The 72,089-nt window shown below is 40.6% G+C and overlaps 1 protein-coding gene across 1 annotated transcript; it reads left to right on the top strand.

Annotated features, from left to right (window-relative positions):
- Nucleotides 1–17,567: 17,567 nt before the first annotated feature.
- Nucleotides 17,568–59,194, top strand: smarca2 (SWI/SNF related BAF chromatin remodeling complex subunit ATPase 2). Its single transcript, XM_084024341.1, has 34 exons — nucleotides 17,568–17,719; nucleotides 19,150–19,413; nucleotides 19,887–20,016; nucleotides 20,486–20,887; nucleotides 21,332–21,421; nucleotides 23,026–23,275; nucleotides 24,874–25,000; nucleotides 25,913–26,086; nucleotides 26,749–26,922; nucleotides 28,079–28,249; nucleotides 29,039–29,089; nucleotides 30,048–30,178; nucleotides 30,603–30,660; nucleotides 30,925–31,022; nucleotides 31,375–31,522; nucleotides 34,267–34,430; nucleotides 35,458–35,524; nucleotides 35,649–35,759; nucleotides 38,307–38,549; nucleotides 39,697–39,810; nucleotides 40,358–40,462; nucleotides 40,930–41,016; nucleotides 41,402–41,448; nucleotides 42,619–42,785; nucleotides 45,426–45,589; nucleotides 45,779–46,006; nucleotides 46,548–46,625; nucleotides 49,027–49,245; nucleotides 49,874–50,097; nucleotides 52,663–52,768; nucleotides 52,881–52,982; nucleotides 54,218–54,344; nucleotides 54,966–55,099; nucleotides 57,353–59,194. The coding sequence occupies exons 2-34, from the start codon at nucleotides 19,180–19,182 to the stop codon at nucleotides 57,380–57,382; spliced, it is 4,755 nt and encodes a 1,584-aa protein (XP_083880467.1). The 5' UTR covers nucleotides 17,568–17,719; nucleotides 19,150–19,179; the 3' UTR covers nucleotides 57,383–59,194.
- Nucleotides 59,195–72,089: the final 12,895 nt, after the last annotated feature.

The raw sequence follows: 72,089 nt of genomic DNA, 5'->3' as shown, positions 1-72,089 counted from the left end.
TATCCAAATGCCATCATCCTATCAATTTTAGCATGAGCGATAAACCGGCTCGTTGATTTGCAGATGGGAAAACTCCACCCCTCCCCCCTTTGGTCAGGATCTCCACTTTGATCACGACCTCAGCAAAAGATGGCCCCCTCAGATTTCACGTGTACAGCACCGACACCTGCGTCCATGTTGTTTGGCCATGCTCCATTGGCTGTCTATCAACACCAACGCTGATAGACTGCCTGCAAAATAAATGACCAGCTTACCTGTGGGAAAAGAAGCGCCAGGAGAGACGCGGCCATGGTGAGAAAATATAACTCCAGAGGGAACACATGAGGGATCTGTGAATGAGATGTGTTTAACTGGTAGTATATCAAGGTCATCATAAGTCTCCGAAAACTGAAAAATGAAGCTTTAGGGGTGAAACACATCCATTAAAGAGTAACTGCACGCTTAAATGGGGTTTAAGCTATAAACTAAATGATTTGACTGCACTGTGACGAAACCCATCAGTGCTGGTGTTGGTATTGACATTTTCATACCAAATTTATGAAATCACCCCTCATCTTGCAAGGCCGACTCTGAGATGTTTGGGATTAGACTTGCATTCGCTCTGAGCCACCGATTCTCCAGATGTGATAATGACTGATTACCTGCTGATGGCAATGTGCTCTCCAAACTGTGACAAGAGTGTGGAGGAAACATTAAATTGTTAGATTTTTCTCTTTCAGCAGCTTGCTAAGTTAGATGGCTAACTTTAGCTTGCTAATTCTTGACACAAAGTGTTGTCCATTGGGTTGATTAAGCCAGCTAACCAGGCTAAACTAGCATGCTACGCTGAGAGCAACTGATGCCAAAACATTCTGCTATAACTTTAATTGATGTTCTGCATGTGCAAGTAGACACGAACGTTCAATATTTCACATTTACAGTGAGAAAGATGAAACTTACTGATGCATATGGATGGATGGATGGATGGATGGTCAAGTACAAACATAAAAGTAAAAAGTAAGCATTTTAAGCGTGTGTTTGTAGAGGAAATGTGTAGTCTTACTCTGCATGTCTGGTAATAAAATCCAGGGGTTCATTGCTTCATTCTGTAGCCATGGTTACAGCCGTGTCAGTGATGTGCGACACGAGATGTAGTTCACTGACACAAAACTAACTCTCTTGACTTAAATTGATAAACATCATAGTGATATATAAGCACCAAAATATCTGCCTGCTGCATCTCTGAAGCTCTTAAATTAACCAACCAGACGATTCTTTACACTTTGTGTTACAACACAGACATAAAAGTGGTAACTGTTTTCATCTACATCCACATCAACATATACTGTATATCCTTAAATGACACATTTTTCCTCCAAAGTGAAGAAAATACTTGACGATTAACAAAGAAAACCAAACGTTTTATATGATGTAAATGGGGGATTTATACAAAAATATGTTTTTTATGTTAATTGTGAATTAATCACACAATACAAGATTTTCCAAAAAAGTGATTAAGATATTAAAATGAAAGTTTGCTCTTGCTATATGTGTAGATTATAACTTTTTTAATAGTTGAATTGTACATTTAAACACAACAGTCCAACGTCATGATGAATGGCTGCTCAGAGAAGCATTTGTCAGGAGAGCGCTGCAGCTGCTAGAGCACTTCAATGCTGGGGAGTTTATGATCTCCCCCCGTTCACTAAAGTGCTTCCTTCCCCAAGGGGTCATTACCGGGCTCCTGACTTCATATTGGTGCTTAACATAGCTAATAAAGGGGGATTCAGTGTCATTAAACGGCACTGCCGACTCCTAACTGTTTCTGAGCAGGGGACCCGAATCAGAGGGGCTTAATCCGGGATCCACAACGCACAGTTTGGCAGATACTCACCCTTCACGCGTAATCAGATTTGAGAGTTTATTTTACAGATTATAGAAGATTAACCCATGAAGACATGCAGGGGGAGAGGGGAGGGGATATATGTTCTAGTCTGCCAAACGGACAAACCTTTCTGCTTCCATTCAGCCTTTCAACATGTATCACTTTAACTCGATTTGCATCGCTTTTTAAAATTACACCTGATCACATTTGCCTTCTGGGTTCATGAGCGTGACTTGTGTGTGTTTTCTCTGGATGTTGTTATGTGTCACATCAGACAGGTTGGTTTTGCAACTGCCGAGATGTAATCTCTCCTCTCTGCATGGAGGAGAGACTCAACTTCTTATATGAAGCATGTTTTATAATACATCTGCAGCCAACAATTTCAAATTCCTGGCAAGTGTTTCCTGGCTCTTTTGTTGCCTCAACATCCACTGTCCTTTTTGTTGTTCCTTTTTTTTGTTTTAATAATATATACACTTGTTTATCGATTAAATAGAATCCCCGGATCGCAGGTTTCACTTGTATTTATGCAACAGGTTTTTTATAAAGGGTACCAATCCTTTCATCAGAAATTCCTATTTGACGGCAAACAAGTGGCAGAGATGGCTGTTGCGGTCAAGTGCTGCCTGTGTATTGTGTAAATATATATTCAAGCTTTTCAGGAATATGTGTGATGAGCTCTGTGCTGCTCAGTGAGTTACATTTATTGCTTAAAGGAGGAATGAATGATGAAAAGAAAAAGAAAATGTGTGTGTGATGTGTGTTTTTGATCATGCATATTACTGAAAATATCTTTCCATCTGTAGAATATTTAATTCATATTTGTATTATATCCTCTAAGTATGTTTCCAGTCACAAATAGAGTATCAAATAGATATGACCTCTTCTTTTTTTTAATGTATGCACTGTGTTATCTCCAATATTTAAAAAATGTGTCAAGAGGTTTAAATAATGGAAAGGCTTGGAATGTATCAAGAAGTATTGCAACAATAAACTTTACAAAAGAAGGGGTGAATAAAAACTTAAATTAGTCCATCTCTACTAAAACAAGATATAACTTTATAAGGAAATCATAGAAATAAATAAGTAATTCAGAGTGAATTAATAAAATAGCGATTAATATTTTTAAAAACGCCAGAAGCACAACCCGGACACCAGCATGGAGAAATGTCTGCATTTAAAATGCATCATCAAATAATTTATGTGTAAAATGTACGGACCACCCTTAATCCCAAAACATCTCCAAATACTGGAAATTAATTACAGTTAATGAAAATAACCAAGGTTGCATTGCTTTTCACTGACCTCACATTTTCCAGTTTTGGAGGATTTTAATGATTTCACTCTTTTCTGCAGGTCCTGTAAATGTTCTAAAATCATTGAAGATGATGTTTAAAACTTGTGTAAGCAAGCATAAAGAGAATAAACAAGTTTACATGACCATTAAATACATAGCAAACACTGACATGTGTGTACTAGCTTATTTTCAGGGCTTTAAACTTTTGTCACACTACTTATGAGCCTGTTTAGTAAATTATCTGCTGACTTACTATCAATTACAGCAGATATTCAAAATTTAAAAAAGCTTATGGTTTCCATCCATATCAACTGTACAAAGCATTTTTTTATTGTTAACGCAAAGATACGGTACATTAAACCCAAAATTCATTTGCGTTCAACATTGTTGAACAATACTTTATATTGTTTATTTTGCTTCTGTGGTTCTCAACTCATCTCAAATCTGAAGGTATTTAATGAATTCCAAACTCAACCACCCTTTAACATTTAGCTGCATGACATTATAATTACCTGCATTTGTATTCTTTACTCTGCAGGGGCATGCAAATATTGACACCGGCTGCTTCAAAGTAAAAAACTCCATGAGTACGGAAAGTCTGAAACATTTGAGAGGTTGATTTATTGAGCAATCCGCACTAATTCATCAGTACAATATCTGTCACTGTCAAATAAAAGCGCTTCACATATCCATAACATCGTTGGGATCCACATCCAGAGCCTGATGGATACCTTGTTTGTGCAGTAAAGTACACTAAAACCCCCGCTCTTGTGGCTTTGTGCTCAATCCCCCTGTAGCCAAATGTCAGAGCAGGCTGGCACACGCTCAAAAATAAGATACAATATTGCAGAGATATAATAAAAAGGAAAAACTTCTCCGAGGCACCTCGCCCTATACAACAACAAGAAATAAAACAGCTCAAGTGTTCCCATCAACATCATTGTTGACATGACAGCTTATTCTTTGGCAAGCGTGAGTGAAAAAGGCCTGTTACATGCTTCTCTGACACTTTTCATTATCACCTGCACAAAAGCAACAGTGGAGGAGGAGGAGGAGGGTGAACCTGACAGTATCCCCACGCTCATTCATCATAGCTGAAGGTATCTGCATCATGCATTAGAGTCAATAAAGCCTGGTGAAACTGGAGCTGATTTCTTGCTAAATTCCGCCATTAGTCACAGGCCCATATTTCAGGATTAGCCGATCCTAAAAGGGGTAATTGTTGCACAGGGGTTGGGGGTTGGGGGTACTCTTAAGGCCGTCGGAAGCCGAGTGCACTCAACTTTTTGAGGCTGTTTGTTTAGGTATAATTTCTTTAAAAAGTGGTGTCATTCTTTAGGATTGGCCCAGCTGTAAAATTCCAGAGTTTGCGGCCCTTTGAGGTTATGGGTGGATTACTGAACGGGCCTATGCACAGGCCCGGGACCCCGAAGTGTCAGGGGCCCCCTGGTCTTCACCTGCAGAATGTCATTCAAAAAGACCAGGAAGAGATGCACAATGAGCACAACGAGACACAAAAAGGCCACAGATAGACACAAAATAACGACAAAGAGTCATAGATCACTATGAAAAGATATAAAACTAGCAAAAAAGACACAAAATGACTACAGCCAGATAGAAAACCAGAAAAAAGACATACAAAATGACTACAAAGAAAGACACAAATCGACTACAAACACACACAAACCAAATGAAAGACAGACAAAATGACTGCAGAGAGACAAAATGACTATCAAAAAGACACAAAATAACTATAAAGACACAAAATTACTAGTAAGAGACACCAAATGACTACAAAGAGACACAAAATGACAATAAAAACACAAAATGACTACTAAGTAACATAAAATGACAATAAAAAGACACAAAATGCTTACAAGAGACACAAAATGATAACAAAAAAGACACACAATGACCACAAACATACAGAAAACCACCCAAAGATGGAAATACATATACAGATCAACACAAAGAGGCCAAAGCATCAGTCTGTGTGTCTTGATCCTATGTGGAAGTGGATTTGCATGTCTCTGCCCAGCGGCCCTTGTCTTATACTCCACCCTTGTTTCAGGTTTTGAGGGCACAGATGAGTGATATCAGAGAAGTACTACATGGAAAGGTGACTGTATGTTTTAAAAAGTCTAATGGTTACCTTCTAAACGTATTAAATGATTTAAAAGAAAAAAAGCTCTTTGGCGTGATCACGTTTCTGCACCGAGGTGAGGCGTGCAGAAGACAATACGACGCCGCAGGGCCACTTAAGATCCCCGCCGTTATTCGATAGAAGCCTTAATCGTTATTTTGGGGCAAAGCGGGACAATGGCGCCTGCAGGAGCGCCGTTTTCAAATATGTGTCATGCATGTTAAATCGTTTGCAATTGCGTGGGGAAATGTTCGGCACCGGGCTTTTACCCACAAGAGGGGCCGCTGAGGAATAAGCCATTATTTGCAACACAATCCCGTTTGATTTCTCTCTGCAGTGAAAGGAAATCGTTCCCATTGAGCTCTGTGGAACGACTAAACCATAACATTTGGTCAGTCTCTCTCGTGTGGTTTCGGAGGGAAACCAAAATATCCCATTCAGAACAGGCTTCCACAGGCTTCACCGTGCACACTGAACTCCCGCTGAACTGGTGGTTAATGATTATAACCCTGATATATATGCGGGTGTATATGGTAAATGAGGGCACACTTAGGAAACCACAGGGGCCTTGTTATGCTTTTGCTATTTTCTTACAGCTTAAGGAGGTCCACCTGTTCCCCGTTAAGTCACACCATGTTGCTGCTAACTCTGAATACGTTAAAGCTAACATGAAGAAACGCAAAATGAGTGCTGTCAGCGAGTCTGCTCCGATCGCTTCGGGTTGAAGGTTTCATTAAAGAGAGACGAAAACATTAAGCTTCTCCTCCTTTACACATTATAAACGCTATTTAACATCAAACCCAGGGACGGGATTGAAAAGAGATGTTGTCTGATGGAAAGCTCACCACATTTGTAGCTCTGTGAGGCTCCGATGAAGAAAGACGGCAGCTCCAAGAAAGTGAAAACATTTTCGGTGCTTTGACTATGTTTCTGATATGGGATGGGGGGTTCAATGCATGCGATCGCAGTGAAGTGAAAAACTTTCATCGCGGCTGAAAGGTGGAAATATGAAAACTAAAAACATTGTATTTCACGCTTATTAGAGCTGTTTTGAGCATGGTGAGCACTATTTCTAGTTTCATATACTGTTGGAAGTAAGTCAGGAATCCTCTCAGAAACATTCATTCAGAATCATTGAGTTCAGTTAGATGTCATTTTTGCAAAGAAATTTAATGTATTTATATGCGGATTAAGGATTAAATAATACCAAAACACTGGCTCTAGAGAGAACAACCTGAAGGCAACTGTTGTACTCTGACACACTTGGAAAGGGAGGGGTGACACGATGGGTCTTCGGTTGGAGGGAATCTGCAACCTCCACTGCAAGTAGTTACTGCATAAAAATGGCCTCTGACCATCCTGCTAGGTTGACTTGAATGTGAACGTTCATTCTGCCCCTATTTTATTTCTATCGTCCACACTGAAGATAAATATAAATTATACAGAGAAACTGTTGAGTTCACACATTTCGCTTTTCCTTCACCGACAGGTTTCTACTGGTCACATAATTATTCCCTGCTCACTGTGTCGACTGTAAAAGTGAATTCCTCTTGATGACTGCAGTGGGCCTGCTATGCTCTGGCTCCGAGCCAGCCCTGTCTTCATTTCACTGATGGACTCGCACAGCAATTTGCCTGAACAAACTTATCCCAGCTGTGCGGCCCAACCTCTGGAAAACACATCACTGTGACAATTTGAGGCATGTTTGGCTTTTCAAATGGATTTTCAGAGATGTGCCTTCCTGTAACTTGTGTTATTCGAGTCGGAATAAAAATAGAAGCAAAGCAACGTATGTCAGCACACCTCTCAGAGATGGCGTCCAGCTCATGCGTGAGCTTTTACTTTTGCAGACAGGTAACACGGAGTTCAGCGGAAACCTGTCAGGAGATGAATAGCTGGGAAATACAGGCTTTGAATGTATTACAAATGACACCGTCATAAATAACGTTTCCATACGACGGAACAGACGACTCTGCTTTTGAAGGTTTCCTGAGAGGTTGATGTCGTTGTTACTCTGGATACATAGTTATAAAACGGTCACAACTGAAAGGAAAACAACCAAAAAGATACATGTTTGATGGAGAGTTCAACCTGCATTGCAGGATGTGTAGAAAGACATCATAAAATAATGTTCAATGCTGAGTACTTCAGCTCAAATTTGGAAAATGTGAGAAAATGGAAACAGCACAAAAATGTCAGCATTTTAAGTCCAGACATGCTGGTATGACTTACTTTATATCCACCAGTAATCAGCCATTAGTCATTAAACACACCTGAATGTGCAGGGCAGTGGTGGAAGAAGTTCATGTAGTAATACTACAGTGAAAAAACTGAAAATACTATCTTACACGCAACAGTCCTGCATTCAACATCATATAATGATTGATGCATTACTGTGTCCAGGAAATAAATTCACTTCAATGTTGCAGCTGGTGCGGAACTGTGGAACTGCTTAATCCAAAATATATCATACTATGTGTTTATTTCTATTTTGTTTTAATATTCTCATCTGCAATGTAACTAAAAACTACAATATTGGCTTGCAAAAAAAGAAACTATTCCATTAAATGTTAAATAGTTTATTGATAGTATTATACTGTAGTTTATGTAGAATAAGCATACAGATGCTACTATTAAAAAAATAATGAAATGTATGACAGTGATGGGTTTACCTTTTTGAGGACATATACTGTACACTGAACACAAGCGTAAGTGGCTGCTAGTGGTGATGGGCCCCCACCCCCACCCCCACCCTAGGGACCCCATGCAACCACAATGTCAGTGTTCATAACCGCTGGTCCACTGAGAATAGCCAACAATTAAACATCCCCTAATAGCGACAGCATCCGCTCACATTTACAGGTTACAGAGAAGAAGAAGAAGAAGAAGAAGTTTGGATATCACTTCACACCAGTGTCCCTGAGAACCTTCTCTCTGCTTAATGCCAGAACAAAACCCCGGTCTGACAAATATGACAGCTCAATCTGTTTGTGAGCGACAACAAGTCGTCACAAGATTCCTGTCCAGGGTGAAGAAGTCACACACACATCTGCTCCGACGGAGGAAGGGAGATGCCTTTTGAAACGCTCAGCCTGGAGAATGGCGGGCGGCGAGGGGGGGGATTTGTAGTGTGAAAGGCCTGAGAGGAGAGAGGTGTGTCACTTTGACAAGCTCTTTGTGAGCAGAGGAATCACAGATTAATTGCAGCACAGGGCAGCTGCCTTCACTGTCAATGGGCTTCTAAGTTCACAGCGCCAGGTAAAATACCACCGGCTTGAATCCGACAACTAAATACTTATCTCTGGTATTGTTCCCTCAAAGTGAGTCTGGAGTGAAAAGAGGAAGGCCGACGTATCTGAAGGCAGCGCCTGATCCCGCTTGTCAAAAACACGTCTGTCGTTACCTCGGTAATGGGTTAAGCCTCCAAACCTGTCAAATAGCACAGGGTTGACAAAACATACATCATCTTCTTACACACTGTTAACTCGGATAAGAATGGTGTGCATTACAGCAAGTGATAACCTGTATGAATACCTAATACAGCATGAGTGTGTCAGTTTGGGAATATCCAAAGTGACTTTTTTTTCTTTTGTCCTTTTCAGTTCCCTTTATAATCCTCATGGAAATGTCAATTTCTGACATTGAACAAAAAAAAGAAGAGAAATCAACCAAATATGTTTAAAAGCTCATGCAATCAGAAATTCTCATTTGGATGTTCTAAATTGAGAAAAAATAAATGAAGGGAGAAGAAAGAAATAATAAAAACCGTACAGACTGAGACAAATAAACCCTCAAAGTTGTGTTTCTATTTTAACTGCTAAGTCACAGTATTTGTTTGTGTGTCAGGTGTGTCATGTGTGTCATGAAAATAAATGACTCCTGAACCCTTTAAATATGGACCCATTGCACACACAGAGTAGACAAATACCCCTTTTCCACCAACGCGAACCTAGTTCAAGAGCCGGGCCGGTGCCGTGCTGGTTCGCAGTTGGTTCAATTTGCGAACCGTCCGAGAACCTGTTTGCGTTTCCACCGGCTAGAGAGCCCAGAGAACCACGTCATTACGTCACTGTATACGTCTGAGGTTTCCCCGCAGCGCTAATTTCAAGCATAGCAGACATGTCTCTTCACAAAAAGTGTTTATTTTGGTAAATAATACAATAACAATAAAATACACAAAATACTAAAATCACAACATTTTTTAAAGTGTAGAACAGTGTGTGATCAATAGATCGGAGTGTTTGATGTTTAGTCATCTGCAGGTTGGACCTCCGTTCAATATCGCCGATGTCCGACAGCTCTACAAACACAAACCAGAGAACAGCGGTTTAATCACAAACGTGTCCACGGTGCTGCGAACACAGATGTTAAGTCACGTTGATAGTTGGTAACGTTTAGTGAGCCAACGGCAGTCAGAAAGTGGCATGCTAACGTTGTTATTAGCAATATCACGCTAGCTGGCTAGCTAGCCGGTCAGCTTACATTACCCGAGGAAGCAAAGCCACTAGTTGCTGCTGTTACGAAAGTAATCACTAGCTTGGTAAACTAAACAGAAATGTGTCGTTAGTTTGCAACGAGGTGAAACATTTTAAAAGTGAAACTTACTGGGAACAGTAACGTTAGTAAAACTCTGCAGCGGCGTATTTTCCCCCGTTGCCTCGAGCGTTAACCCCGCCCCCAGCCCCTAACGTAAGCCGGGCCCAGTTCCAGCCCAGCAAAGAGTTGGGGCCGCTCGGGAACCAGTTTTCCAGGCCGGGAGCCGGCTCTTTGTCTGTGGAAACAGGAAGAACTGGTTCGTGATTGGGCACCGGCTCCGAACCGGCCCTCAAAATGCCTCGGTGGAAAAGGGGTAAAAGAGTAACTCATGATGAAGACGATTCCAAAGATGAGGAAGGCTTTTGACACCTTTCAGAACTGATGCATTTCAAAAACTTTCTTAAACATTTTTATTGAATATCCTTCCTTCTACCATTGCTAGTGCTCGACTGGGCCCAGGTCCTTATCCCCCGATTCTGAGTGTGACGCAGTAAGTGGTTGAGCACAAAGGTTGGAACATTACTATGAGGGGCCGTCAGGGACATAATTCAGAATTACCTCTCACACACACATGTGAAATGCTCTCATATACACTACTGAAACACTCTCACATAAACAACTGAAAAAGTATTTGCTCACACACACTACTGAAACGCTCTCACACACACTACTAAAACGCTCTCACACACACTACTAAAACGCTCTCACACACACTACTAAAACGCTCTCACACACACTACTAAAACGCTCTCATACATACAAGTAAAACGCTCTCACACACACTACTGAAACACTCTCACACACACTACTAAAATGCTTTCATACATACAAGTAAAACTCTCTCACATACACTACTAAAATGCTCTCGTACACACTACTTCACTTTAATTTGAAAGAGGATTTTACTTGGTTATATGAGAGCGTTTTAGTAGTGTGTATGAGAGCGTTTCAGTAGTGTGTGTGAGAGCGTTTTACTTGTATGTATGAGAGCGTTTTAGTAGTGTGTGTGAGAGAGTTTTACTTGTATGTATGAGAGCATTTTAGAAGTGTGTGTGAGAGCGTTTTAGTAGTGTGTATGAGAGCGTTTCAGTAGTGTGTGTGAGAGCGTTTCAGTAGTGTGTGTGAGCAAATACTTTTTCAGTTGTTTATGTGAGAGTGTTTCAGTAGTGTATATGAGAGCATTTCACATGTGTGTGTGAGAGGTAATTCTGAATTATGTCCCAGACGGCCCCTCATACATTACAGTCCTCTCTAATACGCTCAGACTGTCCAGCAGTAGGAGGTGATTAGAGTAGCAATGCCACATACGAGCCCACAAGTTCAGCCAGCAGTCTTAGGATGATGGAGGTCGGCGTTAGAGGCTTGCCTGCCTTTACCTTGGGTGATTTAGGGATAGAAAATGACTAAAACTCTCCATCGTTAAATCGTCAAACGCTCAATTTCTGCGAGAGGAAACAAGTTATTAGTCCCAGCATGCCACACATACCATATTATATCATTCTTGAGCCTCTTGTATCTTCTTTCTGCACCAGACAAAACCCATTCATACAGTTCCTCCTCCAACACTGGAGATTCACATTCCTCTTTATAAATGCAGATAGACACATTGCAGCCTTTCTTTACATCTTAACACCGCTAACCCCACTCCTGTGGATGTGGTTAAGACGAAGTGGTCTTAACAGCTCACAGATGCTCACCATGCGCTGATGGTGGGCAGGTATTCAGGGGTGACTTCATCCCCCCACCTCCCCCCCTCTGAGCTGCAGCGATTCACTGTGACAAGTTCAAAACACATGCTGGCGTTGCACATTCAGCTACAAGTTGAAAGGGCTGGAAAAAGAGCCAAACTAACCATTCTGGCCCGTTTCATCCGTTTCATCCAATTCCAACTGCCGGCGAACAGAAGAGGACACAGCTCAATTACAGATGTCATTAACAGACGTGTGTCAAAAGCAATTACCTTTTTCATGCAGTTCAACACATTTCTCAAAAGTTTGTTTCCGCACTTCGTTTTCAATCAAACAGTTTTGTTGATGGAGTGTTATGGCCCGAGGGCGGAACTGAGCATTTAAAACAAATATCCAACAAGAAACGAATCCTCTCTTAATACGCAGACAGACAGGTGTGTAGGAGAAGTGGCAGTTGTCACCGTGATGTCAGCGGTTGGTTTGTGGATGGACGTTTTGCATCCTCGAGTTTGGCCTTTTTCAATCGCCATCTTGTTTTTTTGCAACCAGAAGTAACAGGAGAGAAGCGAAGCACAGAACACTGAATCAAACTTTTCTTAGATCTCCACAATGTTACAATTAACTTTCAGAATAAAGTATACTATTACTGGTGTATAACTAATGATCAATTAATGTGTTCTTCACTTTAAAGTTGCAGCTGCTAACGGTGGAGCAAACTTCAACAAGCACCAATCAATCAATAAGATCTTATCGTAACCGTTTAAACGCATAAATGAGAGGAAACAAGCAAGTAAATGTGAGTAAATGTAAATATAAAGGGAAGGTTTTACAAATATAAAAAAAACAATATAAAAAAATATAATGAATCATTCATAATACAAAGAACATAGAACATTTTCAGTCCCTCGTGTCCTGTCACTATGTTTATAATGTGTCTATGAGGGAAAAATGAACAAAGTGGCAGCGAGACTGAATGGTGGCACTTTATCCATCTGTCTTAATAAATAAGTGGTTCAGCCAAGGAGGCTTCTGCAAACTGTGCACTGCAAACGTTAAAGTGTTTTCTATTCTTGTCCATTGGGAAGAAATGAAGAAGTACTGTGATGTTGTTATAGAGTCTTGGAGGGAGGATGTTCACTTCCTGTTTCCTACCGCCGGTTTGATCTCTTTAAACCATGACCATCATTGTTCCCTCACCTTAAACAATGAAATATGACTTTAACCATGACGGATGAAGGTCCCCAAACCATAACAAAGTAGTAAACTGTATTTCAACCATAATGTTTGTACATAAACCAAAGCTGAACCACAGTGGGTAAGAAGACAATTTTTGCATTTTGGAGGGAATCAATGACTTCTGTTGTGCTGCCAATCGGAGCGTCAGATACAAGTCTATTTCTGGGAGACAGACCAATAATGTTTTTTGTCCATTTATTTCGGAGGTTCTGTGATAGGACCAGGTTAACTCTTTTTTTTTTTTTTAAACTGTTGCATATTTTCTGTCAGAATACTAAACAGTAGGCTGTGTTTGGAGTGCTTACATGTCTGCTGATAATCCACATCTGTGCTGATGTGTAATCTGTCAGAAGGTATCATCAGGCAGGATCATCCCTGATCATCATGAGCTGGCGCTTTGGTCGGCCCGAGCCACCAGATGTCAGACAGGCAGGTTGTAATATTAAACAGCATGCTTAAACAATGAATGGCAGAACACCTGCAACAAAGACAACTACAAAGAGACTTCCTCTGACAGCGTTTCCTCTCGTTTCAGACTCCTGCGTGACCCCGGCACCATCTTGGAAAAAGATCTCAGCATTTGTTGCTCTGGACCAGACGCTGCCCCCCTCCCCCTGAGAGCGCTCAAAAGCAGCTCTCACAAATTGAGCACACCGGCAAGCACCTTCACTCCAGGGTGGAGTGACGGAGGAGGGCATGGTGCACCTGCCCATAAATCTTGCAGATACTCGCTGTTCCTTTCATGAGATGCACTTGGAGAGAGAAATAACAAACACTGGTCAGAGGAGATCTAAAAGTCAACCAAGCCAACAGTCTGTCTGAATGTGCATTGCTCATGTGACGTTATACCCGATAACTTCTGAGGATGACTAACAGATATGCTTCTAGAGCATTAATGATAACTGTTTATAATAACTACTCCTTAAAATAGCAATGAAACAGCAATATTATACGCCTATAATAGCTTGCCTTGGTAAAAGGAGGGAAAGGAAATACAATAAAGATAGAGACAGATAGCAGAGATGGGAGACAAGAGGAAAACGTTCTTCCAGTTGTTTATATGAATAATCATGTGGAACTGTGAAAATATCCTACAATGTAAACTGTAACATGGGTCCACTAGCTAAACATACACATTTGCTTAGCTCTACTCGCAGTAAATATGGCCTTTATTATCCCGACGCCGGCTGTCTTTCCTGTTTCAACATTCACTCCATCATCGGACTCAGGAATAAAAATAAGTGCACCACAATGTAAGCAATGGTTATTCAAATGAGACTCTCAGATAACACGGGCGAAAGCAAACAGCTTGCTGCCAAATGTGGCTCATGTAAAACTAATTATAACTCCTTTTGTTTGCACACACCTGTGGAAAGCAACATGCTGCACGTGTGTGTGTGTGTGTGTGTGTGTGTGTGTGTGTGAGGCTTGACAGTAAAACTAAATCCAGAAAACAAAGCTTGCAAAGTTCCTCATTATCATTCAATGCAAATATTATATGTAAAGCTTTATTCCAATATGTCATAGTTGACACATTCTTTAGAGTTAAATAAACTGTTAAATAAATCATGGCAAAGAACTTCTGACAGAAATGTGAATATTTTAGAGATATCATAAATTTCCTTTATTGGTACTTTATTCATACATGGATAAAGTTTTTTTGTGGTATAATGTGGTATTAGAGAATGTGCATTGAACTATTCTGTGCATATTTATTATGTTTTGTACAATCATTTTGTAGCACAGTACATATTATTGTATTTTTTTACAGAGCCTATTTAACTAATTAACCTTTCATGCTGATTAGCTACTTTTCCCACTCAGCATTAACCCAGCACTGTTAATATGAAATACACAACTAAATACATAAATAAAATGCTATTCTTTTTACAGATATTTCAAACATAAGTTTTTCAGCCTCTAAAGTATCAAAAATGATTATGATGATCAAAATGATATGGTTAATTGCCTGTAAAACAAAATAACATCAACACTTGCATTTTATAATGACCGAAAAAACTAAATCTTGTCAATAGTAAAAAAACAACAACAACAAAAAGTCAATGTTTTTTCATTGACTTTTTGTTGTTGTTGTTTTTTTTATTTAAAATATTTTATTCTATGATATCATATTAAAATTAATTAAATTATTATAATATGCATTACTGTCTTCATTTTAATAAAGTGGTTTGAAAGTCAGTAATTTTTCATTTAATTACAGATGAATTAGCTTAAAACAGTTTTCTGACACATTTATGTTTAAACTGTACATGGTCCCTTTTAAACATGAATAAGAAAAAAGAACGTTTCACAGTTGGTATAAGTAACCTATACTTTGATTCATTATCTTTTATTTAAAATAATCACAAAGGGTTTCATTTTGAAGGACAGAAGATGTCATATGTTGAACAGATTGTAAAGCCCACTATGTGTGATGTGTGGTATTGGGCAATATACATAAAATAGAATTGAAAGCAAGATGGGCTTTTGTTACAGTAAAATGTCTTGGTACATTAAATTTTCAGGGCATCTTGATTCAGGACAGATTTATTTCATTCTGCCTTGAACAGAGAGACGGATTTATCAAAGAAAACCAGGGAAGAAGGATGAAGTCGAGTGACCTTCTTTGCATCTGTAAATGAGTGATCCATTGTTCAGCCCATCCATTTTAAAACCTTTAGACTTTGAATAAAATGTCACGCCGGTGGTTCACCGGAGCCTTTTTACGGAGGGTTTCAAGGTGAATAGAAGCCACAACCACTAGTCCTTTTACTGTCAAATGACTGCGGCCGAGCCCTTTTCCTGGCTCGGTGAATCTGAAGGGGGGCGGTGGCTTTGGACCGCAAAGTTAATTAGGTTTGTTTATTTGGCTAAAATTTACATTCAGGAACCCTGTGCACATCCTTTATGGAGACATGTAAGAAAAGGCAGGATTGTTGAGGAGGGGAAGTCAAGATCAACGATTAAATGTGAGGCTTTGTTTATTGATATGTGAGGTATTCAAATGATGGGCTGTCAGGCCGGAGGGTTTTGAATGTCTTACAAGGTCATCCAAATGTTAGATAGATAGATAGATAGATAGATAGATAGATAGATAGATAGATAGATAGATAGATAGATAGATAGATAGATAGATAGATAGATAGAAATATTGACATATTTCAGTTCTAAAACAGTTTGTTACAATATATATTATCTATTTGGATATGATACATTTGATGTAAATGCATACAAATTATGTACACTACTTTAAAGAGAAGAAAAGTAATAGCTCATTTGAGCACAGCTTTATCTTTACATAATGAAAACAAAACAAAGTTTCTGATATCAGAAGGATGCAAATTGAGCTCAACTAAAAGCTGTGTGTCATTTGCCTTTGAAACTCCTCATTGCTAGACTTACTCAGACTTAAAACTTAGTGCATGTAAATGAGGGCTAGCAGTCCATCACTCTGGACGTCGCCTGTTTGTTCAGAGCTCAGATCTTCATTACCTGCCAGGTGCGTCCGTGTTACAGCACAGAGCTGCAGAGGCCAGTTTATTGAGGCAACTGCTGGTCCATGCTGCCACCTTGTGTCCACTTTAAGGATTGCACAAAGGAGCATTGACACTTTCGAACATTTTTGCCTCTAAATAGTTCCCTAAGTAGCTTTGTATTGTATTTTTTATTCCAACAATACATCAGGGTAGCCTGTATGACGCTGACATTGGATTAACTATAGGCAGACTAGATGTTTTCTGTTCTGTTTCTGTTTCTGTTTCGGCTTCACCATTTCTTCATAATTGATGGCTTTACCACTTTTTTTTCCTTTTTGAAATAATCCTCCAAACTTCAGCATGACCAACACATGAAAAGATCCAACCATCATCCCTAGTAAATGTAAGTTATTGGCCTGTGAGTGTCCATTGATATAGCTATAAAGAACCAATGTATTTGGTCATTTTGATTTATGACATTAAATTATACTGCTAACATTCATTTATTTAGGTGCAGTATTCCTCCCTGAAATAAAATTAGGATTCTGGATAATTGCCCAATACTTAAGCTAAGCTATTGCATAGTGGTTCTGTGTCTGTAATAAATCAGGGTGGCAGTAGTGCAGTAACAATACTACAATGTAAAAATACAAGTACAATTCTTGCATTCATAATTGTTTCTTAAGTAAAACTACAGACGTATTGTCAATATGTAATCAATGGAACCTCGTGCCTCAGCTGATATTGATATAGATATATTTGGACTATTATTGTTGCTTCTTTATGCACAGTTGTTTTATCAATTAAAATACATCATATGTCATACGATTGTTGTAGGTTTTGCATGTAAGATTGCAACCTGCAAAGTAACTGGTAAATACAGATGTAAAATAAGTGTAGTGGAACAAAACGTAGCTATAGCCCATGTCGCTCTTATAATTACAATATTACTTTGTTGTACTCCATCAGTGCTAGCCTATATCTAACGAAATAAATACGGTCGGTTACTATAATTATTCTAATTCTTTTATTGTTAAAAGCAGGAAGAGCAGGAGAGGCAGATCATAACATCTATTTATCAATTTGCGCTGACGCCTATATTAACCACAAGTTATTACATTATTATTTCATTATGTTCGTTATGATCTCCAAGTTTGTACTAAACTTTTTCACGAGTGTCGTGTTGTTTGCAAACATGGCCACTCGAGCAGGGAAAGTTACAGCAATGGTTACAGGATAGAAACACGCCCATGTAACGAAATACAGTCATGGGATTGACGTGTGAACCAGCCAATCACCGTGGAGGTGGGACGGCACTTCCGGTGACATTGACAAATCAGTAATGGCGACAGAAGAAAAAACTTCAATATGTCAGCAAAACAACACCGAGGGGGAGTGAACTTTCGGGCAGCAGTCATATTTTGAAGAAAGATTACAATATTTCCATCTTATTGTGTGCAGGTACAGTTCAGCCGAAAGGTAAATGGACCAACGGCGCTTCGTTTGTGATGAATACTGACACGTTACTGCTCAGCGTTCAGCTAACTGTCCAAACTTTCTGACGCGGACACAGTTCGCTACCTGGAGATTCTGTACGCGGAGCTAGCTAGCAGACTAGCTGCTACGCTAGCTGTCGCGAGCTAGTTAGCTAAGTTCCCCCAACGGTCGGGCGAAGCAGACAGCCTAAAGCATCCTCGTTGTGTCGTTCTGTGAATTGCGTGCTTCTAACTTGAATATTTACGTTGGATGTGGTTTCTTAAAATAGCTCCGAGCTCATGGCAGGAGCTTGCCTTTCGTCCAAACATTGATTTTTTTTGCCAACAGATGATACGTGATGGCCACCCGTTTTTTGGGGAAGCCATGATCCAATCAGAGTTAGCGTACCGTTCGTCCCACCGAGCGATATTTACCAAGCTAACGTTGCTGTTAACTGTACAGGAATGGTCCGAAAACAGCGACATAACATCACGCGAACGTTAACTTCCATTCCGTTGTTCATTCCCGTATATTTCTGGTGACGTTGAACACTAGCTGGTTTATTTAGACGTCTGTTTACACGCTATAAACGCGCTTTGTTTTCTTCAAAGGTGATCTCATCTCAGCGTTGCTAGTATCTTAGTCGTAATTACGGTAATGACAGCCCCAACTATACATGACGAGTGACTGTGTTATCCTTGTAATATATCGTTTAACTGTATGCGAGACAAATAGGATCAGCTGATACCTATAGTAGCTCTGACAGGAGGAAGCAATAGATTTGACAGTTTTGCATTAAGGTTTGCAGGCCACATGCTCAATTTAATTTTGCTGCTGTAACTCGAGGCTTGTCCCGACTGCTGTAACCCGAGGCTTGAAAGTAGATAAACATGTCTCAGATGCACGATATGAAGCACTGGTTATGCTTTATGTATGGGGGGGCTTTAGTGACAGTGTACAGTAGTGAGGTAGGTGAACCTGGCATGTTGCTGTTGCAGGACATGTAACATAAACTGTGGGTCGCCAGGATGCCCCCTGATTAAAGTAATCTGTTGGAATAAAAATGTGCATTGATTTGCTGTTGGAATATAATTCATTTAATTTACAAAGAGATTACGTTTGCAAGCTAGACACAGGCTACTTCAGTTTCTACACAATTGCCAACCAAAGCAGATGTTAACACTTAATAGTGGTGAAAAATGAAAGTATATGCAAAAATGCTACAGAAATAGGTTCACCTATACAATTAAGCAGCAGTGTGATCTTAGTAAGAAGAAGCATACAATGGCATACAAAAAAAATGAGCGGATGGTTTTTAACAACAGTTAAAAAAAATACATTTTTGTTATTATATATTTATTTTATTGATAATGATGATTGTTGTATTGGACTTATGTGGTTGTCCCCCCCCCCCCCCCCCCCCCCCCCAAAAGCTGTCTGGTATGCTCCCAGCCATTCGGTAGATGTCCACCCCTTCAGACACGCCAGGTGGTATGTCCCATCCTGGCCCTTCTCCGGGGGCTGGTCTATCCCCAGGGCCCATCTTGGGCCCCAGCCCTGGACCGGACCCCTCACCAGGCTCTGTTCACAGTATGATGGGACCCAGTCCTGGACCTGGAACACCCAATGCCTCTCATAGCATGCAGGGACAGGGGCAAAGTGAATACTCTCAGGACGGCATGTATCCTATGCACAAGGTATCATGTTCCTTCTGCTGTTAAGTGTCTTTTGAACTTGGGCAGATAGATCAGCTGTGCATATTTTGCCTGATGAGTAAAAAGAAATTCCTGTGCAGAAATGCCAAAATATATTTATGGGTAAATTAGAAAGAGTTTCTGTGATTTAGTATGTCTGCCTGAAAGCGAGGAAAAGATGATTTTTATATTTATTTTTTATTAAGATTTATTTGTTCATGTTTGTATTGCAAAAAATGTAATTAAAACTGGAAAAATACAAAATGTGGAAATCAATATCAGCAGTAAGTCCTTGCTTTTGAGATGTTTATGTTTTGTGTCTTAACAATTTTGGCATGTAGCACCTCAGTGTATAGTTACAATGACAGTTGTTAATCTACCTCTTTAGCCCACTCATCAACATTTAACAAAGTTTGACCTAAAATTAATAGAAAGAGAAATTAATCTTCATCCTGTTTTTTTTTTTCTATCTTCAGACCATGGAGGGGATGAATGAGAAGACCATGGCAGAGGCGATGCACTTTGGCCACATGAAAGGTGTGGGGATGAGATCCCTGCATAGTGGTATGGGGCCTCCACAGAGTCCGATGGATCAGCACAGCCAAGGTAGCTTTTTAATTTTTCTAAAGGCTTTCTAAGCTGACGAAATTAATAATGATTGTTTTTTTATTTTAAGTTTGCAGTACAGCGGCTTTCTTTGGCTCAGTAGCATCAGACACTTGATCAATACTTTAAGTTTAGTTTCCCTTTAAAAAAATTTCTCTTCACAGGATATTTCTACAGGTTCGAACCAGGCCAACCGAATAGTGTTTATTCCTACGCATACTGTTTAATTTTGATACTTTTTACAGGTTCAAAAAGTAGCAATAACCTAGTCATTAATCATGAAAAAGCAAATATCAGAGGAAAGTTTTACTAACTATATTTTACCAACTCATTTTGTGTCTTGTTAATAATCCAGCCAACGCTGAGATTTATTTTAAGACCCCTTAGCTGGGCTCCGGCCTATAGTTTGGGAACCACTGCATTTAAGGCTACTAATGTGAATGTATTTGATGTGATATCATTATTTTAGGATACATATCCCCCCATCCATCCCCCATGGGTGTCCATGAGCATGCCTCGAGTCCCATGTCAGGAGGTGGAGGTGGAGGTGGAGGTGGTGGGGGGCCTACACCGCCCCACATGCCTCCCTCCCAGTCAGGCCCAATGATGCCCATGGATCCCCAGTCAGCCGGGCCCAACATGTCCAATATGAGCCAGCAGGGACGGGGACCTTCTGCTTTCAGTCCGGTCCAGCTGCAGCAGCTCAGAGCTCAGATCCTGGCCTATAAGATTCTGGGCCGTGGGCAACCCCTGCCTGAAAACCTCCAACTGGCTGTTCAGGGCAAGAGGAGTTTACCCACACTGCAACAGCAGCAACAGCAGCAGCAGCAGCAGCAGGCGCCTAATGCTAGTCCTTACAACAGGCCTCAAGGTAAGAAGATACAGTTTTACACTTATCCAAACTGGACTATTTCATTCTTTTTTTGTGTTACTTTGTGATCAAATACAACAACTAATGTCAGCTTACCACTCTTTAAGATTCCAACTGATTTAATGTTTTAATGCACTGATATTACATTGATACGCGGTATTGGCCAATACGCAAGTTCAGGTATCCGAGTATTACTTCAAAAATATTTAGGGGACAACAAACAGCTATTATTTTTGTATCATTGTTCAATCTGCTGATTCTTTTTTTTAATGATACAAAACAGAAAAACAGCACAGTCTTAAAGTTTTAGGAAGCATGAAACTGTGTTGCATTTTTACAAGAAACAAACAAAACACTCCTGTCAAACCTTCCCGTCACACAATCACATCGTATGTTTAGTTCACAAAACAATTATTAAAATATGAATTGTTATTGTGTTGGAAGGTATGCCAATGGCACCTTTGGGTGGTCCACAGTCAAGTCCCTGCCCCACCCCAACCATGCAAGGACACACACCCAAGCCGTGGTCTGATGGTAAGTAAGTGCTGTGTAAGTGTGGCGTTAATTGTATGGGACTGAATGGACTAAATACACTAAAGCCACACTGAGCTGCATGATTCCACGCATTCATGAATGAATGTATGAGTGAACGGTTTGATACTATCTAGGCTGCACCCAGCTGTTTGATGTGCAGTCTTTCATCAGATGGACTTTGAAAGGAGACGAAAGGGAATTCTTAAGTGTGGAAAGATGCTGCAATCCTGTGTTGACTTTAAATACAGTATAACAATAGTGGCTTCGAGGACGCCACTTTTGATTCTCCTGCAAAGAGGGAAACAATTTGACTTTTAGATGAGATGCCAGGCGCTGTTGATGAACAAGACACAAACTGAGTGAGACAGAAATAATACAATACTGTAACCCCACTGTAATCTGTGGAAATCTGGGTAAAATACTGCGATTAATAAATGTGGTGGAATTAATTCCCAGTAAGATGAAACATCTAAGTCCGTCAGTCTAAAAGTTTCTCCAGGCTTTTGTCATTGAAGATGTCTGTGAAGGTTCTCAGGCATCCAGGTCTGGTAATCCTTGATAGCTTTATTGTAGGTAATGACTTGCTTTAGGTTTTTGAACACGCTTCTCCTCTCATCCCGGAGGCTTTTTCAGTTCTGCTTTGTCATTGAAGTAACTGCTTTTTTTGGATTGTTTTCTCTCTCTCTTGATGGCATTAGAAATGTATTCTTTGATTTCCAAGCTTCTGAAGCAAGTTTTTCTAAATATTTCATTCTTATAAATGTTAGACCTTATACCGGGAGGCCCTGGTTGAAGAATCATAGCTGTCATTAGAATAAAAAGGATCTGCCTCTAGAATATTTTATTCATTAGAGCCGTTATACTACCACAGTGTTCACCTACACAGCAGCAGTCAAAACAGGTGTTTCACAGGTTTCTGAGTGAATCTCCTGAGTTCATAGCTGTCACTAAAATAACATGAAAGATGGAGTTGGACAATTAGTTAAAGGTCGACTATGATAAATGCTATGTATACTGAAATGTACGCATTCTGCTCCTAGCTTTGATTTTTAGCAAGTCTTGGTTTTTGCCTTGTTTGTAAAACATGCACTTCAACAAAGGTAGATATTTTTTCTCAATCATAATTTAAACTTGGCAGTCTTTAACAGTTTTTTTTTTAGTGTATAGGTGAGTTAAAGTCTTCAACAAACGTTAAGAGGAAATCAGAGTCACTTACAACTATTTTATATATTATGATAAGAAAATGTACAGGAATTTTGGTCCTAGATTTTGCACATTTAAAGTTAAATGCGTCTATTTGATGCACTTTGAGTGCAAAGTTATGAGTCTAGATCTATATAAACAATGTTGTGTTCTCAGTGTTGTGTAGTCATAAACTTGCTGGTTGTATAGATATGAAAGCTAAAGTCACACCCACAAAGCACGGTTAACGAGGCAGGCACTATGTTTCAAGGCTTGTCGGGTGCCAACATCACTGCAGGCCCCTCTCATTCACAACAGTAGTATATTGGTTTCAAAGTAAATTCTCGTGATTATTATGTGATTTTCATATCAACCTGTCCCCCCTGAGAAACTCACCCAATAACAGAGTCTTTGGTCTCCAGGTCAGGGTGGTGAAAATCAAGCCAACGCTCAGAAGCACCTGACGCCTGTTGCCAGTGGACGTCCGTCCCCTGCACCACCTCAGACCTCGGCTGTGCCGGTTGGTCAGATGCCAGGCAGCTCAGCTCCTCCTCAGCCTCCCGGGCAGCAGGTGTCCCCCATGCTCCAGATGCAGAAACAGAACCGCATCACGCCGATTCAGAAGCCCCAGGGTTTGGACCCAGTGGGCATCCTGCAAGAGAGAGAGTACAGGTATTTGTTTATTACCCATGTATCACTGCTGTCATCATGCAGTCCTGTAAGGAAACACTTAGATTTAATCATTAAATGACATCTTCATCATGCAATGCTGTTATTGTATTTCTAAATTAAGCATATTGTTTACAACACTGATTTTAAAAGAAGACTTACCAGCCATGAATTGGCAATCCACTGTGTTTCTAGCTTTGTAAAGTCAGCCGTTAATCACACTTGACTTTTTCTTGGCTCCTTATTTTAACTTTTTAATTAAAAAATAAGCTGTTTTGGTGTCAGAAATAAAAGATGGGTGACTTCAAGGATCATGGCAAGGGCATGTGTTTTGGTCTTCACCACCTGTTAAGACAAATTCCCTCTCTTTGGAACCCATTAGTGAGCAATATTTAACAGTGATTAAAATAAGACTGGAGCAACTTCTGGGTCGCACATCAACACACAAATTATATCACAAACCCCACTTTTTTAATCTTTGGAAATGATGAAAGTATAAAGGCGTTTTCCTTCCTGTCCCTCAAAGTTAAAATCAAACAGTGATTCAGCAACCACAACATAGAGATGTGCACATGCAGGTTGTATTTTTCATAGTGCATGTTTGGCAACGGCAGATTTGAGGCTGCTTTGTGCATGATGGAGTCTGGAGTCTTTTCTCCAACATGGGCATTTTCAGTTTCATAATGCACCGTATATATTTTGGTGGGGTGGGGTCCTCGTCTTCCCAGTGGATGGGTAGGTCGACATGGAAAGGCCTGGCGTGAATCTGAGCTTTATGGCACCCCTCGCCCAGACTTCTCTCCCTGCGGAGCATGACGGGGCCGCTGACAGGACTGCCAACTGAGACAGACTGTCTGAAAAATAACAAATGCAATGCCAATATCCAATATCTGGCAGCAAGTCTGAATCACTTTCTGAAAACAAGATACGAAGACATGAGTGTGGCTCTCAGGCTTTAATCGCGCCGTGTCTTGTTTTCTTTCGTACAACGCCAAGTCTCTTGTTTTCGATCTCTTCTTTGTGCTCTTGACGAGCTGCACTGGTCATGAAATGCCCCGAGGCCAGAGGGCGTCACCTCCCCGGTCCAATTAGGCCACAAGAACATAAAGCACCCCTGTGCAACTAGTAGTGATGTATTGTTTATTGCAAAACATATGAGGCACCCTGACGGTTATCAAAACAATAAATTCAGAGCTCATAAATTATTCTCCAAAGTTGCTCTGGAGCTTGTATGAGGTGAAGGTAAGCTACATGAGAATACTACAAAATACATAACTGTATACTATCTCTGTGCTTTCCTGAATCACAAGGAAATATCAGCAGGTGTTGTTGAGTGAAACAAAGTAAACAAATTGCAGCCTACCTGCCATAGTTTTTGTACAGAAACATAGGAGCAGGCCGAGGCTGTGTTTAAGATATTAATCTGCCTCTGATGATCAACTCCAAAAGATGTACTAGTACTTGGAGTGCTACATAAACTGTAACACCTGTTTGGAAAGCCAAATAAGCATCAGTAAAAGAAAGAGCCCAAGTGTGCATTTATCGTGTGGTCCTTCCGTAGTTGTTACAGCTTGATTTACCATCGTCACAATGTTCCTCAGGTTGCAGGCCCGGATCGCACACCGAATCCAGGAGCTGGAAAGCTTGCCTGGCTCTTTGCCCCCTGACCTGAGGACGAAAGCCACAGTGGAGCTCAAGGCGCTGCGTCTTCTCAACTTCCAGCGGCAGGTACACAGCACTGGCTATGTTTTATATTCAATGTACAGCACGGAATATTTAATTCACCCAGAATATCTCACAGATCATTGGCACTGCGTCAGAACCGATTTGCTCATTAACTTCAGTTATTGAATCCAGTTTTCTGCCCTGAGTTTACTTTCAACTATTTAAGCTCCTCAGGAGCCAAAAGGGATGATTATTTTTTCCGTTTAATGGTGCAATTTACACATCGAGGCCGTTTATTTGTTGAAAGGCCTAATGTAGGGTGCTTTCACACGTGTTTGCTCGGTTAGTAGGGTTCGATTGAGCTGCTGTGAACGCTGTTCATGGGTGGCTCCTCGTTGTTGTTTGACAGTCCCACCTCTACATTTATTCATTATAACATGCAGTTGATTTAACAATACTTATATTGCGTATAATCATGGATCAATCAAAAAACCTAACATACACATCAGAAGCATTATAGTGCTGCGTAAACTTCTGTCAGTCAGCAGAATTTCATTTCCTCAATTGTGTCCTGATGCTGCAGGACGACAATTCCCAAAACCGTCCAATCAACGAGTTGCCTGTCATTCTGTTTAACTTAATGTTTATTCCTCTGGAGCGTTTGTAAAATGTCGGTGTGAGCAGGAATCAAACATTGGTAGCAGTCGTTCATAGTCTCTAAAGGCATATCATGTCAAATATTAGTTTAATTAAATTCGTTTGTAATTTGGTTATCCTTGAGCACCTCCAGATGTGTAATATCTTCTTATGAGGTTCACCAGCAACCCCACAAGCCTTTTAATCATATCACTTTAAAGTCATAGTTAATAAGATGTTTCATGCTTTTGCAAAATGTATTGATGACTCACAAGCTACTGTTTGCTTACATATACGGCATCAACGGTATCAATAGACTTAATGTGTGCATGTCTCCAGCTGAGGCAGGACGTGGTGGCGTGCATGAGGCGAGACACGACCCTGGAGACGGCCCTCAACTCCAAGGCTTACAGACGCAGCAAGCGGCAGACGCTGAGGGAGGCACGCATGACCGAGAAGCTGGAGAAACAGCAGAAGCTGGAGCAGGAGAAGAAGCGCAGACAGAAACATCAGGTGAACATACACTACAGTGTCTTAAATATTAATAGTAGTATCACTGTTTTCCAACATGCATTTTTAGATTTATTGCATGAATTAGTCACGAATGTTCTGGAATTAACTGAGATTTTAATACAAAAAAAATTATGAATGACTTTTATTTGAGTTGACGATTAAAGTAAACTTCTGCATCAGAAAGAGTCAAGGATGAAGAACAGAAAGCAGTGGACATCTGCAGTCAAATCAAAAATGTCACGATGTCAGAAAGCTCAAGGCTTGGAAGGCAGCTGCATGTTTACAAAGAAAGTAGAGTCTGGCATCGCAGCACTAAACAACCCGGAAACATAATGCCTCCGGCCACAACTGTTGCCAGCGCAGAGGCATTATGTCTGTACGTCCGTCTGTCGGTCCATCTGCCCGTCTTTACTCTTCTCAGGAACACATTTGGCACAAAAATCCACTTGGACTCAAGAATGGACTGATTAAAATTTGGTGATCAAAGCTCACAATGCCCTCACAAAACATGTTTCTGGCCTTAACTCAATAATTAATATGCTAATTATGACAATTTCACACAAATAGGATGAAATGATGAAGTGATGACATTTTGGACAGACATGAACGAAAACTGAAACTCTTTCTGAGCTATGAAAATTCAACCCATCTTTGTCTTTCAGGAATATCTCAACAGCATCCTTCAGCATGCTAAAGACTTTAAAGAGTATCACCGCTCCGTGTCCGGCAAAATGCAGAAGCTCACCAGAGCCATCGCCACCTGGCACACCAACACCGAGCGGGAACAGAAGAAGGAGACTGAGAGAATCGAGAAGGAGAGGATGAGGAGACTCATGGTAAGGACCTGAAAATCTAAATATATACCTTTCAGATGGAGATATTTTGACAGTCCTGTGAGAGCCATAGAAATGAAAGACACGCAAATTACAGTGCCAAAGCCCTGCTTATGTCACATAAGTATCCAATCACTCCCAGCTAAATGCCAGTCTAATGTCAGGGAAACATTCTGGTATTCACATTTTGTTCAGAAACAAATATTGTAAGAAACATCTTTTTTAAGCGGACATCGTTTTTAATGAAAAACAATAAAATAAATAAAGTATAAATACATTTTAAAAGTTTAAAAATTTTTATTTCACCTTTCTAACATGATAGCAAGATACTAGGGATGCAACAATACAGTTAGCCCACGGTTAAATACATACCTCGGTTCTTGGGTTTAGGTTTCGATTCTGTTTCGGTACACATTTGGTGGGCAGGAAAATTGCTATTTATATATAAAAAAATGATTGAACACATGCTGCGTTCAAGTGCTCCTCTCAAGCTCCGACATATCCAATTCAGAGAGAAATATGAGGATGGAAACTTAAGTGAAATTTTATTGCAAAACCGAAAATACCTCAATTCACAAGCACGTATTGAACCGTGCATGGCATACGTACAGTTCAATATAATATTGAGAACCGTGGTATCCCTACAAGATTAATATCTTTTCATGTCACTCGTGATGATATTTACCATCGTCTCGATAATAGAAATAAACCACGATAAACGTACTGTGAATGTCAAGAGCGCACTAAGTAGTTATTTATTAACATTATAGTAGTTGACCAGTCACAAAGGTTAGTGAAATGGGCTACATCTCTATATACGCAGTAACTAGAATTAATATGCTTGTTCATATGAATTTTATCTGATGAAGGTCTGAGGACAAAAACATCAAAAATACAAAGTGTACAAGTGATAGACAGTGTGCATGACTCCGAGTCTGAGTTTGACTGACGTGATATTGAGAAAAATGTATTTAACATGGATCGGTGATAATGGAACAAAGTAAGGTCCGTGTGTGCACCAGCACAGTTATAATAAGTGCAGACTAACTGGCTTTCAGTGAATATTATCAAGCTGCAGATAATATTTTGCCCATTGGTATCCTCGAGAAGCTCTGGTCCTGTTCTACCATTAACCACCTGCCACCGTCCCCCCACTCAGGCAGAAGATGAGGAAGGCTACCGAAAGCTCATCGACCAAAAGAAAGACAAGCGTCTGGCCTACTTGCTGCAGCAGACGGATGAATACGTGGCCAATCTCACCACCCTGGTGCACGAACACAAAGCTGCCCAAGCTGCCAAGGAGAAGAAGAAGAAGAAGAAGAAAAAGAAGGTAGGAAGAGAAATGGTCAGGTTGTTGCTTTATGCAGAATGTCTGAATTGCAATCCAAGATTTGTTACTATATATTACTGTTATTCTGTATTTCTTCTATTGAGTTAATCCACCAATGTGCTAGTCTCTCAACACTTTCTGGCTTCTTTATCTCGTGTGTGACAGTCAATGTAAAACTTTTAAAAGAGGTCACAGAAATCTATAGTTTCCTTTTTACTGGAACTTGACAAAAGCAGTACATTTCTTATTATAACAAACAATAAAATTAGGTTTATATTCATAAAGTAAATTCTCGCTTGGAGCCCTGACCAGGTTTAACTTTGAGATTAATTATGCCCTGTAATCCCCTTAATCTCATGGTTCATTGTTTTGTTTACCTCATGCCTCTTCAGAATGACAATGTGATTCTTGCCAAGGACCACATTACATCCTTGTCACTGAAGTGTTCTCAAACTCATGACATGTGGGACTGAGAGTCCAGGTTACCCCACCTAATTTCACACCTTCTGTCAGGCAGAACCAATCAGTGTAATTGTCTTGGACTGAAACGGACACCTAGAGACACCGGTCTGAGATCCCTGTCACTAATTTCAACCATTTGATGAGTCACCTAAAACAAAACCACAGACACAAAGTCCTCTACCTGAGCCGTGATAAAGGTCAATCCTCATGGAGAGCTCTTCCTTGCTCTTCAACTGAGTAATGGAGGAAATGATGCCGTTATAGAGTCACTTGTGTTACCTACAATTGAAACATACAGCTGAACAGGTTCATGTGTTTGTTATCTAGAAGGTGGATGGAGATGGTGAAGGCACCAGCGCTATTGGACCTGATGGAGAGGTAGGCTGTAGACCTTTAAGTTGTTTGTATTTTACTTTGTATTAGAATCTTGTTATGGTGATATTAACTGCTCTGCTGCTTTCACTGAAATGTATCAAGGCTGCTATGAAACCAAATCTGCACTTTACCACAATCTAGAAAAATGTGTGTGGCAGAAATGAAAAAAAGTAATCTGAACATCGGATCAAACAGTAACCATCTTTTCAGAGGCAGATTCCACCCTGGGTGATAGTAAAGCCAAAGCAAATCACACCTCCTTTAAAGAAGTGCAACGAACAATTTGATGCACTTGGTGCAATTTGAAGCAAGGACAAACCTTTATGTCATGCTGATCAGAACTGGAATATAGATAGAAATACTGGCCATTGCCCAGATATATGATTTAAGAAAGTTTTATTGTCAAATCGATGCCATCGTCCGGTGAGGTCAGCTTTATATCGCCGAGGATTCAGCAATCGGTCTGGCATCGTTAAAATGGACTTTGGAAAGATCGTCATCGCCACACATGTTATGTCTGCGTACACAGACATGCCAGTCCACCAGACATGTCATAAGGGAGCAGATTTTTATTTTCTACAAAAATATAGTCCTTTATATTGGCAGGAAAACATCCCTTGGCAAACATTTCCTGAGACATTGATGGTCGATTTAAACACCAGTATTTATGTCAAGTCATGTCTATATGCTTTTTAATCATATGTAGCAATGAAAGCAGCAACAAATCGCCAGCTGCTCTACTTCATTTAGATATTGCAGTATATCCTTCTCTATCTGAATGAATGATAAGATAGAGTTTTAACTCAACAGCCTGAATTCCTACATCGTTGAGAACAAATACATTTTGTAAATTGAAGGATTTTGTTCTTTCACAAAAATAAAAAACAGTACCATTTGTCCACAGTCCTGCCCACATTAGTTACGTTTCATCAACTTGCAACTTGTGCTTTTTTTTCGGTAGCCCATGGATGAGAGCAGCCAAATGAGTGAGCTGCCAGTCAAAGTGATTCAGACAGAGACGGGGAAAGTTTTGCAGGGAACTGATGCTCCCAAATCCAGCCAGCTGGAGGCGTGGCTCGAGATGAACCCTGGGTGAGGAGGAGGCACATTATTGCATAAATCAGTTAACATTTGACCAATAAATGTGATTTTGTTTTTGTTTTTATGCATGCATCTCTACTTTGTTGCTGGTATGTGTATAAAGCAGAGAGCTGGCTGTTAACAGAAAAGAGGCTGTGTGTCACAAAGTGACATGAAAACCTGATATTCCGAATGTGCTTTATACATGTCCAAAGAAATGCTCCTAAAAAACAAATAATATCAGCATCAGCCACATGTCTTTATCAGAAAATGCTCATTCGGAACATTGCCTAAATCAGAATATCCAGACGTAATATGATGTTTACATGGCCTAAGTAAAATTGTAAAATTAGTGTGGAACAGAGATTCCCTTCTGCTGCTTGTAATATAATGCCCGTTTTTTCTATTTCCCATGTTTCCCTCCTTTGAAAACAAGGTATGAAGTCGCCCCGCGGTCGGACAGCGAGGAGAGTGGCTCTGAGTTTGAGGAGGAGGTCAGTGACTCTCATTAATGAACTCCCACAGCGGAGGATTCTAGAAAAGCTTCACTCTCCTGCAGTTCTTTTTCAAATATTGCAAACAGGATTAAGTCTCATCCCAGTCAGACAACTCCACATATAGACACTACATACATCGAAAGCCACCAGGGGGCTGTAGTTGTATGCAGTTCAGCAATGTTATCACCAGCCCTACTTCTGTGGTCTGTCCGTGACATTGTTCATTAACTGTGCTCTCCATCATCTACTTTGCTCTGTAAGGAGGACGAGGAGGGGGCCAAGGCAGAAATGGATGACCAGAAAATAATCGATCCCAATGGAAAAGAAGTGTCTGTGGCGGCTGCCAAGCACATTATCGAGTAATGTATTATATCATAATGCGTTATACCACCCACTATCCCAGATTCACTTGGAAGAGCACTTTTCTTTCCATCCAGGAGTTTCACCACTTTGAAATAAAGTTTAAGATTAGTGAACTTTTACTTTTTTTCCAAGTTGTATTGGTTCAGAAGGTAGTGTACACACGAGATTAAATAGAAAAGTAATACATGAATAATTAAAGCTGTGTTAGACTATGCACTCTTAGTGAAGAACTCTGGTTGGACTCCAGCTGAACTCCCGGTGTCAGACCCAAACAATTCTGAGGGGCACAGCTCAGTCGGGGTGAGAGGGCTTTCAAATCATGTTTTTTGTTTTACGTCACACATTCAGGGTGGTCAAGCAAGATGTGGATGATGAGTACAGTGGGAACACTGGAGAAACCAGCTCCGCGTCCTACTACGGTGTGGCCCATGCTGTCATCGAGAGGGTGGAGAAGCAGTCGTCCCTGCTGATCAACGGCCTACTCAAACATTACCAGGTACACACATGCATTCCCTCTCCACACTTTTGTAAAAGCTTTTCATCTGTTTTTCTGGCTCACTTTTGAACAGTGTTTATTGTTCATTTAAATTATTATTGTTGGTTTTTGTATTTTTCTATCTGCAATGCGTTTGTTAGAGATTGAATGTTAATCACATTTCTGCCAAACAACACAAGGAACAAACAACTTCACATTTTTATTTTCACGTCATATCACTTCAAATCTTGAAGGTGCATTTTGTCTGTCGTTTTACAACACAGGATTGCACAGTGAAATGCAAGTTGTAGCCCCTTCGACACTGCACAGTAGAGGTGCAACGGTTCTCAATGTAATATTGAACCATATGGTACACCATGCACGGTTCAATACGCCCTTGTGAATTGAGGTATTTTCGGTTTTACAATAAGATTTCATGTAATTTCACGTTTCCATCCTTGTATTTCTCTCTGAATTGGCTATGTCGGAGCTTTAGGTCCATTTTCATGGGAAATTCTTTTTATCTTGTTTTTGCTGTTTTCAGTTGTTTGTTTTTAAAAGTGTGTTTTTCATCATGGCCAGGACCCCCTTGTAGAAAAGACAGATCTCCGGGAACCACTGCACTGCCACAATATGCCTTTGAGGTTTTTGGAAGTCTTTTCTTTCACCAATAGGGAAATCCAAGATGTTGTTCCTGTAGTTAAATGTGGTTCGACCTCAGCAGCAGGTTGGCTTGAGCTAGCGGGACTTCCCGACCGTTCTTGGAAGGGTTGTCTCGGGGCCTTTAGAAAAATCTGATTTGTTTTGACATTTTGTGAGTTTGAGTGTGCATTTTCTCTGCTTTTGGACTTGAAGATCAGGTCAATCCTTGTCAAACAGTTATTTACCGTATTCAGTCAGGATGTATACGAAGTAAGTGAGAACCTCTTACTTCCTATTCTTCGAGTGGCAGCATGTTTTTTTTATGGTCAGTATGGCGACGGATTCATTCTTAAAACAGTGCATAGTGTGAGGGCATCTGTGTATTGTTTTAAGATGGACTTAATAGATTGTAAGATTGATTCAGTCGTTAAATTGGCAGAGCCCACAGTGACATTATTAAATGAGAGAATAGTCAGTCTATTTAATTTGTCGAGTATTTCATTCTCACAAAACCACGTGGATATTTCATATAGACTATTTATTTATTTATTGATTCACCAGACAACATGCTTTATTGTTCTCCAGATATAACAAGACCTTTATCTGGGTGAAGATTGTGGCCATATCGCCCAGTCGGTACTATATCGGTAGCAGTGAAAGATAGTGTATCACCAGAGATACTGAACTGGTAATTGGATACTGTTCACATTTCTTGTCTTCTGGTCAGGGTGCAGTCCTAGCACTCCTCTGATTTATGGTGTGCCAGGCTTTAAATGAAATATTGTTGCAGCTCCCTGAGGAAATTGGATGAGATTTGAGCTGTCCAATAATTGGATCAATTGTCTGCTGTGCCAACAGCGATCTTTGTAACAAACCTTATTTATTTACAGAAGCTTCATATTTATAAAGAATAATTTTTCAGTTGTTTCTTGTCAATTTAAGACTACACCAGTCTTGTTTTCCATGCAGTTAGCTGTGCTGTCAGGTATTTCCTTCGTTCAGTTGGTAATTGGTTGGCGGTCCCCTTTTCTGCTGCCAGAGCCCTAATGCCCTTGCCCTTTTGTCAGTAATGTCTTGCGTTGATTGATTTCCACAGCCACAGCTACGCAGTTGGTAACACAGTTAAAGTTTTTGCCATCAAGCTCGAATCACTTGGGATGTAAAGAAGGTGGTATCCATGAGATCAAAGTGCACTTGATTTCTTGATGTATCAAAAGCAGAGGTTTTCAAAGTAAGAAGCGGGCCTCACCAGGGGGCCTTTAACCACTTTCAGAGGCTCAGTGAGTGGAAAATTATATATCATATGCGTGTGATTTGGTTAAAGAAGATGGTTCAGATATACAGAATTATGGGGGGGATTTTACTGGTTTGCCACTTTCTGAGACAGAAACTAATAAATGCCTTACCACTTAATTTTGATATGTGCAGTCTAAAGTTATAACAGAAAAATGAGGTTATCTTAATTGTTGAGTGTCTACGGGATCAGATAACACAATCATTATTTAATTTAGACATGAAAGACAAGAACATTTAAAAGTGAATTCTCTTGTAGGAGAGCTGAAACGATTAATTTGGTTGATCAATTATTTGACCGTCAGATTTTATTTAATAATTATGATGTGATTTTTCAAACAAAAAATAATTTCCTTATTGTTATAGTAAATTATATATATCAAATAAACAGACTCTTTGAAGACATTTCATTATTTTGAAGATAGACCAAACAATGCAATACAAAAGGAGTGTCACGGCTAAAGTGACAACAGGAATGATTTGAAAAGAAAAAGCAGGCCATGCAACATATATGCTCTGGTTTCATATTATGCAAATGAGCCACCCGAGTCATTTACCATTTAGTATTCAGATTGTCATGCCTGCCATTTTGATTAAGGTATAATTTTGTGACACAAAATGTTCTCTCTTTGAAATGCAATTAGAAATGTAATAATTTTCACTGATAATTTCCTCAAACACTACCAGAAGCGCTCTCTGTCTTGCTCTGTTTATAGTCCTTTTCATTCGCTGGAGAAGAAGAAAACAATATTGATAAATGTTGCTAAAAGATGAGCAGGGTGAATAATCATAATTATTAAGGCATGCTTTTGTTTCTCTGTGTTATTTAGGTCCAGGGGCTAGAGTGGATGGTGTCCCTGTACAACAACAATCTAAACGGCATCCTGGCTGATGAAATGGGCCTCGGCAAAACCATCCAAACCATAGCCCTCATCACCTACCTGATGGAGTTAAAGAGGATCAACGGCCCCTTTCTCATCATTGTTCCTCTCTCGTCAGTACTCTCCAGCTAGCATCCATCACTTATTGTGCCGTGTTATCACACCCTAAATTCTGAAGGACTAATGTACACAGTTTTCAAAAATTACACTCGGAAAATGTTGAGATTGGGGGGAAAAAGCCGAATAACTCTAAAGGGAGTCAGTAGTCCCAACGCTGGTTGAGACAGTGATGCGCTTGGTTGCTCTGATTAAAGTCAAGTGTCAGGCGTGCACACTCGTCAGCGTTTGTCACTCTAAAAGTCACAGGATTAAAAGGCTTGAAGAAACTTGCTAGCTTAGAAACACTGGGGTTACATGAGAACTCCTTTAATCCAAAATTCATATTTAATGCTGTGAATATTTTCTGATCCCCAAATGCAACGCGACCGACACTTTCTCAAACGCAGTTTTCAGAAAGAATTCTTATCTGGGATTTAGGCCAGTGTGTAAATGGCAAATTCTTACAGCGGAAATGAGTTGAAAAAAATAACAGCACTTTAAACCAAAGTGGCCATCTTAAAAACAAAAATGACCCCCCCTCTAGAGCCAGTGTTTGATTACCATAATAATATGATATACACACTAACTTTTAAGCCACTGGGTTGTTTTTTTTTCAGCTTTAAAAAACAACTTTTTAGAGGAATAACTGTAGTAATTCCCAATTTCACACTCACCTAATGTGTATTTATTTTTACATAACAACAGACAGGCATTAAAGGATTAGAGTGAACAATGGGTGTTGATTTTTGCATCATTACTGAGGGGGTGCGCCTTGAACTTGTGGTTGTGTGTGTGGAAATTTAAGTTAATGTGTGAGCTGCGATCCATTTGACCCTTTTTAAAAGATATTGCACTTCACTGCAAGGGATTTTATTTCTTCAGATGTTCGATCAATCACTTTATGTCTCAACCTTGATGATGGACATTTCTGTGAAAACGCTCTCTCTTAAACTGCGATTCCTCAAGTTCCTCTTAAGCTTCAGGCCATGCTCAGTGTGTCTCTAAATCCGTTTCCATTCAATTTCTCTTTTTCCCCCCCAGAACTTTATCCAACTGGGTCTATGAACTTGACAAGTGGGCACCCTCTGTGGTGAAAATTGCTTACAAGGTAATACGCTTTCTTCTCTATCCACTCACTCACCCACCCGATCACTCACTCCCCCAACCCCCCGTTGCTTTTGACTGACTAACGGCAGAAAGTTGCCTATTTCTTTGTGTCTCCCCAATGAAAGGGCACCCCTGTGTTGCGCCGCGGGCTTGTGCCTCAACTCCGCAGCGGGAAGTTCAACGTCTTGCTGACCACCTATGAATACATCATCAAGGACAAAAACATACTGGCCAAGGTAAAGGAGACCAAATCTTTTCCTCTTCGTAGAAATCACTTTCCTCGCTTGTAGTCCATTGCCAATTTTGGACACTTCACACACACACACACACACACACACACACACACACACACACACACACACACACACACACACTAACACACACACTTATTTATTTATTTATTTCGGGCATCACTTCACACATAAATACTCTTTTCTCTCTCTCATCAAGAAAGTTTACAATGTAGAGTGCGATACAGGTTCCAATACCAGCCCGGTTCCATTATGTATTTGTGTATGTATACTGTATATGCATGCATAAAAACAAACAAATCAAATGATTAGTAAATAAGTGACGATGAATTTAATTAAAATATTTACTTTGATTAGGACTCTAAATTGCCTGTAGGCGTGAATGTGAGTGTGAATGGTTGTCTGTCAAATGTTGGCCCTTTGATAGACTGGCGTCCTGTCCAGGGTGTACCCTGCCTTCCCCCAATGACAGCTGGGATCGGCTCCAGCCCCACCGCGACCCTGAATACAGGATAAGCAGTAGGGAATTGATGGATGGACTTTGATTAGGAAAAACACTCAGCGTTAATAGTTTTAATTATGTATAAGCAGCTGCTTTGAGCAAGTGTCAAGAGTACCTTTTTTGTGCATACAAAGTCAATGGATGCGATGCAAATGAGGCACGTTTTTTAATTATTGTGAGCTGCAATTGATTTATCGACTTCCCTGTGAGACCTGAGAACAGTGCACTGTGGTAGTCTATCCAACTTGTGATGAAGGAATGCACAAGCTTCAGAGAATCTTGACGTCGAATATTTGTAAAGCTCTTACGATGATAGAAGGCTGCATTCCTTGTATGTGACTGGAAAGTGAAAGCAACACGGGGGTGTAATGCGGTGATAGCAAAAGCTGGAGCCTGTGTTTTTGTCTCATTCTTTTAGAAGGCGTCTTTGATCAGCCATACTTCAGCGTCCTGCATATTTACATACATATTTAATTTGTGATTAGCGTAGCATCTCATTTAATATTAAGCAAAATGTTAAGAGGACTGGGAAACCGTCAGTTCCATTTCTAATCAAGACACTGAGCTTAGCTTGGTCTAAATTATGGTGGTATGTATATGTCAGCACGTTTCCCGGCTGTAATATTTATTATTGACTGCACAATGTGTTTATTTGTACACAATCAGTGGTGTGTATTGGTGCACTGTTTGTGTGTCCAAAGGTACAAGCATACTAATGCTGATTCAGGCTGGAAAAGGTAATAAAAAGAGACCACTCAATATTATTTGCTTCAGATGTGAAGCACTTCAAGGAGCTTGCTTTTAGAAACACAGGCCTTCAGCAGCTGATCGGCCTCCACTAGCAGCCCTTATTTCAGTCAATGGCTTGTGTTGCGGCCACTTTGGAGGGCAAAGAACATCTAATCTTGTCCTCAGCAGTTACTATACTGTACAGTAGTGCGCTATATATTACAAAATCTCTAGCTGCAACTGCATGTGGCTGGTATTGTGAGTCTCTGTAGGTGTCATCATGGCATAATGGGGTCCTGGAGCAGGAACTACAGCAGAAGGTGTTTATGTTTCTGATTGTCTGCTGGTTGCAACCATGCAAGATACAGTCGTAAAGAGGGATGTTAATAATTAGCCGTTTAACTGACAGTTGACCATAGCAATTTTGACAGATTCATTCTCTCGGTTAAACTGTTAAAAGAAATGTTGTAGGAAAAGAAGCTTTGCAAAATTCAGAGGGGAGCGGCTTATCAGGAGAAGAGCTGTCAGCCCACCTTATGTGAACCTGAACCGGAGTTGTCCCTTAACCCCCCTTAACTAGCTTGTGTCTTTTCAAAGCATTTATTCACTGACAAATTACACACCACACTGCAAGTCACTGCCAAGTTCAGACTAATCATCACACAATCGCTTATGCCGGCAATACACTGGTGGAAATCCTGGCGAGGGTATGCCAGGCAGCCACACAGCTGACAACCTCTCAGCTAAACCACAGCCCTCCTCCATGCTAGGCACTGATCTTGTCTGTTAATGATTAACAACGGCTGGCTCTTCTAAACATTCTAAATTAGCATCCCTAGTCACAAAACTTCACAGGCGTGGAGTTGAGATCAATATGGCCCAGGTTTGGAGTTCAAGCAAGGGCCCTGGAGGTAGGGGTTAGGAGTTTGTGTTATTTTGTTTTACAACTAAGTTTTATAAGCAGTCCAAACTGTAGCAAATGGGTCAAACCTTTGGGAGCTGAAATAATTCAGAGTACGCTCAAAAGTTTTCTGTTTATTAAAGGTTTACATGTTAGTAGGTCACATCACTTCAAAAAAGCAGTGCTTAAAGGCGTATAATAAGCATAATGAAAAAGGGAATAAAAATGTTTTTTTATATGCAGACAGAGGTGTACCCTAAAGGTATTCAGAGTAGAAAATCAAACTTTCTGCTCTGCAGTCAACAAACGGCTACATTGCAATCCAAAATATGTCAAGTTTATTTTCCACTATTTCAGTATAGAAATGAGGGTCCACTAAGTCTCCTCCTTCCCCACACAGATTCGTTGGAAGTACATGATTGTGGACGAGGGTCACCGCATGAAGAACCACCACTGTAAGCTGACCCAGGTGTTGAACACCCACTACGTGGCTCCGCGGCGCCTCCTCCTCACTGGTACGCCACTGCAGAACAAGCTGCCCGAGCTGTGGGCCCTACTCAACTTCCTCCTGCCCACCATCTTCAAGAGCTGCAGCACATTCGAGCAGTGGTTCAACGCCCCGTTCGCCATGACAGGAGAGAGGGTACGTACAGAGAGAAACAGGCCGGACTCTTACGTCTCCCAAAAGCAGTCTGCCACTGTTAAAAAGGGTCTTCTGAGCCCCCTGGGAACACCCAGAGAGAGAACTGCTGCCTTTAAACTAAAAAACATGTAAGTACACATGTATAACTTTTTGAATATTTTGGAGATACACACCTTGGTTAATACCTAACTTGGATACATTTTGCAAAGTTTATTTTAAAGCATTAGAAAGCTTTAATTTAGACACAGTTAACACTCATCGTGAATGAGGATGAATGTAATTAAGTCCTACAGGCTCTGACTGGGATCCTTATTAGCGATTCTTAGGTGCTGCAGTGTGGAATTTTTGCTTTCATTTTTCCACAAATTGTGATGGTATCTTCTCCCACAAGGTCACAGTTGGTTGAGCTGTCAACCTTCAAATGGTATGCTGCCTGAGGCTGAGGAAGCCTATAAACCCAATTTACTATCATAAAAAATCAAATGCCCATCTTTTAACTGGATTTCTCTCTATAACCTCTTAAACATTCAACCTACTGCTTCAATTGAGTTGGCAACTTTTTTTCAGGATGAGCTCTAACAGGCGGCAGCAACAAGCGTGTTTAAAAGAAGTTTACGAAAGTTAAAAATAGTTGAGACTTTTTCTCCATTGTTGTTTCTGGGGTTTTCAGCCATTAGATTCGTATTAAATACATTGTGTGTATTCTTGATGCAGTGTTGCTGCAGTATTTACTGCTCTGAGCTGCAATTCTAGTGTTGCTAGCAGTATATCGCTACGTTTCAGAGACTCAAATCATGTCTTTTTTAACAAACCTGGAAACATCTGCATGCTGGTATTTTGCCAATTGAATATCTTGTTTTTTCAGGTCTAGTTGTGAGGCCAATTTGTTCTTGTAGAATTCTGGAAGTTATTACATTTTCATACTTCTTTCACTAGTAGTGCTCCCAACGATCTACACTGCTTTGGTTAAAGTTAGAACTTTTCTACTACCCCCAGGATTCAGACGGTCAGGGAAATTGTTCAGGCGTAATGCATTGTTTATTTGTATATCATAAAGACACATCGTCGTGTTACTGTGGTGCTGTCCTGCTGCCCAGTGTGCACAACACAACATTTTGTGATGTTTCATCCTGTCTGACTTGTTTAGGTGGACCTAAATGAGGAGGAGACCATCCTGATTATCCGGCGTTTGCATAAGGTGCTCCGCCCCTTCCTACTACGTAGACTGAAGAAAGAGGTGGAGTCTCAGCTGCCAGAGAAGGTGAGACTTTTACCTGATTTAATGTAGCGTGATTATATTTGCTGCATGGTTTGCAGAAACCCTGAGCTTAATATGTCCTTGTAAGTCTGTACTTTTATCGCAAACACTGAAGTGAATTACAAACTAAATTAACGCTCACACAAAATTTACTCTCTTAAACTGGGATGTAAGTTATAATGGGTAGCGATTTGAGCGCTCTAGACTGTTTTGATTAGAATCATATTTACACTGAACAATTCCAAGTATGAAACATTTCTTTGTCTGGTATGAATGCATGCTTTAAGATGTGTGATTTTGAATGTAAAACAGTTACTTTAAGCTCTACAATTAATCATTATTGGAAAGATTCTTTAAAACGTGCTTTTAAGAAACTGAAATAAAGAAAGTTTGTGACTGAGCTTCATCCTTAGAGATTCTCCTTTGTATGCACATACAAAGGAGAATTTGTATACAAGGTTCCTGTACTATATTTTATGTCCTCTCTTACTCTTATTTCTAAGTGCAGTCAGCTCAGACCGATGCATTGTTTTTATTGTCATTCCCCCAGGTGGAGTACGTGGTGAAATGTGACATGTCTGCCATCCAGAAGGTTTTGTACCGCCACATGCAGAGAGGCATCCTCCTTACCGACGGCTCAGAGAAAGACAAGAAGGTAAACAGGCTTTTGTGTTGTCGTTCTGTGACTCTGCTTTGTTTTATCAGTGTGTGACAAACTTAAAGCTTTATAGCTTAGAGCTGCTGTTTGACATCTGAAGGTCCTTGCATTTTTGTGTATATTGCAGCTTTTTTACTTAACTTCTAAAGCTGCCCGTTTGGCTTTTGGCCTCAAAATGTGTTAAATTAAGGGATGTCTTGATCCTGTCTCAAAGGTCAGTATTGACTAACTCGCTGTAATGGTGAGTGAAAAATAGTTCCTGATTAAAAAAAATAAATAATAAAGCATACAAAAATACATTGTTCTAATGAATTTGTCCTATATTTATGAAGGGAGACCATACGATTCATAATCATTTTATTTAGGATTATTTCATTGTTCACTAGAAAACGACTAATAAGACTAGTAGTCATTGTTTTAATCTGTCGTTTAATGTCTTTAATTCCTGTTAAAATCCCCTTCAGGGTAAGGGAGGAGCGAAGACCTTGATGAACACCATCATGCAGCTGAAGAAGATCTGCAACCATCCGTACATGTTCCAGCACATTGAGGTGATCACTACCCGCTGACATACGCTTCTGAATACTGACACTAGAAAACTATAAAATAACGCTGGTTTCCTCTTGGGCATCTTTGTGTCATTTACAGCTAATTGCATATTTCTAACCAATGAAATAGGTTTAATTTGCAACGGTATTTTTTTAAATTTTGATTTGATCAAAATCTATTTTGTTAAACATTTCGTTCATCCAGTAACATCCAGGGTGGTGTCTCACATTGCTTATGTTCTTCTTGTTGAGAAAACGTTTTCATTCAAACAGATTTAATTACATAAATATCATCAGTCTTCCTGAATTTTAATTTGGGAGACTTGGAAGGTTAGTGATAGTTTGATCGTCTCTCCTTAGTTAACCCAGTAAATATTCTCTGTTGTAGGAATCTTTTGCAGAGCACATGGGCTTTCCAAACGGCGTCATCAGTGGGTAAGTAGGACACCCAAGTGGTCAGGTTGGCCAGGTTTAATCAAGTCCTGCTGAGACATAAGTCCTTTAATCCTTGATATATTCTTAAAGTGACAGTAGGCTTTGTAATTGTTTTAATATGGCTGTTGAAAGTCAAGTCTGAGTCCATGACCCCACCTAGATTTCTGGCCCGGTCTGTGGTTTTTAACATTGCAGACTGAAAGCTGAGCGCTGATTTTTAATCCTTCCTGATTGGCTCCAAAAACAACTACCTCAGTTTTGTCTCTGTTTCAGTGAAGAAAATTCTGTCACATCCAGTTGTTGAATTGGTTACATTCATTGTTTTTCTTGATTTTTCTGAACCTACCATCAAGAAAAGATTAGTAATAGAAAACTGGCCTCACGTCCTACATTAAAATGTTTACTTTAGTAAAAGTACAAACACCAGGGGATTAATAAAGTTTTACGACTATCTATAATAATACATCTTCATTCATTTGTTGATTAGATTCAGTATTTTGATTCAGAATCTGCAAAGTAACTAAAGTTGGTAAACAAATCGACCATTGCAGCAAAAAAGTACAATAGTAGGAGTAGATGTATATGACTGCATAAAATATAAATCCTCACGTAAGGCACAAGTACCTCAAAGTTGATCTTAGATTCCTTGCTGCACAAAATCTAATTAATCACCTGAGGCAAAGTCTGTTGAAACCACTGCTTGTAAAACACTCCCAAATCCCTGAGCAAGCTGCCGGCAGTAGAATTGCATTGTGGGTAATGTAAGTGCCAGGTTTTGAAGAGGGAGAAGAAGTCAAGGAATAAAAAAGCACATTTCTCTCGTTTCCCAGCATCAATTTTCATCATTTTACTTATTTTTATTTTTTAAGAACGCTGTTGAACGTTAGTCCGACAATAATGTAGAGCAATGTTAAATCATTGTATTAGCTGACTTATTTTACTTTACTTTGTGTAGAAATTGTCATTTACTGAACACAGTGTTCTACCAAAGCACTGCCTCACAGAGCTGCTAGTCTGGCTGGAGACAGAAACGATGCAAACAGGTTGCCAAGCCAAACAAATAGCTTCAGGGCATTATTATTAGCCAGTTTAGACTGTTGCGGTCAAACTATATGCCACAGAGACTTCAATAATTGATATGTGTTTTTTTGCCTCATTACCTCCACACAGGCTTGATCTGTATCGAGCTTCTGGGAAGTTTGAGCTGCTGGATCGCATCCTGCCGAAGCTGCAGGCCACCAGCCACAGAGTCCTGCTGTTCTGCCAAATGACCACCCTTATGACAATCATGGAGGACTACTTCAGCTACCGCAACTTCACTTATCTGCGTCTAGATGGTAAGCTCACACCTCCTCTTACGCTTTACATCTTAATAATGTGTATAATATATCATTATTAGAGATGTTCCAAGCCAAATCAGGACATATTTTAAAGTGTCGGTACCCGATCCTTCCTTTAATGCACAGCAACACAAAGTTGTGTCTACTTCAGCTGGCTGTTGTCTGGTTAAGGTGCTCTGTCTTTACTCAGCGAACGAAAGAAGCTCCACTCCGTCACATCACTCTACAACTGCAAGTCAGCTGTTTTTGTAGTTCTAGGGTGATATCTTATCATTCTCACGGATCATGGTACATCAATTTCAGCAGCCATATTACAGTCAAGTCCATTTTAATTTGATATTACGAATCATAAATTTGCCTCAAGGGGCTTTACCATCTGTACAGCATCTGCCCTTTGGATCAGGAAAAACTTTCCCTAAAAAAAAACGTTTAATGGGGAGGGAAATATTCACCCAACGTATATATCAAAAATATGTTTGATCATATTTAAATAATGCAGCGTTTCCCCTACCATTGTACAGGCCTGGCGGGGCCGCCAGGCCAAAAAGAAAAGATCAATACGCCAAAAATAAGCCACCTATCAATTCATTCATAAATCAATAATCATTTACATTAGGAGTGCCTCCGCGCAGCACAGTAGACTTGCTCCGCAAGACCGGTACCGGAACCGGACCGGTGCATTTATAAGAAAAATGCCGCTGTGTGTCTCCTTCCAAAATCCGCGCTCCTTAAAAACAACATCAAGCCATGCGTGTGTAGTATTAGGACGTGATGACGTATGTACAACCGGCTAACGGGCCAATGCCCGTTTGTGCTGGAGCCGAGGCACGCTACTGATCGTGCCCTTAGGCAGCCTATGTTAATAAAATAAGGATTGTTTTTTGATAAGCTGTGGAACTCTCTACCTGAATTTCTATTAACTATTAGGCTGTTGAGTAAACCTATAACTTATATTTTACTTGATAAAATACGACAATATATCCACTCATATGTCGTTATAGTGTTTTACAGTATCTGTAGCTATTAATGTGATGCTCATCATTTTCCAGCCATATTTTTCTGGCACCTAATTTTGGATCATTTCCATCAACTGGCACCTTAATAAGTCACTCTCTCCTTGAATCCTTGAAAACCTTGAATACACTCTGGTTGAACAAAAATGTTGAATGCAAATATAATAATTGCAGAATTGCAGACTGCTTGCTGTGCCACCTGACTTAATCCAACTGCACCAATACACCATCCCACACGTCTCGTCTGTTTAGGGTTTTTTCAGTCGGTACCACCGGGCCTGAAAAAAATTCTAGGGGAAACACTGCAATGTATTCAATCTTCTCACACAAGCAAAAGAATAATAATAGGCACTATTTGTCAGATGCCTGGTCAGAAAAAATCTTGCACTGAAATTCAAACAGATTGCTGTGACCCATTACTTTTTAAGTACTTGACTTTAAATAGTTATGACCTGGATTTATTTCATCCCTGAAGTAATATGAAGTTAAGATAATCACTGGAAACTTAATTAATGTTGCTTCACTTTAAGGCATTTTCTTACTCATACATTGCTGTTTAAGTAACCTGAAGACATAAAGCGGCTGAATAACAATATAAACACCTTGAGTTATTCTACTTTGAGGTAAAACATTTCAACTCATTCACATAATTAGTATTTTGCTCCATCCATTCAGAGCTTTCAGAACCAAATTAATAACAGACTTGTATCATGCATGCAGCCATGAACCTCCTTAGTGAGCATAATATAAAGTCCCAGTGTAATGAAAAATACTTTTCCCAGTTTTAATCTTGTGCCCCTGTGTTAAATCTTCATTTATATCTTTTCTCTCTGCATTCAGGGGTGTTTACCTATAGCATCTAATTAAATGAGACTTTCGGCAAATTTTATTAATAATGTCGTATCACAACAAAAGTTGGACACTTATCACATACAGCAGGGCTAGAACACACTCATGATTTTGAAAGCAAGCGTTACAGCGCAACAGTGGCACGTTTTTAAGGGATTTATTGGGACAGCCTGATCGCAATAATCCAGCCTCAAGGTAACATATGCATGGGCTAGTTTTTATCTTTTTCAGACAGGATGGGCCTGATTTAGAACAATGTAACGCAGGTGAAAGAAGGCTGTCCTTGAGGTTTGTAGTGTATGAAGCGATGGCAATCCAAACAATAGAAGCTATATCTTTAGACAATGATTTTTGGGTGGAGTTTGGGCCCAATACAAAGTAGAATAACTTCAGTCTTATCTGACTTTAACATCAGGAAATTGCAGGTCATCCAGGTTTATATCTACAATACAAGATAAGATAAACTAATCCTTTATTAGTCCTACCAACTTGTGGACTGTAGTAGCTAACAGCAATAAGGAGATGGATAGGATGAGAAGCGAGCATACAATACAATATTCGGTTTTACCGTGAAATCCGTCTGCTACACTAAAGACACTCAAACTTGAATCTGAAATATAAACTGGTTGTTTGGCCATCTGAAACAGTTTTGGTCTGGTCAACCAGGTTGGTCAGAGATGAAGCACATTATCCAGGGGCCTCATCGTACCAGAAGAACGACTCTTTTCAAATTGTACGGACTTTTCATTTCAAAATGATCACGCTTTGGTTTCAGGAACCACCAAGTCTGACGACCGAGCGTTACTGCTGAAGAAATTTAATGAGGAGGGAGCTCAGTACTTCATCTTCCTGCTCAGTACCAGAGCAGGTGGCCTCGGCCTGAATCTGCAGGCTGCAGACACTGTCGTCATCTTTGACAGCGACTGGAACCCCCACCAGGTACCTCCGTCATAGGTTTTATTATTGTGACCAATAAAGACGTTGTCTGTGCTCACTGTGTGAAGGCTTTCTTATAGTCTGTTGTTTATAGTGTTGGCAGTTCTTGGTTGATGCAAACAAAAACAAAAACAGATTTAAAGGGCTATTTTCTGAGGATTCCTCCTTCCCTCTCTCCTTTGTTGCTTCCAGGACCTTCAGGCTCAGGACCGGGCTCACCGCATCGGTCAGCAGAACGAGGTGCGCGTGCTTCGCCTCTGCACCGTCAACAGCGTGGAGGAGAAAATCTTGGCCGCCGCTAAATACAAACTCAACGTGGATCAGAAGGTCATCCAGGCGGGCATGTTCGATCAGAAGTCTTCTAGCCACGAGCGCCGTGCCTTCCTCCAGGCCATTTTAGAGACTGAGGAGCAGAATGAGGTACGCCGTGAGTTTCTAACTTATCTTGGAAGTAAGACGGGGTAATTTTTTAGATTATGACTGTGTGGGGCTGTAAATTGATGTTTCCCTCTAGTTAAATGATGCATGTTGCGGCAGAGATTTGATTAGATCTGTTCAGCAAGAGAAATATCCCTCACCTATAATATTAGAAGTTTTTGTAATTTCATCTTGTCTATTTAATTGATATTTGTTATGATAGATACACATTGCTGCTTGGAAGTTTATGAGCCCTCCAGACATAGTCATTCATTTTGTAAAATAAAATTAAAATAACGTTATTAAATTTACACACAAACCACAATTTGTAAAGCAGACTTTCCAAATAATAGACACACACAAAAAAAAGGGTTATTTTCATGATTTATTCAGACCAATCCAGAGTATGAATCCTCTTGCTTTTATGCTATTCCTTGGTAGTTTTGCTGTAATGTTTTGGGTCAGATTTGTTTTGCATTGATCTATGTGGCTTCTGCTTTGCTGTTTAAAACTGTTTTTATGCTTTTCCCAAATGTAACTCCAGGAAGAAGATGAGATACCCGATGATGAAACCCTCAACCAGATGATAGCCCGCAATGAAGATGAATTTGAGCTCTTCATGGTGAGAAAAGCACACATTTTTCTGACTTCTAATCAACATTAAAATTGCAGAGTGGACCTCTGAAATCACCGGGCTTAAAGAGGAGAACTGACAGCTGGTTCTCCTACATCTAGTCCCAAATAATTGTAGGTTGTCCATCATATATAGACCATTATTCAGATTTAATGTCACAATTTATTGAGGCGCCTTCAGATTCAGCAGCAACATTCCCCCAAACGCTTCTTCTTGCATATTAAATTATTGCATGGTACAGAACTCAGAGTCACCATGTCACTCACTCTGTGTTTGAGACGTCTATTACAGCAGGTCTGTCTCTTGCCTCAACTATTAGTTTGCTCACCTGCTTCATAATCAGTATTTCAAAACTGCACTACACATCCTCCTGCTTCACTGATTCCTGGTGGTGTAGCCACACACTTCGTGTTGCATCCAGCTCATATTGTATCTTCATAACGACTGGGTGTAAGATATCAAATATTATGGCGTATCTTTAAAAACACGCTACATTTTGTGGATGCAAAGGATATGGCAAGAATTGTCCTCTCCTCTTTAGTAACATTAAACACGCACCATCCCAGTTCTCTATCACAATGAATGAGAGGATGTTACCATGGCAGTAGTCTTAATGTGCTGTAGGGCTTTACTGAATAGTTTGAAGCTTCAAAGCTCATCCATCTATTCATCCACTATCAATCACTGCTTATCCCAGCTGACATTTGGATGAAGGCTCACCTTCGAGTTCACCTGGACGGGTCACCAGACGGTCACACGGCTGACACATAGAGACAGACAATCATTCAAAACTCATAATGTTGAAATTCCTAATCGCTATTCAATCACTACATCCAATGTCAGGCTTACATGTATTTTATCTCTCTCTCTTTCTTTCTCTGCTGCTATAATGGATAAAGTCAGGGGTTTTGCAGGTCGAGTTTGAGTGGTTGATTAACGCACATTTTTGTGGATTGGCTCTCATTGAGGACCATTACGGATCGAGTGTGTGTGGTCATTAAAAAACCCTTACTCTTGTAACTGCTGTGTAGGATTGTTTCAGACTCATCCAAACAACTCCAGGAACACCCGGGCATTGTAATGTCAAGCAGTCAAGTGAATTGAAAAAAGATAGTTGTAATCATTTGTTTAATCTAACGAGGTATTTAATTGTTGGCGTTTTCATTGCGGTCAAAAAAGTGTTAACAAAGGGGGGCATGCCCCTGTATTAAAGGCTCAAGCGGTAATCTAACAGCACCATATACATTTTAATTATTTCGATATCAAGTTATACATATATTTCTCTTTTTCTTTTTTTGAGGGCGATGACATAATATGGTGACAGACATTCAAACCTCAGTAAAAGCTTCAAATGTAAAAATGTTTTTGGTACAGCTGTAATTTCCTGATCAGATAATGTGACATAGTCCCCCGCCTTGCAACTTCACTATATCATAAAATAAATGGTAGAATGAAACCCAGGACAGTAGCGACTTTAATTAAGGCACAATATGGCAAGATCATGTACATCCATTAAGTGACATGGTGGTGACATCTGATTTGGAAATCAAAACTCCACCAAGACACTGCAGTTAACCCCTTGATTCCCATGTAAATCAAGTTGAAATGAAAAAATGCCTTTTTAACCCTTTTAGATCACAGCTCTGGTCATATTGTGCACTGGAGCCCGACCGATATATTGGCGGGCCGATATTATCAGCCGATATTAGGCATTTTCCAAACTATCGGTATGTGACAAATGGTGTCAAATGAATATTTTAAACATAAAATAAAAACTGACGAAACACCCTTATAGAACTTAACAGAATTTGTCTCCAGTCTTGTTCGAAGTCTTTTAATACTGGTAACTTTGTGTTTGGTTGTTGTTGTTATTGTGTTTTTGTTCAAAGGACTTTTAAGTTTTATATCTTAAGTTTGTATTTTTATACATTTTATTTATCAGAAATTTAATATATTTTGATGTTCCTCTGTTCCGTTGTGACAATAAAAAAAACAAGTTTATTTTTAAACTGCATTATCATATTATTTTAGTGAAGAAATAGCTACAAATAACTTATGTTAGGGAAATCTGTCAATGTTTTGTTACGCGTTTCTGAAATACAAAATAAAAAAATATATCGGCAGATATATCCGAATATCAGATTTTTAAATCAACAAAAATGTGTTAAATATTTTTAAATCAAAATTCTTCCTGTAAAACTCAATATGATGTCTGCTTACATAAGCTTGTACAAACCACTTGCAACCAATAATATCATGAAATCCATCCATCTACAGGTCACAGTACCAAAGCTAACTTAAAGGCTCCATTTATCTGGTATAACATAATGGAAGCATGAATTGTGTCAATGTCTGCTGTTTGACCCGATGTGGCCTTTCTCCTCCGTAGCGCATGGACATGGACCGACGGCGGGAGGATGCCAGGAACCCAAAGCGCAAGCCTCGTCTCATGGAGGAGGACGAGTTGCCTTCATGGATCATCAAAGACGAAGCTGAGGTCGAGCGGCTCACTTACGAAGAGGAGGAGGAGAAGATGTTCGGACGAGGATCGCGCTGTCGTCGGGACGTGGACTACAGTGACACGCTGACTGAAAAACAGTGGCTGCGGGTACATTCTCAAATTATAGTTTATACATAACAAAATATATATAGCAACATTGTGTCAGCCCATCTTTCAAAACTTTACGTCTTGTTTCTACTGAGTAGGGAAATCTTACAAAAGTCACAAATATGGAGTTTCCATTTTTTTAGGGCTCCAGAACCCAGTAAACAGCCGGTTACTGTAGTTTTAGCAATGTAAATCAGGGATGGAAGAAGTATTCAAGACATTTTACTTTAGTAAAAGTATCTATTCTGGTCATTGACAATATGGGGCCTCTTACAACTAAATGATAATATCAGGTCTTAAAAGTCACTAGATTTAATGCAAAAGTGTATTTTAGCCTGATGCTAGTAGCTACCAGTAACTCACATGAAATACACTGTGGCACACTCCCCCGGAGCGACTCCTCAGACACATCCATGTAATTGACATTGTCATTCAGGTGTTTCAGGGGAAACAACAATAGAACAAAGAACCATTGAAACCATGGTGAAAGTATGTTGGAAGCTTCAGCTGTAGTTCAAAGAGGCTCTCATTAAAATAACTCACATGTGTAGAGACCTGTAGGCACTGCCGAAGAAATGCTAAGGAACATATCTACGAGGAATTGAAGCGAGTCTCCTTTCAATTCCAGGCCGTTGAGGATGGAAACCTGGAGGAGATGGAGGAGGAGATCCGGCTGAAAAAGCGCAAACGCAAGAGACGCCAGGACAAGGACTCGTCGAGCAGAGACGACGGGGGCTCCAAGGCCAAGAAGAAACGTGGGCGTCCACCTACTGAGAAACACTCCCCCAACCCCCCCAAACTCACCAAGCAAATGAACACCATCATTGATACAGTCATCAACTACAGAGATGGGTAAGCAGCAGATTTATTTACATGTACATATTTACATTTTATTTCACACTAGGCGCAACCACATGCTTTTAGGTCAATTTAAGAGTTATGGCTGCTCCATCAACAAATGACACTTTGAAATAAAAAGTAAAGTAAAAGCCACAAGCCTTTGAACTATTTTCTTTTCTTAAATCTTGTTCATCTTCTGAGCAGAATGCTGACAAAGGGCAGACTTGGTGAAAGAAGTTCTCCTGACTCAAACTCCATTTTTATCATGTCATGTGTTTCAGATTTTTATTACTTGCATTACTTGCTTACAAGCATTTCTTCAGATTAGAACATGGAGTTTTCATGACTCCAATCATAAACCAACAAGCAAGTCCTGTGGGTTTTAATTAGCTGGTCCGCACAACACTTTCATGTATAATATACGGCTTCTTTCTAGCCTCCAGTCTGATGTTACTTCTTCACAAACAGTTTTTGATCGATTCCAGACTATAGTTTTCAGGAGTTATTTCAACACTGACAGAAAACCTTCATATGTCAAAGTGGCGGTTATCGACTGTGATGAACCCAAACATCTCAGCTTTCTTTGTCGGTGTTAAATTGTTCAGTTTGATTAATCTAAAGACCTTGGGACACAGAGTAGAGACCACACAGAAGGAGGCCTATTACAGCCAGTTGTGTTGTAACTTGGGTCCTTGTTGTGATGGACCTTTGTCCCCTGTGCACCTGAAGCACCTGAACCAGTACATGAGCTGACTCAGAAGCTTTAGTATAGTTGGAACATATTTGTACTGTAAACTGTGGGGGAAGATCCTCTGTAGTTCTTGTTATTGTTCATCTATAAGAATAAAGTGCAAAAAGTAGCTCCATGCGTGAGAGTGTAGATCACACTTTGATTATCCAAAGGAAAGTTCAGATTCCTGGTAAGCTGGGCAAAACGAACAGACATCAGTCTGATCTTTGGAAACAGGTCACAGGAAACAGTTTGTTTGTGTACATATTTGTGTGGTCCTTCCTGTTGTGTCAGCATTTTACCTTTTTTCTTTGCTCATCTGCAAAATCCTTAATGTGTGTTACTGTAAAATTCACCCATGCATGATTCAACATGTGCATTTTTGTTCACATCACGCAAATATGTGCTGGCTGACTATGCAGAAGCTTTTTTCTCCAGGAAAACTTGCCTTTCCAGAAGTCAAATTCTTTCCTCTCCTAGTTGATGTTGTTCATCCCAGAGCATCTCAATCATAGCTCTGGCTCTCCCCTCACTTTGCTAGACTTGGACACATTTTGGAATTTCCACGCACTCAAGTTGCAATGCCGTTTCTCCATAAAACAAACTGAACCTCCGAAGTCAAACACGAGTGCAACCTAAATTTGATTTGGAGCTTCCTGGAAGTTAATAAACCGAGACAACAGTTTACACAGTGGATCCAAGCTTACAGCGCAGCGGGGGGATTGAACAGTATCCAAGTCATCTGGGATCAGTAGCCTTGGGATCAGACTGACCTACCTTTAGGTGGTACTCCGGACTTACAGGGATAGAAGTGGGGTTTTATGAGGGACTTACCCGTAGTCCGTGTATTACCTGCAGTAGATGGCGGTCGGCACGCCCCTAGGTTGACGGGGGCAGCAGCAAAACGTATTTTAGCCACCTAAAAAACTCAGTTTAACTTACAGTCAGACAGCCTTTCTGAAGCCAATATATCTATCTCTCTTCAAAGCCACCAGACATGGTACCGCCATGTAGATGCCAACAACGATTCATCCATCATGGCTGAAATAACCAAGGAGGAAATTGTACAACTCTTGATAGGCTGCGTCGGCAATCTTGCGTATTTGCCACATTCTTGTCATTTGCTGCCTGGCATGAAATGGGGGGGTTTTAGCTCAGGAGGTAGAGCAGATGGCTGGCAACCGCAAGATTGCCGGTTTGATCCCCGGCTCCTCCTAGCTGAGTGCCTGGTGTCCCTGAGCAAGACACCTTACCTTAATTGCTCCTGACGAGCTGGCTGTCGCCCTGCGTGGTTGACTCCGCCGTCGGTGTGTGAATGGGTGAATGTCAGTAATTGTTGAGAAAAGCGCTATATAAATTAAATTAATTCCCGTCTTTGCATCGATTCTCCTGGGTCAAAAACTTTGCTTCACGTTTTGCATGAACACAACATGAGGCTGCAGGGATCAATTGTTTTGCAAAAGATAGCTGGAGATGCATACTGCAGCTTTACAACCCACCTTTTCATTTATCAATTACGTCTTGAAAACTGCACCGTGTTAATTAATTTTGCAGAAGTCTCTGGCTACTCGGTGTTGAATCTTTGTTGCCCCCTAGTGGTCGTATCATAAAGACGTGTTTGACATGGGACATGTTGTGCTTGTTTAGCTGTATTTTCTTGGTAGTTGATGAGCGGCTGAGGCCCAGAAGTGGAACGGTCTTAATAATAACACAACATTAATGTTTGATCTTATACTGTAGTGTATTTAAGATCACGTCCTGGAGATTTACCTTCTTAAGTCATGATCTGCTTGTAAACAGGGTATTTAATCATTTCATAATGATGTGAACTGTTCTTTTGTTACCAGGTCAGGAAGACAACTAAGTGAGGTCTTTGTCCAGTTACCATCCAGGAAGGAGCTTCCAGAATATTACGAGCTGATCAGGAAACCTGTGGACTTCAAAAAGATCAAGGTGTGTTAACTATGAACCAGCTGTCAATATACTATGATATTAAATATCATAAGTGGAGTCAAAGAATAGAAGAAGAAATCTGATATGTGTGGTGTTTTTGTCCCGTCGACAGGATCGTGTGAGAAGCCATAAATACAGGGGTGTCGGAGACCTGGAGAGGGACGTGATGCTGCTCTGTCACAACGCTCAGACCTTCAACCTGGAGGGATCCCAGGTCAGACCCACCTCTCACCCCCCCATGTGGAACCAGAGTGTCTCTAATTGCCTTCCACTTATTAAACTTTCTTTTTATTTGTGTGCTGAGGTAGTTCTGAGTAGCACCACTCACTCTATTATCTCTATCTCACACAATTTTTCCTCTCTGCGTTAAGTCTCCACGTTGCTTGTTATCTGGCCGATGGCGGTAGGGTCACCTGCGAACTTCATGATGTGGGTAGCAGTCGTGGGTGTACAGCATGAACAGGAAGGGGGCCGAGCAGCACACTAGAGTGGAGGAGGGGGATGCTGCCGATCTGAACTGCCTGGGTCTGTTTGTGACGAAGTCTAATAAGCAGTTGCAGAGTGAGGTACTTGAGCCCAGTTTCAGGGGGGAGATGGTGTTGAATGCTGAGCTGGAATCAACAAACAATTTTCTGGTGTAGGTGTTGTTATTTCCGAGAGTGCTAAGTGGAGTTCAGCATCCTCTGTGGATCTGTTGGCTCTGTATCAAACTGGTGAGGCTCCAGGCCGGCTGGGATCTTGTTTTTTGATGTGCTGTAGAACCAGTTTCTCACAGCACTTCATCGAAATGGGGCCGAGTGCTACAGGGCAGCAGTCATTTACATTGGACAGCGGAGATGTTATCAGACCCAGCAGCTTGATTCACAATCACAAGACATTTGAAGGCTATGGGAACTTATAGTGGTAGACCATATAGATTTTTCTCTCATTGTAGGGACAAACATTTAGTTAATTGAAAAACATAAGTGCTTACACACGATTTGACACCCATATATTCTAATGTTTGTTTTTGTTATTTTGAGGGAAGGCTTGGCTTTGTCCTTAATGCCGTTTTCTTCTTTTTAACGCTTGTGTTTTCCAAGAGGTGTCAGCCGGTAATTCATTATACCAACGCAAAGAGGCAGACGGGAAAAAGAGCCAAGTTTCTCTGGCCGGAGAACTCTTTTATTGCTTTTATTTAAGGACCAGGTCTATATTTCATTTATACATTTTGAATTGCCACTTCGTGGATAATGAATGCTTCTTACTCTATTTGTAACCCCCTACCCACCAGTTTTACTCTCCTGCAATTGATCTCCATTAATACTTAATCTCTTCCCTTTTATTATCCCTTAGGCATCTGCCTGTTTTCCAGCAGGCCTCTCTCTCCCATGTCCCCACTAATACATGTCATTCACACTCTTCGAGGAACTGATTATATTATACCCCCCACCTCCCTCCCTCCCACAGATATACGAGGACTCTATTGTCCTTCAGTCAGTGTTCAAGAGTGCCAGGCAGAAGATTGCCAAGGATGAAGAGAGTGAAGATGACAGCGATGACGATGATGACGACGAGGATGAGTCAGAGGCCGAGGGTAAGACGCACTATTTCTACACTTGAATATAAACACAGTAACACACACTGTCATTTAAATTCTATAAACCCAGTCAATGGCGCTCTGGTTTAAGGTTCACATTGCCACCGATCCACTGGGAGCACCATCGACGATGTCGACTTGAAACTGTAGCACAGAAGACGAATTGTATTATAATATGATGTAAAAGACAGGATAGGAAAGCAATAATACTAGACTACTTGAACATTTTAATTCTAAAGGTCGACTCAATCTGTGTTGTTTTGGGAGTTTTCAAATGGACCAACAACTCAGAGACATAGGCTACCAAAATTATAAGCTAATCAATTGAGTATTAATATGAATGCTAGCTCTAGTTGAGTTATCCACACGCACACAGGTGTTTTTGTCAATGCAGCTTGTAATACACATTTTGGGTATTTTACGCATAAATCTAAAAAAAATGTAGAATCTTTAAATAAAAATACTTTGATCGAAAGTTACAGACGATACCAAGTTTTCTCTGAGCCTAAATGTTGGTATAACCTTAATCGTAACAGTGTTTTCTGACTAAGCTGAACTCACAGTCGTGTGAAGGACTTTAAATCCCTCCTACTTCCTTCTTGTGCTTCCTTCATTAAGCCAAGTCTGTGCGAGTTAAGATCAAGCTGAGTAAGGAGGCGCGCAGCCACGATAAAGGCAAGAAGAGGCAAAGCCGAGGGAAGGCCAAGCCGGTGGTCAGCGACGACGACAGCGACGACGACCTGGATGACAATGTAGGTCAACCCACTCACTTGCATTTCACTCTGTTTTTAGTCGGTCTTTGAGAGAATGGGACCGGCAATGGTGAAACTATTGCCTGTTGTTTTGTTGCTCATGGTGTGCATGTAGCATCAGACTCCCTCCAGAAGTGGAACAAAGTCTGATTAGGATCTAAGAAATAAACACAGAAGTATAAATTCAGTTTTAGAGCATGACAAATACATTTTGGATATGCTATCTTAATATTAAATATATATTTATCAGACAGTTTCCCCCCTTTATTACTGAGCAGAAGTTGTCAGCTGGAGGCTTGTTTTTTATTCCTCCTAATAGTGATACTAAACTGCAGGGTGTTTGAGGTTAATGTAAAGTGTCTTCACCAGAGGGAGGCCAAAAGCCACGTACCGTAGATGACCAAATAATCGCCCGCGTGCAAATACGTTCCTGTGCTCTAATAGCCGCCGGGGTCCGACCTCATTTGGCATAATAAACGCCGGTTCAATTAAACGCCCGGGCGATTAAGTGTTTACCATAGTCTTGCACAGAAAACAAAAGTTTTTTTTTAACAGCACTTCACCGGCTCTCACCTCTTCTGTCAGTCAGCCCCTCCTCTCGCGCTCTCTCTCTCTCTCTCTCGCATGCAGGCGCGCACACACACACACACACACAGACACACAAACACAGGCGCGCTAGACTGAGGGATATAGGGATATAGATAAATGCGCTAATGTACAGTGTTGAAATTACCGCGATCGACCCCCCCTTCCGTTATCATTCATAACACTGCTCTGATCAGCTCCCTGTGTCGCGGTAACACAGACAAACTGTCTTTGTATTTATTGTCTGATGTCAATAAAGATGCGTCGGGGGGAAAAAGTAGTTTTGTTCCAGTGGTGCTATGGTGAGCTCCTTGTTCTTTGCATGATGGTCTGGTGCTGCTCATTGCAAAAATAAATTGTAGCCTGTTGCAAATACGCGCCTGGTTCTTATAAACGCCTGGGCTCCAAGTCGATTTAGCATATTAAACGCCCGGGCTACTAAATGGTCATCTACGGTAACTCAATGAATACAAATGTAGTGAGCGATTTTGTCACTTGTCTGGCCGAAGGTTGTGGCCGTCTTTGTGTGCAGCGAGCTCAAAGATGAGTGTCTTTAACCACAGATTTAAAACTTCTGAACTTCTCCTGAACTTCTCCTTAAAGACAGAGTTGAGAGTGAGTCACTGCAAGGGAGTTGAAGTATGTCAGGGTCTACTGTTCACGAGCGGGGATAAAATAGAGCGTGAGATGATTCAGCGCTGTGTCAGCAGTGATGCAGATGTGGTAGCGGATCGTTGTGCTGCAGAGGAGCTTCGTCAGAAGGCAAAGGCCCTGACGTACCAGTCCATCTACGTTCCAACCTTCACCTTTCATTATTGACTAAAGAATGAGACTGTGGACACAAGCAGGTTCCTTCGTCCGTTCCCTGAAGTCTGGCCTCACATTACTCAACCAGACATGCAGGAGAGGCGGGGCAGCTTTCTCCATGTATGCACCATAAACGTCTCATCCATCATGGCAGAAGTCCCATATACGCCGTCCGGTCTGGCTCATAAGATCACCCAGAGGTGCTCGGTGAATTTCACTCAGCTGTATTCACTGTATAGCAATACATCCCGTAAAAAAAACCCCAACATAATGATGCCGATTTGTCATGGAAAATTTCTCGCTCGAGTATTTAAATTTTTGCGCAAATGATGCAAATTTGACACATTTGTCTAATTCGGCCCGCATCCATTTGCATTTTTGCTTTGACTTTGTATGCAATCCCACAGCATTAGGGATTAGGGATGGGGTGGAAGCTTTTCCATTGGAGGCCAGCTGAGGAGGTGCAAGCATCTGATTCAGAGCATTCCTCCACGCCTCCCTTTAGAGAGATTCCAGGCCTTCCAACTGGTGAGAGGTACCGAGGTAAACCCAGAACACACTGGGAAAACGATACACCTCGTCTGGCCTGTGAATCTGGCAGAATGGAAAACGTCGCTGGGGGGAGGGATGTCGAGAAAACCTCTGCTCAGCGGAAAAGATAATGGATGAATGGAACTTTCCTCCCTTTTTTTATCAGCTTCTAATCAGAGACAGAGAGAGGCCACGTTTCTTCTGGAAAAATTGATGTAGACCGTTGATGAAATGGGGTTTGATGGTCAGCGTTGTCCTCTCTCATCTGCCTCTTTGTCAGCCTTTAAATCTCCCTCTCTCTTAATGCCTATCATCTCTTTCCTTCTGCAGGATCAGTCAGAGAAGAGCGACGATGACTGAGGACGAGAGGATAATGGTTTCTAGCACTTAAAAACAATAAGGACAATATCTTCCATCACTGTTGTTCAGGTTCATATTCTGTATTTTTTTTTTTCATTTTTAATTCATTTGTCCTCTTTGTCTCTCTGTCGTGTGTTTTGTCCCTCCTTCTCATACAAGCTTGAAAACGTATTAGTAATAATCGATAAGCTACAGCAATACCAATCTGCTTATATTCCTGTTTTTAAGACAATTTTTTAGTATATTTTTTAACTCTGTGCTTCAAAAGCTGATTTGAATGCTGTATGGGAAAAAAGGAAGAAAAGACAAAAAGATTTGGTCATGCAATATACGTGCATTTGCTTGATTTGTACTTGCTTGCTTGCACTTTTAGAAAAGGAAATATTAATATCAAAATTTTAAAAAAATGAAATAAACAAAAATGTAATTTGGAGAACCACTGGCGGTTAAAAATAAGGCAATCAAGTTTTTAATTTTACGTCTTTTTATGTTTCACGTTGTGCAGTGCCAAATGTTAGAGCCATTGATTGTTCGCTAAACCCCTCCCTCATTCGAGTGATTGTACAGTCATAGCTTAGCAACAGTAACTAGGCACAGCAGGCCTATCAAGACGAGCTGTAACTTTCTTCACATTTAGGAGAAATATTAATTGAAGTAGTTTCAGCTGATGTGATAATTGCCATTTTAACCAGTTCATTCGCCGTCGCCGTATTGAAAGGCAACAGAAATGCTGCTGAGGTTATGATCTTGTATAACAGCTTAAAGTTAATTACACAACAGGATTTTGAGAGTGTTAACAGTTTATTGAAATGCATATTCAAGACCAGCAAGAAATAAGAAGCTTTCTTTTATCTGAAATAAAGGACCTCGTTATTTAAAATATACTTTTGAAATTAAGTGTGCTAGTTTTCATTGAGAAATATGGGAATTAAAAGCTTGAAAGATATAGCAACCTTAACCACGAGGGGCGGGGCTTAGCGAACATTCAATTATGAGATTTCAAGAGTGTAAACTATTTCTTAAGTCTATAAATATATTCCATATGTATCTTACAGTCAGCACAATACAATGTTGGTTGTTGCTCTACACTTAGAAATCCCTTTGAGGTGGCCATAAATGCTGAATGCTTTTATTTTTTATTTTTTTTACTGCTTTTATTCAACGTAACCTTACATGATGTAGGCAGCCAATTGTTAAGGGCATGTGTTTAACGTATCCTTTCCTCTAATGCCTTTAAGTTGCCGAGGGGAAGCAATGGATTTAGTTTTTTGAGTTTGTAATTCTCTCCCTCAGAAAGGAGTTTGGTCTATTTCAATTGAGAAACTGGTAAAATAAAACAAGCCTCGATCGTAGCTAAACGTGGCTTTTTAAAAATCTGAAAACATCCGATTGCAAACGGATGGTAACAAACTAAATCTTAGCTGGATTTTTACAGACTATTAAAAACACTTACCAACAGACAATATTACAAAGAAAAGTATGATGGGACTAAAAAAATAAAAAAAATAACTTGAATTACATTGAATATCCCAGTATATTTTAAACAATGTATTGATTTGTGATTTATTTGGATTGAGGTGTTTGTGATCGTATTAGTTTCATGTCCTCATTTTATTAGCTTATATGTCATTTGTAGCATGAACTCCTTTGGCAATATACTGTATACATGCAGATATATCTCTTTTTTTTGTTTGTGTAATGTGCTTGCCGACTCCATAAGTGTGACTTAATCTTTGCTTTCTTTGCACAGTGTCTTCGTGGTTGTATCTCATAGCCCAGGGCAAATAAAATCTCACCGATTTTCAGCACACACACAGAAATGCGTTCTGTTCTTTTGTTGTTCCTTTTCTCTACCTTCAGTAGTGTTTGTGTAGCAGGTGTCACAATACGTTCTGTCTAGTCCCGCCCTACTGTGCTGTGATTGGCTACTGTCTCATTTTGCTCAATGAAACCCAAAACCATGATAATTTCCTAAACCTAACCAAGTATGTTTGTTGCCTAACCTTAAAAAGGAGATTTCTGGCAGAGGCAACTTCTCCCTCCCTCGCATTGTGTAACCAGTGTAGTATGAAAGGGGAATTAGTTAGCTAGCTAGCTAATTATCTAGCCAGACCCTAAATGAGTCAAATGAAACAATTTAGTGCTTCATCCACAATCTGTTGTTGCAGCGCATTGCTGTGCTTTCCTACGCTAAGGGATAACTGTGTTCGGCTCATGTTTTCTAACTAGTGTAGCATGAAAGCAGCTAGCCAGCCACTGAATTACTTGAATTTAATTTACACCAAAGACCCTTGTAACGGCGTAGGAAAGCACATTGCCGTCGCCAGATAAGAGACAACTTTGTTTGGCTCATTTTCTGTAACCAGTGTAGCATGAAAGCATGGTGGAATTGGTACGCTAGCTGGCTGACTGGCCAGCCGCTAAATGAGTGATATTTAATTTACACTACAGCCTCTTGTCCAGGATTTCGTCACAGCATTTTGCCAGATAATACGCCAAATCACAGCACAGTGGGATGTGACTTCTAATGACAAGTGTAGTACCTAATTCCTTTGTCGTTGCAACTGAAATACCAGTTTAGTCTAGTGCAGGTGAGAGTTGGCAATGAAATGCCAGTAGACATAATATCCGAATCTGAAGATCTTTTAATGCTGCAGCATGAGCCATCCCCAGTGCGACACAGGAATGACTGAAGAGTCACTCTTTCTATGGGCACTTATAATGCAGTTGAATTTACATATAGGTCCGACATCCTGCAGCCCCCGTTCCAGGTGTCCCCAGATGTTGTCTTTGATCAAAGGGTCATTGCCTTATCCTGCATCAATGGGCTTGTTTGGTGACACCCCTGGTGGCAAATGGTCCTGCAATACGCATTGAGGACAAACAGCCATTTGCCCACAGAAATACATGATTAAATAGGAATTTCCCTCACACCTTTCAACAATATTTGGAAGATTATTTGAGCTGTGAATCTTCACAAAATGAAAAGGAAATAAATATCTCCATTTTTACTTGCTTTTTTGCTTCCTGGTGCACAATGATAATCACATCCTTACAGAGGTGACGGCACAGTTACAGAAAGTTCTGTTTCTCTTGCCCTGAGACAATCTGCAGTGTATTCCACACAGTCTTTTATTTTTACTGTACATCTTCATGTAATTCCTGGGAGAAGATCACAGATGAGAGATTCCTATGCAACCTCCCACTGATATATTTCAAAACTACATTAAATGAAGAAAAGTAAAAGTTTCACTTTTATCCTTCCAACATAGTCGTCAACTGTTTGCCCCATTTTTTAAAGTTAAACTGGTGTGTTAAAATACCTGCATTTGTAATGCATAAATTTCCCCACTGCATCTCTAACTGACCTCCAGATCTCTGCCACCATATATCCACCCTTATATTTGGGGGTAATTTTTTGGTATTTCCATTATTCAAATGTTTAGATGGTTTCAATACAACTCTACATGCCGTATTGCCAGCCCTCCTAAATTCCTTGCTGTGTATCACTGAAGAATGGTTGTTCTATATTTCTTCCATTTCCACAGAAAGTCTCTAATTAGCTGATTAAAATGTTGAAAATCCTTGGAGGAATGTTGCACCATCATGCAGTTAATAATGATAATTTATGTGAGGTGCAACTACCTCTACTACTATATTTTGCTCATCTTCCCCCATAAACGGAGATGTATTTGTCTCATTTAGTTTTAATCTTTTTGAAGTAGATGAGTTATGAGTCTGCACAAACTTCTATCCAAAGGTGTCTGAGATGTTCCCTGATGACAAGTTCTTGACACTGACATTACCTCGGATTTGCACCTCTAACCCCAGCACTATTTGGGTCTGCTCTCATAGCGACTGCAAGTGGTTCAAGAAATAGCCTGAATAATGATGGAGGGAGTAGGTCTCCCTGCTTTGCCCCCCAGGACAGCTGAAAGAATGTATGTATATATATATACATATATACTGTATACATATATATGAACAATTTTGACCAATTAAAGGAGCAGTGTGTAGGATTTAGTGTCTTCTAGTGGTGAGGTTGCAGATTGTAACCAACGTAAACACCAAGGATATATTTTTTTAAATGAGAGAAGCATTTCGATTTCATTCTGACTATAAATACTTGCCCTTTCCTTTATCCGTACTTGTTTCTCTGGATATTTGTCCCGTACGACGTTTAAAGGCATGTAAACGGTGCAGCTCAAACACTGGAGGGCGGAAGCCAGGCCGTCGTACTGTACAGCTGGCCGGACCCTCACACTCCGCAGCACATCAAAACAGCTTTACTTTTTGTATTCCTGCCATTTTAAACAGAGCTTGACTAAGCCAATTCCCTCTGAAGAATGACCATCCATCGCCCCCTCGTCTTTCTCTCTTTTTTTTATCTCCCTCTTTGAAGTGCCGAGCTGTTGGGATAGACTTGAGCCCAGGAAGAGAGGGGCAAATTGGATGTTAATCCTTGTCCGAGTGCCAGAGATGTCAGCTGGAAAAAGTCAGGTGCTGGTGCGATTTGTGCTATTCCTCTGTAGCTTTTGTCCTCCATCATCACATTCTCCCAAGCAGCAGACACTGGTCCCTCCAATCGCAAACAGATTCAGGGAATTTTCCTTCCTGGTGGCTCATGAATGGCGGTTTGAAAGGGCCAGGTGCTCTCTGTTATTAGTTGATGTGGCGTTCGCATTCAACAATTCCCGACGGGCCCGATCGATGCTAACTCTTGCACAACTTAAAAGGAAGCGCAGGAAAAGGCCTTTGTCTCCCTTCGGATTCCGGGGTTCACTATCAGTTTAACGCATGATCGAGGAAAAGCTCTTTTTTTTTTGCGGTGCCGAGTCCTTTTAAGCTGAGAGCAGTGGTGGAATGTAATGAAGTAAATGTACTCAGCTGTACTCTCGGTACAGATGTGTGGTTCATGTACTTTACTTGGGTATATTCTTTTCATGGTACTTTATACTTATACTCAACCAGATATCAGATTGTATTTTTGACTTTGCTTCAAGTGAAGTAGTGAACATTTTTGCAAACAAAACATGATTTAGTTCAACAGGTCATTGATTAAAAAAACAACAACAAGTAATCGGCATCTTTACACATCCTTTAAATAGTTTTTCATGCAAAATGTTTCCATGGTTCAAGTTTAACAAATAATTTTCTATTTCCTTTAAATTATTTTTAATTTATAGTAGAGATGAGCTTCCTGTGCAGCGGCAACTCACTCCATGTTTAGCATGTTAGCATGCTAGCTCTATTCAGCTGTATTTTTGAACTGATAATGGCACTAGATGAAAATTGTAGTGATTTAAGGAAGGAAGGAAATTACATGTTGGTATGAAATAAAGGAGGATATAAATGAGAAAATGTACAATAACTGAAAAATGAATGTACCCCTTTGAGATAACAACAAATACTTACCATGACTTTACAGTGATTTACATCATCTGGTTCAAATGCTGCTCGTGTCCCTGTCATGCTTCCTCTCCAGTTTCACACCAGTCCTGGCAATTATTATTATTTATTTTTTTTTTATTACAAAAATCTTGTTAGATTTAAAGATAGAGACCTTGCTTTAATATTTATTAACATAATAATATTATTATTAATAATAATAAACCCAGACAATTCAATAGCATAACTGTGCCAGAATTAATAAAACATTTTTTTTTTAAGATTTGAGAAATTATTTAAAAACAAATCAACCTTGTGTTATTGCTTCTCTAACTTTACAACTAGTACTGTGCTCTCCTATAATAGTTTCCCCACTTCTCTCCCTGTACTGCTACTATTATTTATAGCTCTCATTAGTGCTCTAACCGGCACATTTACAGCTACAAATTACACTGGGTGGCCACCTGCTGGCAACAGAAACAAGTTGGTTTTCAAGGTATTGAGTTAGAAATACATGTATATAATTCTGCTTTAATGCATGAAATAAAGTGTCCTACTGATATCCATGACTATCATACAATTGAATGATTCAATGGCTGGATAATCGATTTAAAACAGTTTTCGAGAACAAACTGATGCGGCTGCGCGAGTTGAAACCGTTGATTGCCGGCCTCTCAGGTGCAATCTGATTGGTTGTTTGCCGCTGTGTCGTCATAGACTTGTAGCTAGTTAGCAGACACTAGTGTTTATTTAACAGAACATCATGTGTATTATATTCTCTAAAATCCTGGCTTTCCTGCCCATTCCGTCGGGTATTTTTTTTTATAAACCAAACCTCTGGAAAAAAACGCTACATTTAAGGAGGAGCGGTTCTCCATAAAATATAGCTAATTTACCTGCTAGCTTGTCAGATGTTAGACGTTGGTTTTTTTTGCTTCCGGTGTGTATTTGGAGGGCTGGTGACGTTATCTGGTAAACGACAGGCTTTCGGGATCTCAAGCATCTTCCTGACGGGATTGGCGTACATGAAAGTAGCAGAACAACGCGGAGCTAGCAGTTGAGCAGCGAACCGAGGAGGAGGAGGACAGGTATGAGCTCTACCGGATTACCACCTGTCTTCTACTCTTTGGGAAATGTGTGAAGCTCATTATGTAAAAATGCTGCTATTTTCTGGCTTAGTTTGTTTAAACGGACCACTTTTTTCAACCTAAAACGCCACAGATCATAAACAATAATTTAGGGGCAAATAAAATGCATTTTATGTTTCATTTCCGTAACTTTCCCAGCCCACGGATTATGATTTAGCCAAAAGTTATTAGAGACCTCAATCCGTGTTTTTAAGGTGGTATGGTATTTAAAGGCTGCGCTAATTGAAGTAATTGAGCAGAAACTATATACATATTTTTTTTATACTAAAATACAACATTTTCAATTCTTACATTATTTACAGATTGTTTTTGAGTCATTCAAACAAGATTGTAAAATGGATTTTTAATATTGTTTTAATGGTTTAAAAGTACAAGGATAATTTATTGTCATTGTACAACAGAGTTGCACAACATAAACAGTTCCCTGTCCCATGTAGCTGCATAAGAAAATACAGACACAAAAAAACAGGTTTATATGGTGGAGGTTGGAGGATGAATTCAGGAGTCTCCCAGCCTGAAGCAAGAAGTCTGGTGCCAGGGCAACTGATCGGTAAGGCTTGACTCACTGTAGGAGGGTGAACAGGAACTGGCTGGGAGGGTTTTCTCTTCAACCAATATCACTCAGAAGATGTGCACTAATGATGTTCTGGACAGTTTCACTGCCCCGCTGTAGAACCCTCCTGTCTGGGCCGTGCACTTCCCATGCCAGTTTGTAATGTTTCCAGTCAGGATGCTTTCTATCGCTCCTCTGCAAAAGTTAACAAGAAGTTGGCACAGAAAGTTTCCTTAAGAAATACTGGGATGGAGGTTCGTGATGACAATGTCAGGTTGTTTGTGATGCTGATTCCCAGGATCTTAAAACTTTGAATTTGCTCCACCTCAGCTGATTAGCCTGAGTCTTCTTTAATCCATCTTCTTTTCCATCACCCGGACATTAGCTAGGAGCAGGTTGGCTGCTTGGCTGTTATCCTGACTCTCTTCCCTTTTTTCCGACAGTTGTTAGAACGCTTTCGATGGTGCCATCGGTCCGGCTGAGTGGTCGGAGGGTTATTCTAACATAACTAATCGTAAAGTCCACTTCTTTTTTTAAAACAGACGACAAGTAAATAAAGATGTTTGAAACTAAGTAAACTATTGTCTGCATCATATTTCTGTGTGCTTTTACAGAATACAGATGGCGAAATGATTAAAATCTTGATTTCCACATTGATATTTCAGCTTGCACTGTCTAATGAATACATTCAAAATAAACTAATCAATTTTCCCGGGGCAGAAAAGTTATGGTTATGAATCCAATATCCAATCTGATGAATAATACCAACATTAACTACGCATCAGAAATTGTGCTGCATGAAAGGAAACGCGAAGTGAAGCGTAATATTTTGTTGAACCCCTCTAATCTGGACGATTTCTCCAATGGACGTGATTATGTGAATTAAAATGGGGGAAAAGCCTGGCTGTCACTTTAGACGGGTCTCCTTGGAGCTTGAATAAGCCACACTGGCAGCAGTTGACAATATGAAAGCAAATTTGCATCTCTAGACAAACATTTAATTTACCGCTAAGAGCAGGAATAAATCCTCCAGTGAAAAGTGTCAGACAACAATGATTATTTTCACACTATTCAGGAACTGACACGCATAGTTGCTTATAATTTGTTTGAATTATTCACTTTTTTATTTATTTGTCCGAAAGAGTATTGAATTAATGTTAATGAATCGCAGTATGTTACACAAATCTAATGTAATGTAAGTAATGTTGTCATTATATATCGTAGGGCTTGACTTTTTGATGCTCAGTGATGGGCAGACACATTTTGGCCTGCACCAAAAATTAACTTTAAAAGTGTGTAAACATTTTGACGAGGAGACAGACCTAATTTTCACCTTTCTTTCCTTTAGATGAAACGTTCCAAAGTGGGTCCCATGCTGGTAGCGATCAGTTGGTCTGACAGTGACACTGAAGGCAAGTTATCAGAACTTGAGTTCTCACAAAAAAAGCTGTGGTATGCCGATCATCAGAACTGCATGCGTGTTGGACAGTTCTGGACAATAAACACCTGGTCTGATATTGTCCCTTATATATTACCAAACCTATTTCCCACAGTAACTTTTGATGAGTATTCCAGAACAACAAATGAAGCATGTTTTTTTCGTCTTAAGTGACTCAGGGAACAATATATATATTTTTAATTGGTCCAGTATTTAAGGAGAATGGTGCAGCCACTAAATTGAATGTATGCAATGTAAATGTATTGTACATTCATAGTAATCTGAGTGGCAAAAATAAGCACTTTTCCTACATTGACTGCTATTTTCTCTCTGAAATTGCTTTTTCCTAAAGCAGTGTGACTGTGTGGGCTCTATAGCAGCTCTAACATGTTGATGGAGTAGAGGTAGCAGGCGGTGGACAAATTAAGAACAAATGTTACTGGGACCATGACAGAATATTGTAGATCAATATTTGATATCCAGGAATTCAGGTTAGACACCGCTTTGGTCTTTCAGGCAACAAAAAGCTAATCCACCCAAGGATGTAATTTCCATTTTTCAAAATCCTTTTTCTCCTCATTTTAAATTTTCAGTCACTCCCTAAAATTTCCCAAAAAATATTTTCTTCTTACTGTCCAACTGTCGAAATCCAATTGAAGAAAAAGAGTTGGTGACAGATTTGTTGATACATCCATGTGAGCTTTAATTCTAAGCTTCTTGAGCAGCGGTGAGGGGTTTCTGGACTCAAGCCTGTTTCGGCCTCTCGGAACGGGCTGCTACCGTTGGACCTGCAGCCTGATGGCAGAGCTGCATGCACCCATCAGGGCTGACAATACTGCAAACTCATCTGCAGGGTTTTCAGGGGAACAAAGGATATTGAATTCAAAATTGCCCCCTTGCCCTCCACCCTCGTGGCATAACGTGCATTGTACACAGTACCACCATATGAGCTGGCTGCATCCATTCCATCGACATGGTGGGATGAAGTCACCATCTGTAGGCGTATGTTAGATAATTATGTCGTTTAGACGAGGGGGAGGAGCTATGTAACAAATCTGCAGCCGTGTTGTGGGGCGTGTTTGTGCGAGACTTTAATATCGACATGTATGAAACAGAGAACGTCTGTTCTGTTCTTTCAAGCTGAATCTCCGAGACTGTGATGTCCTCTGCTCCAGCAAGAGGTGACAGAGATGACGTCCGCAATACAACAAAGATGGCAGAAAGATGTACAGGACAGCTTCTTCAGACAATGCAGGTATGCAACATGGCAGTAGGGGTAACAGTTCGGTACGTTCCTCGGTATTTGGGTCACGTTTCAGTACATTTTTTGAGAAAAAAAAAACAGAAAGCAAAGAAAATGCTTCATTTTGAAAAGTCAACCGTTGCTATCAGGCCATGGTTCTTGCATTTAAAGTTAAGGCATTCAAATTCTGGCATAAACAATAAAAAACAAATAAGTCTGATTCTGCAGACCTCCATCATAAGACTGGACTGTAGCCTATACTTGTCACGTAATGGTACAGACACACCAACTCCGGCAACAGACGTCAAGTCAACGGATCCCATTCATTGTCTATGTAGAGCAGGAGCTCCGCATGATGAATAAAGCACGTCGAGTTGACTGCCCTGTCGCCGTATGTGAATTTGCATAAAGTTCGATAGATTGAACTTTATGCAAATGACGTCCGTCCAACGCAATGCCGCCGGCTCCAGAAACTTCGTTCAAACTATCAAACTAGGCAGTGTTGATCAAATATGAATCCAGATTCTGTTACTGCACTACACATTTCCCGCCTCAAATGTTTTCAGAAACATGCTTTAGCGTGTAGTTTAACTGTAAAATGAGATCGTTTGTGGCCCGGCCGCCATGTTGGAAACGGCAGAGCGAAACTCAAGTCCCGCCCACTTCGCAGGACGTCTATCCAATTGATCCAACTTGAACACAGAACTGCCCACTCGCCGGTTCGTTCGGCGGTCCGTTGCGTCCATATCAGTCGCTGCCGGAGTTGGTGTGTCTGTACCATTAGGGCCCTAGTTTCGTGGCGCAGCGCAGGGCGGCGCAGGGTGGCGGAGCCGGCGCAATGCAAGTTTCGACCCGCGCAGCCTTGCGCACGGTCAGTTTGGCAGTTTGGTGGATCGCCTGCGCCAAGATGGGTGTGGCGGCGCAGCAGGGGGAGGCGTCACAGATTCAGCTTGGCGTAGCGGAAGTTTCGTGGCAAAAAGCCTCACCGAGACTTCGCCGAAAGCCCGCCAGCTCCAACCTGGTCTACTTTCGGCGCAATTAAGGCGCAAGGCGCAAATAAAGTCCATTCATAATGCGCACACGTCACCGAGACCTCACAGGCAGGTTTCCACAGTTCCAGGCACATTTAAATGCAATAAATAATCACAACAAACACTATTTAATGCAACTAATTGAATCAACACGTGAATTTATATCTATTGTCCCGTCACATCTGACGTCAGATCAAAGGCGGATGGCACGCGTAACGGAAACTCAGCCTCTCGGACCAAAACATCTCCCTCTCTCTCTCCTGTTTTTTATAATACGGGCATTGTTATTATGATACGCGCGCACAGCGCGTGATGCGCGTGGTGGGAGCAGCGGCGCTGCTTCTGTCATCGGGTTGTCAAGTGACGGATCTTGCACTGAAGGTACGTGTCCACAGGCAGCGGTGTTTCCCCGCGTCCCATTCATGAAGGTACGTGTCCACAGGGGCAATTTTAAACGCGTGTGGACGCGCCGCTTCCCAGTATTGCACGCTTGGCAGGCTGCCACGAGAGGATGATTGACAGGCGCTCTCCTTTAAACAACCAATTTTTGCGAGCGTTCCCGAGGCGGCGAGTCGAGCCCGGCGCCTCTGATTAGCATAAATTAGATTCGACTTCAACTTTAGGCAAATGAGAAGCGGCCAACTCGCGCGCCGTCTCTCGACATTCGCCGCGACGCTACCAGAATGCATTGCACAGCTTTTCACATAGACAATGAATGGGACGCAGGGAAACACCGCTGCCTGTGGACATGCACCTTCCGGCTTGTTCAGGATGGTCTTGGCTTGACTTGACTTGACTTATCACGCCGACGAGAGCTGCAGGTGTCTGAGGGGGCGGGCTCTAAAAGAGACGGCAGCCAAACACCGTCAAGTCGGACAACAAGGTCAACGTGACTATAGTGCTCAAGCGATAGAACACAGCAGCAAACCAAAGAGGATATGTTATATATATATATATATATATATATATATATATATATATATATATATATATATTACACACACACACACACACACACACACACACACACACACACACACACACACACACACACACACACACAACGTAAGGCAGAATGTGGAAGGCATTCTTTTTTCCAGTATATTTGTATTAACCAGACCTCACATATAATAGGCCTACTCACAACACAATGCACAGAACTTTAGATCAAGCCATGACATCAAAGCGACCAAAATAAATCATCAAATCATTTCACCACAAGGTGGCCGCCGAGTGCGGACCTGAACACACGTCATTGAACTTTTAACCAATGAGAACCATTCCGCTGTAGCGGAGGTGTGGACAAGCCCGTTGCAGCCACCGTAGACCGCGCTGCCAAGCACTGCAAGAAGCGGCTCTTAAAAACATGTTCCCGCGATGTTTTGGGTCACGTGATATGGTCGCGACCCTGTGACGTCTTTGCAGTCGGCTGCTAAATCGGACACAATTCTAGCCATCATGCATCGCTTTCAACCCACAATACATCACGTTAGGTAGCGCGCTGCAGGCGGCTACATCAAGTCGAATTCGCCTATTGTCTATGTGAAAAGCCGTGCAATGCATTCTGGTAGCGTCGCGGCGAATGTCGAGAGACGGCGCGCGAGTTGGCCGCTCCTCATTTGCATAAAGTTGAAGTTGAATCTACTTTATGCTAATCAGAGGCGCTGGGCTCGACTCGCCGCCTCGGGAACGCTCGCGAAAATCTTCTGAACTGAATGTTGTCGATCTAAAATAAAGACAGATTCAGCAACTGCATAGCGGAAAGAGGAAAGAGGTAAAAAACTGATTAACTATCTATCACAAAATGAAATAATAATGAAAGCACAGTGCTTATAGTTGCGATGCTGATTTTGAGATGATAAAATCGCCCCTGTGGACACGTACCTTGAACCTCCCCTAACGCATTAAAGGAGAGGAGAGGAGCTCATTTGATTGGTGAAGATCTGAATCGGCTGTATTAATCCCAGTCCACGCCTCGTCTCCTCCTCGTCTCCCACTCAAGGTGCGTGTCCACAGGGGCGATTTTAAACGCGAGTGGACGCGCCGCTTCCCCAGTATTGCACGCTTGGTGGGCTGCCACTAGAGGATGATTGACAGGCGCTCTCCTCATACAATCACGTGCACACTTCATGGCTGCACCTGATTGGACGATCGCTTTCACAGCTGTCCTGTCTGCTCCGGAGTTCACGCAGACCAACATGGCAGCTCCTTTGGAAACTTTCTCTTATTTTACGAAAATAGTTCACCGAAAGGTGTTTCCGAAAACATTTTAAGCGAGAAATAAGCTAAGGCTCATGTGAACGATCCAATATTCAGTTTTTGTCACGTGAGCATGTGACGTTACCCGTTACCAGTTGTGTGAGTCAGTCAAAAATGGTCAATTCTGTGTGTAACGGTTTAATTAAAAAGAAGATGCAGTATAGCTATGCATTTTTTCCGTAAGGAGAGTAGAATGTTTGTTTCACAATTATGCAATACTATACTACTACTACTAATAATAATAATAATAACAATAACAATAATAATAATAAATAATAATAATAATAATAATTTAACTTAACTTTCTCACTGTGACAAATTAATAATACAACATGATACAACATGAATACAACATGATGCTGTAGCTGATATTTGAATTCCATAGGAATGGCCTTTAACCACTGTAGTGTATTTCACCGAGGATCAGTGTTAGACAGACTGACGGACAGTCCCACTAGGTTCGTGGTCTGAGAACAAGCTGGAGGAATCATCATCATGGTTGACAGGCTATGATTATGGCTGTCATCAACATGTTATGTTTTTGATTGTACCATCATTACATGTGAAACGACCGCCGCAAGATGCCATTAGCAGCATGCTGCTGACGCACAGCTGCTGGTTGTTTGCCATTATATCTTAAAAAAAAAAAAAAAAAGCCAAAATACAATGTAATGCTTCTCCACCTCAATCATTTGCCAGGCAATTTTCTCTGGGGTGATTATGCGGGTTGATCCCGCCTCTGGCTGTGGATGATTTAGATCTGAAATTAGTCCATTTCCTGTTGTAGCAACCGTTTACTATGGAAACAGTCAGATCATGCAAACAAGGAGGAAAAAGTTTTGTGCTGCAGACCATGACATCAATATATATATATATATTCAATATTTTCTATGTCTTTTTTTGCTTGTCGTTTTTTCCCATGAATATTTTCACACAGAACGTGAACAATTACGGGAGAGACAGGAGACGGGAGCCACTCCTTCCATTCTTACCTTTCATAATAAAAGCCCCAGAAATACAATATTCACAGGCATTCGCAAGTCATGTCTTCTCTTTGTCAGGCCTCCAGTGTGTAACGGCCTTTTAAAGTGCAGGGTGGATGAGAAAATCTGCAGCTGACCACGGGCCGAACTCCATCTGAGGACAAAGATTGTGTGACATGATCTTGTGACCTTGTGATGGTTTTTGTTGACTGATGTTTCCAAAGGTCCAGAACAAACTTTAGTCTGTTACAGAGGTTAACGAAAATAAAACAAAGGTGCCAGACCTCACTGAGTCGACATAAACAATGTCAAGTGGAGGTGACTGTCTGTTTAACCGGTACTTCTCACAGAGCATTTAAGAGCCTTTTTAACTGCTGACTCGGGTTCCATGTGCTGGAGCATCAGTTCTCTTCTTTGTACAAGTGTGTTGAAGGAGAACAGCCTATAATAGAGGTCATGTTCTACTCTATATCTCTGTGTGGATGCACAGACCGATAACAGTGGGAAGCACTCAGCGGGTTTGGTGGCTGAGGGCTCACCATCAAAGAGACGGCTGGTATTAGAGGCAGTAGGACGAGATGGTGAGCAGAGGAAGGCCTAGCGTGTGGACAGTGTTTCCCACACATTGACGAGACTATGCCGCACCGCACTATTTGGAAAATAT

This window comes from Eutrigla gurnardus, assembly GCF_963514095.1.
Source record: "Eutrigla gurnardus genome assembly, chromosome: 13".
Lineage (NCBI taxonomy): Eukaryota > Metazoa > Chordata > Actinopteri > Perciformes > Triglidae > Eutrigla > Eutrigla gurnardus.
This window is presented reverse-complemented; position numbering and strand designations above follow the sequence as displayed.

Excerpts from the sequence above, each read along its gene's own strand:
- smarca2 (XM_084024341.1), top strand. The coding sequence starts at position 19,180 with ATGTCCACCCCTTCAGACACGCCAGGTGGTATGTCCCATCCTGGCCCT. Across the intron at positions 26,087-26,748 it reads AGCGCAGACAGAAACATCAG|GAATATCTCAACAGCATCCT; the intron begins GTGAACATACAC and ends TTTGTCTTTCAG. Across the intron at positions 28,250-29,038 it reads AGAAGAAGAAGAAAAAGAAG|AAGGTGGATGGAGATGGTGA; the intron begins GTAGGAAGAGAA and ends TTTGTTATCTAG.